A 55,365-nucleotide genomic window follows, 5' to 3' on the forward strand; every position below is an offset into this window, starting at 1 on the left:
TGCATGGGTGAAGTAAGTGAGGTTACATAGACATAATCCAATGTTTGGAAACCAAAATGGATGCTTTTCTTATTGGTTTTGCTTATCGAAGGTAACATAGCATATGCAAAAGAGGCCTTCTGTTTACTTTGGACTCTTCCATAATGCAGTGACTCAGACAGACATGGGTGGAGGAGTTTAATTTGGCAGTTTGATCAGGTACTGATTCCGGGAAGCAGTCAGGAACAGGGAGATTGAGACCAGGAAAAGGATAAGTCAACATTGTATTAGGTAGGTGCTGGGACTTGGTTCTTCTGTAGCTTTCAGGATTGCCCATGAGAAGCAGGTTATGCTAGGACATCCCCATATATTGAGGACTACCCCTGAGAGTTGTAACTGTGTCTAGCCTTGGAGGCTGTGCTTGTGTTCTGGCTAAGGCGCCTTTGCCTCTGGCGAGGGTCCTGGAGTAGATACACCAAGAATTCAATGACTTGTACATGAACTAGAAAAAAAAACTGAGTCCACACAGAACTTTTTATCACACTGGTGGCTGAAATCAGAGGTGGGTCAAGGGTTACCATAAAGATACATGCTGTAAGTGCCCAGCACAGAGCCTAGTGGCTAACGTCCTCACGTTGCATGTGCTGGGATCCCATATGGGTGCTTGTTTATATCCTGGCTGCTCCCATCCAGCTCCCCGTCTGTGGCTTGGGAAAGCAGTTGAGGACAGCCCAAAGTCCTGGAACCCTATGTCCCTGTGGGAGAGCTGGAGGAAGCTCCTGTCTTCTGGCTTCAGATCAGCTCAGCTCTGGCAGTTGCGACTACGAGGCTCCCCTCGGAAGTTTCCTTCTCCCCTTCTTTGTATATTGACTTTCCAATAATAATAATAAATCTTAAGAAAAAAATGAACAGGGAGTTGGAGCATCTAAATCCACCCTCAAGCCACTTGCGCTGCAACTCGCTGCCTCACTCTCTGGGATACAACGCTGGTCCCTACCCCCTTAACTTCTTCTTTTTTTTTTTTTTTTAAAGATTTAGTCATTTTATTACAAAGTCAGATATACAGAGGAGAGACAGAGAGGAAGATCCTCCGTCCGATGATTCATTCCCCAAGTGAGCCGCAACAGGGCGGTGCGCGCCAATCCGAAGCCGGGAACCAGGAACCTCTCCCAGGTCTCCCACACAGGTGCAGGGTCCCAAGGCTTTGGGTCTTCCTCGACTAACTTTCCCAGGTCACAAGCAGGGAGCTGGATGGGAAGTGGAGCTGCCGGGATTAGAACCGGCGCCCATATGGGATCCTGGGGCTTTCAAGGCGAGGACTTGAGCCGCTAGGCCACGCCGCCGGCCCCACCCCCTTAACTTCTAAAGATGGTGGTAATGAACAATAATTTCTCCGAGGAGTTGTTGAGAAGGACACTGAACTGCGTACAAGACAAGCACAGTACTAGTATCAATGTCCTAAACTCAGTATACCAACGTGCAGCTAAAGAGTCTGAGGGGAACGCCAGACGGCCGGCTGAAGGCGAGCGGCCTTGCCACCCCGGCCCGCCCCCAGGCTCTCCGGGTTCACGCGGTCTCCGGCGGCAGCACTGCACGGTAGCCCCTTTGTCCACCACAACAAAGACCGGTCCAGGCCCCAGCGCGCAGCCCCTACCTCAGTCAAGCTTCGTTTTTTTCAAATCCATCCAAAAGGGCCAATCCGAGGAGACCATCTCAGGACGCGGGCGCGGATTGGTTCACAGCTGACTGGCGTACTCCAATAGGCTCGAGGCTGGGTCGGTCGGGGCCGGAAGCGGGGGTTTTGAACCGGCAGCGGCGCTCCACCCCAGGAGGACGCTGGACTCCCTCGCGGCGGAAGAGTTGTTTCCCAGGTGAGCGTCCTACCTGGTCCCGGCTCCGACTGCGGGCTTGGGGTGCGAGGAGGAGGAGGAGGAAGCCGCTGGCTTCCTGCCCGCGGGCCCGGGGCGGGGACGCCACTGCGGTGGCGCCCCTTGTTGTGCCTTGGTCATCTCCTCCTATGGGATGCGACCGGTGGGGTGCGTAGGGGTGTCCCGGCACCTCTCTGCCCGCCCTGGTCCGTCGCTGGGTGTCGGTCGCGAACTCACGTTTTCTTTTTGGGTCTGGTGAAATGACTGGAGATGCCCAACAACTCCGGGCCTCCGGCACCCAGGAGACGCACCTGTCTCCTTGTTGGGCACCCCTTCCCCGAGCTCGAAGAAGGGAGGCAGGGCGCAGCCGGGCGCCAGTGGGGATTATTTGTTTATTTATTTATTTATTTAAGGGAGAGGAAAGTGATTATAAAAGGGAAAGCACTTTGGTTGTACCTGCAGTGGTCTCACGAGAACTTTCAGGCGCATTTAGTGGGGATGAGTGAGTGATGGGGGCATGAAGAGTGTCCTCGTATTTAGGGTAAAAAGAGTGTTTTCTTGAAAACCCTGTAACCCTTCAAGCCCCGTTGCAGGAACCATCAAATCCAGAGCTTCTCTTCAATACCTTCTCCCAATTTCCTTTGGAATTGTCCTGGTCCCTGAGCCTTTAGCTGAAGTCTTGTAATGAGGTAGGCAGCTACTTGAGGGTCAGGAGCTTGGAAGCCACTCCCCCCTGCCCCCTAGGTGTTCCCTCCTGCCCACGTGTGATGCTGACCTACCATCACCTGCAACCCATAAGGCCCATGATAGGAAAGGGTTCTCTCGGTCCTGTGCTTCCGTTGCTCTTACATTCCAATTCTTGGCCTCCCCAGTACCTGCTTGCTCTCTGGCTTCCCGCGGACAGACTCTAAGGTATCCCCTGAGCATGGCCCCTGCGTGTCTGTATTCCTCACCCCCTGTTCATGCTTGGGCGGGACAATGAAGATAGCAATGCTAAGATGCTTTGTATTTCCAATTTGTGTACTATCCGGAGTTCCAGGAGGGGTGAGGCCTAGCAGCAATGGAATGTGGGCAGAGAAACCAGGGAAAGGTCAATGTCTGCAGCTTTGTAAGTGTGTCCAGGTTCTTTGTTGCAAGTCTCTTAGGATAGCTTATATTGTTGGCGAAGCTGGGATATAGGTCTTCAGCTTAACGGATGGACTTCAGGGTAATGACCGTTTGTACCTCTTGGGGTTTCGATTGACTGGATTGCTGTATGGATTTGTGGTTTATTGTTTCTAGTAGGCCCTGTGATCACCAAGCTTGGTTAATACAGACTCCTTGCTGCATCCTAGACTTGCCTGGTGTGATCTCGCACGCACCAGGCAACAGTCTGAGCATGTTCATGTTGGCTTTGAATTGGGGACACATTTGACTTGCCAGCTTCTGCTTATTTCTCTGGTTTCCAGCATCCTTGTAAGGTTGCTGTGACTTCTTGGCTGAATGCTTCTGGAGTCTGGATAGACTGTGTATGGCAGTGTCTTTGTAGGCCTCTGAGATCCTGGGTTCCCACTCTTGGACGGAGACGCCAGAGGGATGGATGCTGGTTGTTGTGACTGGGAGCGTTTGCCTTGTTAGTTGGGAGATGGGAGATTCCTCCCAGCGTTGTGTTGCTGTTGTTTCTCAAATGAGAGTGGTGTAAGATGCTGTCTTCCATAACTAAGACTATCCCTCTCCACCACCCCGTCATAGAAATTGAACAGTGGAAAACGAATTTGCTTGGCTCTGTCTCTACCTTATATGTTGCCTAAGGTTTTTGCTTCATCTTCTAAAAATCTGTTTACCATTCTTAGTAAAACATGCTTTCTTACTCTATTGCCAAAACAGTACAAAAAATAAATTATTTTTTCTTTCATTTATCTTCAAAAGGCTGAGATAAAGAACAATTGTCATATTTTACTCTCAAATGATTTATTGCAAGATGTGTCTGGGTACCACAGCCTGAAACCTCTGAAGGTATTATCCATAACTAATGTAATGGATAACAGTTGTAGAAAACTCACAGGAAATACTGTTGGAAGAGGCTTTAGGAGGTACTTTACTGGTGTTTTAAAATGAGGCAATTGGGCCCCGCGTGGTAGCCTAGTTGCTAATGTCTTCATCTTGTATGTATGTACCTGGATCCTATTTGGGCTCCGGTTCGTGTCACTGCTGCTCTGTTCCCATCTGGTCCCCTGCCTGTGGCCTGGGAAAGCAGTCGGGGATGGCCCAAAGCCTTGGGACCCTGCACCCACGTGGTGCACCCCCCATGGGAAATCTGGAGGAGGTTCCTGGCTTCCTCAGCTCTGGCTGTCGTGGCTACTTGAGGAGTGAACCAGCAGATGGAAGATCCTTCTCTCTGTCTCTTCTTTCTGTAAATCTGACTTTCCAAGAAAAAAAAGTCTTAAAATAATGAGGCAATTAAGGTGCAAACAGAAGAATTATCTGGTGGAAAGTCACACATCTTGTAAGTGATCAGGCTGGGAGTTGAATCCTCTTTGAATCAGTAAGGCTGTTTACCTCTTTTCTGCTTAATGTCTGCCCAGAGCTTGGGTTTACCACTTTCTGGAATGGTTGCAGTAGTATTAATGGCCTTCATTCTTGGCTGTGTGTGCATTTGAGTGACCTTGACTTGGAAGGGGGTGGGGACACTGGCAGGGAGTGCAGGAAGCGGTCAGGACCTCAGGGGAGATTTTCCAGAGGAAAAGGGACAGAGTGCCAGTGGTGATGTGACGAGCACACAGAGGATTCGCTCAATGTCTTGTCTTGCATCTATTTCCAAAAATTAGACCTATTGTACATGAAAACTTTAGAACAAAAATATTCATGTTTTTTATGAGAGAGAAAAAAACCCTATGTTTAGTATAAAGTAGGTAGGAAGTCAAAATAGAAAAAAGAAAAAAATAGTAAGGGGAAACCAAGCCAAGTATGTTACATCCTTTATGATGTTAGTAATTGGTGGTTCCTCTTTTTAGAAAAAAAATTGTATTTTGTCTCTCTTTTTAGGAGAAAAAAGTATTTAATTTTTAATCACTTAAAAGCCAGAGAGAAATTTTCCATTTTTTGGTTCATTCCTCAAATGTCCTCGACATCCAGCCCTGGGTCTGTCCGAAGCCAGGAGCCAGGAATTTCATGTGACTCTCCCACTTGGGTGGTGGGAACCCAAACATGGCTGCATCCCAGGATGTGTTGACAGGATGCTGGCTTGGAAATTGGGCAGCTGGGACTCAAACGGGTAACTCCCAGCTGCTCCACAACACCTCTACTCCTGAAATGTGATATTTTAGAACCTTCATGGCGGTGGTTAGGTAGACGGATTCCTGAGGTTTCATGTTTCCTTTTACTGTAGTTGGACCAACAGTTGTGTGGTTGTTCTTTGCAGTTTCTTTATAAATGTTAGAATAATAAAGAGAAGAAAATGAGCTGGGCTTTGGAAGAATGGAAGGAGGGCCTGCCCACGAGAGCTCTTCAGAAAATTCAAGAGCTGGAAGGGCAGCTGGACAAACTGAAGAAAGAGAAGCAGCAGAGGCAGTTTCAGCTTGAAACTCTGGAGGCTGCTCTGCAGAAGCAGAAGCAGAAGGTACGGTGGGAACACCTGCTCCCGGGGCACCTGTCCACTCCCCCACGCAGAAGGTGCGGCAGCAACACCTGCTCCCGGGGCACCTGTCCACTCCCCCGTTATGCACTTTTGGACCAAACTCTTCACTGGCTTCTGGGTTAATCAGTCTGTCTGTCTTCAGGTGGTACCTTCTCTTTTTTGTGTCATTTTTGTTTAGTTGCCTAAACTCCTCCAACCTTTTCCCCCTCTGTGCTTGCTTACTAATACCTAGGTTTTTTTTGTTTTTTTTTTTTTTTAAGATTTATTTTATTTTCATTACAAAATCAGATATACTGAGAGGAGGAGAGACAGAGAGGAAGTGGAGCTGCCGGGATTAGAACCAGCGGCCATATGGGATCAAGGCGAGGACCTTAGCCACTAGGCCACGCTGCCGAGCCCAATACCTAGGTTTTTGAATTCTAATTACATCTAGAACTATAAATTAGGAATGGAGTTTGCAATTAGGCCCAACCTCTTGGCTTCCCAATCTGGGGACTGCCTTTTTCAGCTCAATTGGGTATCACTTTCTGAGAGGAGGCTCCCCACACCAGGGCTAGCACATGAAAGTATAAACAGCACTTCTTTCTTACTTCTTTTTTTTTTTTTTTTCTTTTAAAGATTTATTCATTTTATTACAGCCAGATATACACAGAGGAGGAGAGACAGAGAGGAAGATCTTCCATCCGATGGTTCACTCCCCAAGTGAGCCGCAACGGGCCGATGCGCGCCGATCCGATGCCGGGAACTAGGAACCTCTTCCAGGTCTCCCACACGGGTGCAGGGTCCCAATGCATTGGGCCGTCCTCAACTGCTTTCCCAGGCCACAAGCGGGGAGCTGGATGGGAAGTGGAGCTGCCGGGATTAGAACCGGCGCCCATATGGGATCCCGGGGCTTTCAAGGCGAGGACTTTAGCCGCTAGGCCATGCCGCCGGGCCCTTTCTTACTTCTTTTTAACCAACAAAGTCATGATACAGTTATGTTTTGAAGTTGATTTTGTTTGTGGGAGGATTTTTCTTTAGAATAACCAGCTTTAGCAGCCGAATTTGAGAATGAATTACTAAGTGAGATTTAGACAGTTTATTTATTTACTTAATTAAGAAAAATTGTTTGATGGTCAGAGGTAGGAGGAGAGATTGCATGCTCCGGTCTGCTGGTTTATGCTATAAATGCTTGCCGTAGCTGGAACTGGAAACTCAACCCAGTTCTCTTACCAGGTGGCAGCAGTATGATTGCTGAGTGATTACCAATACTTGCCATAGTTTTCATTGGCCTTTTGATTGATTACCGTTTATTTCACATGTGGGGAGAGGGAACTTCTCCACTGTTCGTGAACTGTTAGTTTACTCCCCAGATGATCCCAACAGTCCAGGGCAAAACCAGGAGTCCAGAATTTAATCTGGTCCTTTCACGTGGATTGTAGTGACCCCAACATTTGATCTATTTCCTTGTTGCCTCACAAAGTATGTATTGTCAGGAGCTGGATTAAGAGTGGAGTAGCTGAGACTTCAACCAGGCATTCCCCAAAGTGGTACAGGCATCCCAAATGGTGTCCTAACCATTTGCCTATCCCTGACTTTTTATTTTCTTAAACAGTATTAATTTTTTTGTGTGTAAGATGGTTGTGTACAGCCCTGTTGAAAGACAGAGTAATGCATGACTTTATAAAGCCTTTTTTTCTATAGACTTTAAGTGTAGTCACTTAGAATTTCTGTGTTTAGAAAGCATTGATAGGGCCCGGCACGATAGCCTAGTGGTTAAATCCTCACCTTGAATCCAGTGGTTTGATGGTTCATATCATAGCTGCTCCACTTCCCATCCAGCTCCCTGCATATAGCCTGGGAAAGCAGTCCAGGATGGCCTCCAAAGCCTTTGGATCTTGCACCTGTGTGGGAGACCTGGAAGAAACTCCTGGCTTTGGATTGACTCAGTTCCAGCCATTTTGGCCACTTTGGGAGTGAACCAGCAGACAGAATATCTTTCTCTGTGTATCTCCTTTTCTCTGTACATCTGCCTTTTAAAAATAAACAACAACAAAAAAAAGACTGTTGACGTCTTGCTTATTCCAACCATACCTCAGAAAATTATTATTTGGTGTTAGAGTCAAATTTGCAAATAATACTTGGTAAAGTCACAGAATCAGGATGTGTTTCCTTCTGAATGATTCCCGTTAGGTTGAAAATGAAAAGTCTGAGGGCACAAATCTGAAAAGGGAGAATCAAAGATTGATGGAAATATGTGAAAACCTGGAGAAAGCAAAGCAGAAGATTTCCCACGAACTTCAAGTCAAGGACTCACAAGTAAATTTCCAGGAAGGACAACTGAATTCAAGCAAAAAACAAGTGGAAAAACTAGAGCAGGAGCTTAAAAGGTAACTTTGGGGAATGATACTAACTTGGATGTTGTCTGTGCCAAAATATAGCATCAGATGTATTTACCTTTTCCTTCACGACTGTGATTATTATGCATTGCACAGTTGTGTCTTTTTTCTGTCCCCCAACGGTTGGAAGGAACAGTGATTTGGTTATATCGGTGTTTGGGTCAGTCCTATGAAAACTCATCAAATGCTGATAGCAGCTACTCTGTCCCCAAGTGTTGGTCACGAATGTCCCCAGGCATTGCCCAGTGTCTATTGGAAGGGCACTACTCTGTCCCAAGAGTTGATCACGAATGTCCCCAGGCATTGTCCAGTATCTATTGGGAGGGCACTACTCTGTCCCCAAGTGTTGATCACAAATGTCCCCAGGCATTACCCAGTGTCTATTGGGAGGGCCAACATGGTTGAGAACCTTGGTGAGCCTGGACTTACACATTTTCAGCCAGAACCTGCAGAGAAGCCAATTTGTACTTTTCTTAGTGCATCCAATAGAGGGTCCCTTCTGAAAGAAAACTGGTAATGTGGATCCCTTAGTTAACTTTCTTCCTCTGTAAATTAGCGTCCCTCCTTTGTGGGTGTCTGAGATCCTCCACTGTGAAATACTGATTTCCTCTTGGAAGCTAGCAAATACCTGTAATATTTGAATATCTTCCTCTTGAGTAGTGACAATAATTTGAATTCTACCCATGTATTTTAAGAAGTTAAAGTATTTGGGCCTGCCGTGATAGCTACTGTCCTCACCTTGCATGCACCAGGATCTCAGATGGACTCCGGTTCGTGTCTGGGCTGCTGCACTTCCCATCCAGCTCCCTGCTTGTTGGGAAAGCAGGGAAAGCAGTTGAGGACGGCCCAAGGCCTTGGGACCCTGCACCCACATGGGAGAACTAGAAGAGACTCTGGGCTCTTGCCTTTGGATCGGCTCAGCTCCAGCCATTGCAGCCACTTGGGAAGTAATTCAGCAGATGGAAGAACTTTCTGTCTCCTCCTCTCTGTATATCTGCCTTTCCAGTAGATACACAGAGAGAAGGAGAGACAGAGAAAGATCTTTGGTTCACTGATTCACTCCCCAAGTGGCCGCAAACAGCCAGAGCTGAGCTGATCATATTCATGTTCATTTTATTTTTTCTGTTAAGCTGAAGTCAAGGACATTAGAGAGTTGCAAGAATTGAATCCTAACGTGATTTTTTGATTCTGAAAGGTATTCCAGTTACTTGAAAGATAGGGATGTTGTATGTGTGTTTATGTGTATACTTATGTATATGACTTCTATTTCTTGTAACTGTTTCCAACGCTGTTTTCTATTTTTATGTTTGTTAATGTCATGCTGTTTATGATTTGTGTATCAAATATGCTTTTGAGATAACTGTGAGTTCTGAGTTCTTGTGTTTTGCCTGCCTGTTTCACTGACCTCAGTTTTGTCCTATGTTCTGAGCTGCTGTGTCTTTCTTTAGCTTAGAATAGAGCATTTTCTTGTTATATTCCCAGCCCTCCAAGTCTGTGGTGCCACCATTGTTACTACAAATTTCCATGATAGCCATTATTAGATTGTAATGATTGGTTTATGTTTCTGTTTTTCTGACTAGTCTGAGTCCCTTTGAAGAAGAGGCCTGTGTTGATGTCTTATACATAAGATTGTATTCAGTGTTTCTTGGGGAAATGAAATATTGCAGAATTCTTACAAATAGTTTGCTTTGTGGGCTTACTCATCTTTGTGGGTTTCTGGCATTGGTATTCTATAGCCTTTACTTTAAACTGACTTGTTGACCTCTAACAGGTGTAAATCTGAGCTTGAGAGAAGCCAACAGGCAGCACAGTCTGCAGAGGTCTCCTTGAACGCATACAGTACACCACAGAAAATTTTTGCGACTCCACTCACACCAAGTCAATATTACAGTGGTAAAGGATTTTTTTTCCCCTTGGGGGGTGGATTTCAATTCTGTGAGAAAAATGAACTCAGCTTGATTATAACTTTAAAATGTTAAAAACCGGAATTGTTTATTACCTATTCATTTGTATATCTGTTGAATTTTGTTGGGCCTCTGGGTTAAGCCTTCCACTTTTTAATTTAAATATTCTGTGTAGTATGTTTTAAAAGAAATTTGGTATCCGAGTGTTAAAAATTCCCATATTTAAAATATTTTGATGTTTGCGTAATTTGATCAATACGCGTTAATAGGTTGCCTCAGCCAAAATAGTCTTTCTGCTCAGTGTGTATTTAAATGATACTCATTTCTAGATTGTGATAATCATTATCAATCTGTGAATTTTTTCATGAAATCAATTATTGAAATAAAACTTTTTTTTTTTTGTTTAGGTTCCAAGTATGAGGATCTAAAAGAAAAATACAATAAAGAAGTTGAAGAACGAAAAAGATTAGAGGCAGAGGTTAAAGTCTTGCAAGCTAAGGTAGGTCAATGATGGGTTCTGTAAGAGTGTGCAGGCAGCCAAGGACTTTGATGTTGAACAAGGTTAGGAAAAAATCTGTTTGACACAGAGCTGATGCGCTTTTCTTACACTGAGCAAAGGCTCCCGGTGCATCGATGGTGATGCCTCATTTTAAAAGTCAGAAGTCAAGAATGAGTAAATTAGAGTGGGCTAGTTATTTGATTTCCAAATATTGCATATTTATAGAATTTATGAAGGGGCCAGTGTCAGGGCATCGTAAGTTAAGCCTCTGCCTACAGAACTGACATCCGCTATGGGCTCCAGTTAAAGTTCCAACTGCTCCACTTCCCATCTGGCTCCCTGCTAGTGGCCTGAGAAGCAGCAGAGGATGGCCCACGTGCCTGGGCTTCTGCACCCACACAGGAGACCCAGAACAACTCCTGGCTTCAGACTGGCCCAGCTGCTGCCTCTGCAACCATCTGGGGAGTGAACCAGTGGATGGAAGACCTGTCTCTCCTCCTCACTCTGTAACTATGCCTTTCAAATAAATATAAATAAATCCTTTAAAAAAAGTAGAATTCTGTGGAAACTGTAGACATATAATCATTCCCTGTTAAGATCTAGGGGTCGGAAGTGTGACAAGGTCAGGACTGGTGGGCTTGTCCAGGTGCTCCCTGGTGATGGTGTGACTCGGAGGAAACCGCTGCCCATTCACTCTGCGACAGAGCGCAGTGCTCATTCTCTGGGGATGTGGGGCTGGAGGATGGCCGTTTAAGAGGTGCTGCTTTCAAAGCAGATGTGTTGTCAGCACAATCTCCTGGTTTTTTGGTAAGTTGCTGGCAACTGATATACAAACAGAGAAGTAAGTCAAGAGATTTATTTACCTTCAACAACAAAAGCAAAATGCAGGTTTCTAAAATAAAATCCCTGCTTTTATTTACTTACTTATTTTTACAAATTCATTTATTTAAATAACAGAGTTAGAGAGAAAGGGAGACAGCTTTTCTATTTGCTAGTTCACTTCCAAAATGATCCCCAACAGCCTGAGTTGGGCTGGTCTAATGTTAAGAGTCAGGACCTAATGTTAAGATAGGGGCACTTTCTCTGCTTCTTTGCTGGGCACATTGGCAGGCCTGGAGTGAAGGTGGAGCAGTGGGCTGTGAATCAGCACCGAAAGGAGATGCTTGTGCCTCAGGCTGTGGCTTTACCTGCTACAGTGCTGGCCCCTGTTCACATGATGCTGTTTTCTAACAAGAAGTTTGGTACGTTTCTGCTAACCCTCCATAATCCTCGGGGGAAATGGCACAATTCAGGCAGTTTAACACTGAATTTATGAGTACCACAAATACTGAGGATCAGAAAGTGCATTTGCATCCCTTTAACCCTCATTTTAAGGTTGCCAGGATTTAGATGGTGGCAAAGGCCTTACTAAGGTGTTTAGAAATTATCCTGTGGTTAGTTACTCAGTGCGGTTGTTGGTGTTGGTTATGCCATGGCAGTAATGCCTAGAGCACTTTATGGAGAAAGTCCTCAGAAACGTTTTCATAAACCTCTTCCTATGTCTGGGAAAGTGCTTGTTCTAGAACATTTAATGCAGCCTCAAAAGCTGTCTTGGGATTTGTCACAGTGGAGGCAGAGCAAGAACAGGAGAAATAGTTCATTGCAGATGACCTGCACATTTATTTTGGATAAAACACCCTGTGAGACACTGTTTTTGGATGAAAACTGAGATTTTTGAAAGAGTTCTTTAAGGCTGGGACTTAATTTTGCTGGGCTTTCTGCGTAGAGTTTGCCAGGTGAAGCCAGAGGAAAGCCGGTGTTGGAACTCATAACCTCAGTGGATACAAGATAGTAGAACACAAGATGGATGAAAGCTAAATACTGTGATAGGCTATTTTTATTCAAAAATTTAACTTATTGATTTTGGCTGAAAGACAGAAACACTGATCTTTAAGTTTTCATTCATCAAATGCTTGTAACAGTTGAGGCTGGGCCAGGCTGAAACCCGGAGCCTGGAACTCAATCCAGAGCTCCCACACTCGCGTGTGAGGATCTAGGTTTTTGAGCTGCCATCTGCTTGTTCCCAGGGTATATGTTCGCAGGGAGATGGAATGCAAAAACACAGCCTGACACAAACTGGAAATTCTGAGATGGGATGTAGGTGTCTCGGGAGGTGGTTTAACTTGCTGTGCTGAACACCTGCCTCGAGACAACCCATTGAAAAGGGGTTGGGCCCCCCTTGGGATTGGCTGACATATATGATACTAAGAAGTCTGAACATTAGAAAATGCTATCACTGGATATTGGAAATTAATACTTGCCTTGACTTGCTGAATGTTCTTGATATACAGTGCAGGGGCTAGCTTTTTAGAATTATGACTTTGTGTTTCATTTGGAAATATAAAACCTTGAGTAGTGAACTTCCAAAAGGCTCTGAAGAATCTGTTCTTGCAGAATGCCAGCCAAGCTGTTCCCCAAGCCACGATGAATCACCGAGACATTGCTCGACACCACTCTTCGTCATCTGTGTTCTCCTGGCAGCAGGAGTGGACCCCAAGTCGACTTGCATCCAATGCTCAGAACACTCCAGTTAGAAGAGACTTCATGTTTGGGGAACAAGAGGTCACTCCAAGTGGAACAACTTTGCAAAGAGGGAAGAGAGATGCGAACAGCAGTTTTTGTGATAATTCTAGCAGTTCCCATCTTTTGGATCAATTAAAAGCCCAGAATCAAGGTAATTTTTAAGTTGAATTAAGTTTAAGTTAGATTTTCTTGCGATAATTTTAGAGGTGCTTCCAAATGTTTTTGATCTAGGAAGTGCTTATGTTTTATTAGAAAAAACAGTGGTCAGCATCTCAGACCAGCTATCTTTTTGATAATGATAGAAGACATCACATTTTTAAAAAGGTATTTTATTTTTACTGGAAATTCAGACATACAGAGGGGAGGAGAGACAGAGAAAGATCTTCCATCTGCTGGTTCATTACTCAAATGGCTACCATGGTCACAGCTGAGCCAATGTGAAGCCAGAAGCTTCTTCCTGGTCCCCCATATAGAGTCCCAAGACTTTGTGCCATCTTCTACTGCTTTCCCAGTCCACAAACAGGGAGCTGGATGGGAAGAGGAGTAGAAGGGATGTGTACTTTTGTTTGAATTGAAAAGCTGTCCTGTAGCCTTTTCTTCTTTCTTCTTCTTCTTTTTTTAAATTTTTATTGGAAAGGCAAAGAAAGATCTGTTTGCTGGTTCACTTTCCATATGGCCACAATGGCTTTTGCTGAGCTGATCCAAAGCCAGGGGCCAGGAGCTTCTTCTGGGCTTCCCACATGGGTATAGAGTCCTAAGGTATTGGGCTATCCTTTACTGTCCTCCTAGGCCATAAGCAGGGACCTGGATGGGAAGTAGAGAAGCCGGGATACGAACCAGCACCCATATAGGATCCTAGTGCTTGGAGGTGGAGGGTTAGCCAATTGAGCCATTGCACTAGGCCCTATCCTGAAGTCTTTTAAAATAGGCTGTTAGACTTTGACTTAAGTTCCTAGAAGCAGGGTGAGTTTGTTTGTTCTGGTCTGCACTGTCCGTGCCGCCCATCTGGCTGTTTTTGTCCTGACCAGCTTTGGCCAGAGGTGTGGCATGTGTCCGCAGAATAGCTTTGCTCTGCATTGCCAGGTTGTCCATGAGGGAGCAAACCTGTGACCTTGGCTACTGTGCCTTGCTGCAGCTGACAGCCAAGGGTACCAGGTGGTGTTTTGGAATCCACTCTGTAGAATATGAAAATTTCCAGTGCTGTGATATATTGAGAGTCATCGTCAGTGTTCACATGTGAGAGCTGTCACACTGCCAGTGCCTTTGGAACCAACATTGTGTGTACGTAGGGAAAAAGGTCTTTGTTAATTTTGGCAATAAAAAACATTCGCACTGTCTTAGTCTGTAGTGGAGGTAAAGCTATGCGAAAATATAGAAGGGTAAACTTTCATCGCTTGATGATATTTTTGGACACAAAACAAGTAGTTTGTCAGTTTATAAAACCAAGTGTTAATCTTAACAAAGGGTGTTGAACATGATGTGTTTTTTGCAGCCTAAAACTCTGATTTTAGAAAAGTGTTTCATCTGTTTCTCTGAAAACATAAGAAAATACAGTAATCTGCCTTTTGTAGGTTACTTGAATACAAATGACAGTGGAATGAACCATTGAAATGGAATCGAACTGTAGAAGCTTCTGTGTTTAATTTAAATTGTATGTATTTGTCTCCCAAAGCTTTCAGAGTGGGGTTGGGTTAGTCGTAAGTTCTGAATATCCAGTGAAATCGTGTATGTTAATTGGAGTATACTTTTTGTTCTTAAGAGCTGAGAGGCAAGATTAATGAGTTGGAACAACGGCTGCAACAACAAGAAAAAGAAATAAAAGGCCAAGTGAATAAATTTCAAGAGCTACACCTTCAAATGGAGAAAACAAAAGTGGAATTAATGGAAAAAGAGAAGACTTTGAACAAAAACAGGGATGAACTGTTGAGAACAACAGCGCAGTATGACCAGGCAGAGGCCAAGGTATTTGACTTTTCTGGAATTATGAAGGAATCTGTTTTTATATAAGATTTGGACAAGGTGTTTTAAAATAAAGACCATTCATGATCTTTGCTGATAATGTACTTGGCAGTGTTGTTAGAGCTGGGCAGGGCTTGAATCACTCTTGGCTGCATACATTCCCAGCCGAGTAACTCTCAGGAATGTGTCTGTGGTTCAGGGGTAGTAGAGCAGAGGGTAACGTGCGTAGTTTTTGGTACAGGGCACCATGCTTGGGATAGGAAATAACAGCTTTCGTAGCGTTTAGTACACGTGACATGGTGTACGTGATCTACTTGGGGATCCGTTGTATATACTTCTTTTTTTTTTTTTGAAAAGATTTACTTATTTTTATTACAAAGTCAGATATACAGAGAGGAGGAGAGACAGAGAGGAAGATCTTCCATCCGATGATTCACTCCCCAAGTGAGCCACAACAGCCGGTGCTGTCCTGATCCGAAGCCGGGAACCTGGAACCTCTTCCGGGTCTCCCATGTGGGTGCAGGGTCCCAAAGCTTTGGGCCGTCCTCGACTGCTTTCCCAGGCCACAAGCGGGGAGCTGGATGGGAAGTGGAGCTGCCGGGATTAGAACCGGCGCCCATATGGGATCCCGGGGCTTTCAAGGCGAGGACTTTAGCCGCTAGGCCACGGCACTAGGCCACGCCGCCGGGCCCCGTTGTATATACTTCTGACATTGTACGTGAAGGCCTAGACCAGCCATGTGCTTGAGGGTTTTCTGTTCCTGTTCCTTGGCCCTGAGCCCTCTCCATGCTCCCATGCTGTACCCTTTCCCTTCACTCACTCACTCATTTCACAGTATTGTTTGGGTGTTGTCTCTAAGAGATCATGTTGTGGAGCTGGGCATGTAGCAGTGAGACAGATAAGAACCATTGCTCGCTGGAGCTTCATCTCAACAGGGAGAGGCAGAAATAACCAATGTCAGTAAGCAACATGGGCAGTGCAGTCTGCCGTAACGTGTGGTGGAAGATGTGGTTCTTCCTGAGGCCAGCTGGTGGTTTGATCGTCATGTTTGGATTGTGTTTATCTCAGCCTGGGCTTTGTCGAGCGGCGAGTGCCTCCTCTCTTCTCCCACTGCGGTGGGACATGTCTCCCTAGCTTTCTCTTGAACCTTCTATTGTCATTGCAGCCTTTTCATTGACACCTCGGACTTGGGGGTGAGAATGACACATGACCTTGCAAAAATGAACTCTCTCGGAGCCCTGGTTTCCCACGTTGTGTGCAAGGACAGAAGTACCTGTGCCACCTTCATTAGCAGGGATTTGAATCAGCAGTGGAGTGGCCAGGACTTGAACCAGTGTGTACATGGGGTGCTGGCGACCTAAGCAGCGGTTTAACTGACTACACCACAGCATCAGCCCCCTGAGAAAACCCTTGAGCAGTATGAGTTGTGTGAAGGAGCAATGCCCTGCTTTGGTCCGTGTAACTCTTCTTGCTTTCTGAGTTTGTAAAGGGTTTTTGGTGTTTCAAGTTGTAAGGACTTGAATTTGAGCCCTGGGTTTCACCACATCCCACTTGCGTTGGTTGTGAAACTTTTAATTACTATTTGAGCCTAATAAAAAATAACGTTAAGAATAAGTTTGTCACAGAGATATTATAAAGACTACAGTAATTTTGTAAAGGCCTTAGCATAATGTTTGCCAAATGGTGAGCGTAAAGCAATATAGATGTTATTATTGTGGCTTATTATCAATTTCTTAGTTAAGCTGGTTTTGGTTAAATTTTAGTCGGGTTGCCATTCCTATGAAGTAATACACTTTTTCTTCTTGAATTTTACATGGTTTGGGTGACAAGGTCACCCACTCTTGGTTCTATCTGGTATATTTGATGAGGAATGTTCTTATCAGATCGTTAGTTGAGATGTTTGCCCAGACAGTGCTGGAAGCAAAGCTTTGCCTGCCTTGCTGTTGAAGACACTCCTCCACATTCTAATGATGCCTGCTTGGTATTTTCTGGATTCCTTTTATCTCAATCAGCTACAAATTCACCCAGCGGAAAACTGATATCCAACTTTTTCTCTCATGTGCCTTGTAGACTGCCAAATGTGTTGCTGAAACAGAATTCTGCTGTTTGTTTTCTGAACTACCATCACAAATTATAACTTACATGAAATAGAGTTGTGCAGCAAGAAATCAATAATGTGTTTTTAAAAAATTTTTTTTTGCTTTAAAAACAATTATGATAACAATCCTGTAGGCTCTTTCAATAGCTTATTCTTCATTGGATATACTTTCAGGATTTTTCTCCTCCCAAATATTCATAAACTATGTGGAGTGTAAGGCTTTAATTCATTGTTGAAGTTGGGCACACATATTTCACAGATGAAGAACTGAGGTCCAGAAAGTCTGAGTGTCCAGGATCATACGCTTTTTGGGACTTTGTAAGCATTATGGAGCAATCATGACACCTAGTGGTGAGCTGTTCATGTTTAGGTTGTGCATAGCTGCTATCAGAATATCACCTAACACGATTTAAAATAAACGCTTTCTAAAGGCTCTTTTAAAACCGCCAGGAAAGCATTAATTGATTTGAGGTTGGCTTGGAAAATGTGTTGCAGTTTGGAGCAATGCCAGTAGAGGGCGCCGAGGGCTCATTGATATGCCTTGACAGTATGTGGTTGGATTTTTTCCCTCCGTGAGATTTGTGTGCCATCAAAATTTTGGATCATTTTTTGGATAATGACTTTTGTCTGAGTTGTTTACCACGTTACTCCCAGTGCATAGAACAGTACTTGAAATATAGTCGGTTTTTACTAAATACCTGTTGAATTCATATTTGTAATTATAAATAACCTCTGTATTGTTTTTTTCTTGGACATTTATTAAAAAAGTCAGGGAGAATAGGATAATCGCAAAGGTGTCTTAATGTCTAAAGGAGTGGATTAGTTTGAACCGCTGACTTGAAAGTCTACCTTTTTCAAAAAAATTTTGAGAGGGGAAGGAGGGAATAGTGAGGGGTGGGGGAGAGAGCGTGCGTGCACAACCCGTCCCATGGTTGACGCTTGGATGTTCATAACGCACAGGGCTGAGGCACGCTCAGGCCAGGAGCCAGGAGCTCAATTAGAATGTGCCACATGGGTGGCAGGGACCCCCCTGCCTGAGCCATCACCACTGCCACCGGGGTGCACGTGAGACAGTAGCTGAACTTGAGGGTGTGGCTGGCACTCAGATGCCAGCCAAAATGCCCTCCAAATGCCCTCTAGAAAACACTGCCCTTTGGTACTTGCAAAGTTTAGTATTTGTAAAATAGTTCATAATTGATCAACATGTTTCTTTTCATTTTTTTTAAATGCTCGGTTTCTGACTGGTCTTCTCACAAATTGTTACATAGTATTTCCATTTCCTCTGGATTTCAATTACATTCTTACAATTTCTAATAGTTGGAAAATAGACTCTGGAAGAATCTTTAGGGAGAGTTGCCAAATCAGGGCACACTTCATTTGGAGCAGGGGATTTTTCCCCACCGACCTGAAGTTGATTTATTACTCCTTGGGTTTCCACAGGAGTTTCATAGGGAGTTTTAGGATTGAGCCCATGGGGACAACCACACTTGAGCACTAAGACCATTTTGTGCCCACCTAACTGTAGAAGAGCGTCTCCCATTTCCAGGTGGTTCATGTTTTCAGAATGACTGGGGACTAGCCAGCGTGGCTGCAGGCCGAGGACTGTTCGCAGTGTGCCAGTGGCAGCTTCGTTACCGTCACCGGGATGGTTTCTGAGCGGTGCTGGGAAATTTTGGAGGTTGAAATTGTCAGTGGCACCTTGGTGGGAAGAAAGATTTTAATATTTAAAATTTCTCATAAAATTCATTGCAACCCTCTGGTTGTGCAACAGCCCCTCAGTGCCCTAGGTCAGCACCACGGCCTTGCACCCCCTCAGTCCAGTCCAGCCAAGTAGTGGGGTGGTTGCTAGGTAGCTGTCCGGCTTCACAGCACAGATTATGAAATTTCTAATTGGGCTAATGCGTTACATCCTTGCTAATAGAAATGCACATTTTATATGTGCTTTACAAGTGGTTTCAGTAGGTGGCTAATCCTTTTTAAGTTTGCTTTTGATAAAATAAAAATACAAAAACAGTGATAAACTTGGAACTAGATCTGGGGACTAAGATTCTTTATTAAACATGACATCTTTGCTCCTTTTCTTGGATAATTTTTGTTTTGTATTGAACATTTTGGTCTTCTCTTAGTGTACTGCATTGGAACAAAAACTGAAAAAACTGACTGAGGATTTGAGTTGTCAGCGACAAAATGCAGAAACTGCCAAGTGTTCTTTGGAACAGAAAATTAAGGACAAAGAAAAGGAGTTCCATGAGGTAAGGTAAATGCGCTCCCGAGGACTGCGGAAGAACCTTTGCGGGCACGTTAGAGCTTCATCATTTAACATGGGACTGAGAGTCTATTCACACGAATGGGTTGAGAGCATTATTTTCCTTCATATATTTTTGTGACTTTTTTTAATTGGAGAAGGGAATTAGTGTGTGTTTTCATTTGTTTGCGATTTGATACTTAGTAGGAAAGGATCGTGTTTATGGTTTCACTCACTTGGGTCTGTTGTGATGGAAAGTGAATCAGGTCTCCAAGTTGTTTTTATTTATTTATTTACTTTTTATTTTATGATACAGTTTAATTGGCTCTGGGAATGTCCCTCCCCCACATCCCCGTCTCCTGCCTTACACTGCTCCCCCCATGTTATTATAGTAGAATAGTCCTACATGAATAGTCCTAAGACAACCCCAAAAGGACAAATATCATATGTTCTCCCTGCTATAAGAACTCTCCTGCAAAGTATCAGCAGCCCTTTCAATACTGTTTTCGCTACATCTCATGAATTTTGATATTCTTAAAATTTTCATTTCTTCAAAAAATTTTGTTCTTATTAATTTCTTCACTGACTTATAGGTCATATAGTAGCATTATTTGCTTCAAGAAGGTTTTTTATTTTCTTTCATCAGTGACACATTGGCTATTCAGTAGTGTGTTATCTAACTTCATGTTGTTGTGAGTTTCCTATTTTTATTCCTGTTGATTTTGTTTTATGGTTTTTCATGTAAGGGGATATATAGTAACTGTGTAATAGAGACTGTCACATCCAGATGTGAAGATACAATATGGTAAAGCATCTCTACTTCCAAATCAAAGATGGACTCCCAATGAAACTTAAACATGTCTTGACAACAGGCTGGTGGACTCTCTGCCACTGTCCATTCCTGCAGTGTCAGGACAAATCAGGTAGTTTTTACAAGCTGAGTTGGCTAACAAAATACATAGATTGTATCATGGTGGGGAAAGAAATTGGTAGTGAATTAGGGTTGAAAGTGTGAAATCCTAAGTACTACTGCCAGTTCGCTTTTTTTTTTTTTAAGATTTATTTATTTTTCTTGAAAAATCAGATATACAGAGAGGTGGAGAGACAGAGAGAAAGATCTTCTGTCCATTGATTCACTCCCCAAGCTGCTAGGCTATTGCTAGACTTCTTTCAAATGTTTTAGACTGAAAGTGTGTCAGACTGATTAAGGGGTATACTCTCAAAGAATGACTGGAAATAACTGGGATTCTTCCATGAGTATCATGGACCATCCACTCATATTTCCTGTCCCAAATTTAAGACCATTGGAAATGGTTTATAGTTTTGATATTTTTAAGTTTTGATTTTAAAGATTTATTTATTTTTTATTGCAAAGTCAAATATATAGAGAGAGGAGGAGAGACAGGGAGGAAGATCTTCTATCTGATGATTCACTCCCCAAGTGACTGCAATGGTTGAAGCTGCACTGATCCGAAGCTAGGAGCCTGAAGCCTCCTCCAGGTCTCTCACATGGGTGCAAGGTCCCAAGGCCCTGGGCTGCCCCTGACCACCCTCGCAGGCCACAAAGAGAGCTGGATGGGAAGCGGGGCTGCTGGGATTAGAACTGGTGCCCATATGGGATCCCTGCGTGTTCAAGGCAAGGACTTTAACCGCTAGGCCACCCTCTGGGGCCTTAAGTTTGTTTTTAACTGACACGTTAGAAATCTTGGGGTACCATATGATGTTTGCACGTGTGTAGATGCGTAGTGTTCGCATCATGTTGAATGCATCTCCTGAAACAATTTTCCTTATGACAAGAACATTGAAAATCCTTTCTTTTACCTTTTTTAAAAAATGAAACTATGCAGTATGTTGTCATTCTCTGTGCAATGCCTGCTGGGTGTTGATGTTTTAAACCTTGTGTTGGAGTGTTTGTGACTATTGCAGCTCAGCTCTTCTCACCTGCTTCTGACCCTCCAAGTGGAGTTGAGTAATGTGCAGGTGGGGTGAGGCAGGGACAGGCTTGTTCCCAGATACTCAGCTGATGATCTTCTCCCCCAGTCCCGATCCCTGGGTTGGATTACTGATTGCTGGAACCAGTGCTTGGACCGATAGCATTTATCATGTGGTAGAGAGGTTGGCTTGCCTGCCTTCCTGTTGTCTCCAGCTCTTTGATTATGTCGTGGCTTAGTAGGGTGTTTTTGTCTGACCCTGGGATTCCTATGTTAGCTTGGTTGGTCAGAGCACATGTCCTTTGTTTTGTAGGAGCTCTGTCGTCAACAACGATCGTTCCAAACGCTGGACCAAGAGTACACTCAGATGAAAGCGAAGCTTACCCAGGAGCTGCAGCAAACCAAGAAGACATACAACCTCCTGCAGGCAGAACTGGAGAAAGTATGGCTGTCCCTTCACTCCTTTCTCCTCAATACTCCCCTCTTTGCTTTATACTTGTTGTTTTGGCGCTGTAGCTGACCTGTGATACCTTCAAAAACAAAGAGCTCTGTCCTCATTTCCCTTGCTTATCAGAGACGGGCAAGCACACTACACTCCTTTTGGCTGTTGGTTTTCTCATCTCGGGAAAAGCAGGGTGTGAGGTAGGATTGCACATCTGTAAGACTGTAGAGGGTCTACCCTGTTCTGGTAAGAGCCAATGGGAACTGACCCAAGTAACTTATGCCTCCAAATAGTGAAAGCACTGAATAGCCACTTCATGTATTAAATATCTGAGAAACAATCCTCAGGCTTCACCTTTCATCCACATGATGATGACAGCTCTCAGTTTACACCACCTGCCTGGGTGCTGGTGCTGAACTTCAGGCCTGTGGCCTTGTACTTGGTATTGGCTTTGCATAGAAGAGACTCCACAGACTTGGCATGCTAATAGTTGAACTCCTGATGTGTTTCTCAAACCTGCTTCTCCCTTACTCTTCCTAAATCAAATAAATGGCAATCCTATCCTCCATATATCTAAGGTCAAACTATCATGTCATTTTCAGTTTTTTCTCTTATGCCTTAAGCTAGTACATTAAAACTGCCTTAATTTGTTCATACATGCACAGATTTGTGTATGTATCTGTGTGTCTGTGTATGTGTGTATATGTGAAGGTACTTAAGAGTTTTCATGGGAGGACCAGCATTGTGACCCAGCAAATGAAGCTGCCCCTGACAATAATAGAATCCCATAAAGAGTGCCAATTTGAGTTCAGGGTGCTCTGCTTCCCACCTTTTTTTTTTCTTTAAAGATTTATATTATTTGAATGGCAGAGTGTTATGGAGGGAGAGAGAGAGAGAGAGAAAGGGGTCAAGCTATCATCTACCCACTTGTTCGTCCCAAATGACTACAATAGCTAAGACTGAGGCAGGCAGGAGCTAGAAGCTCCATGCAGGGGTCTCGTGCCAGTGACAGGAACCCAGGTTTATGGGCTCTCATCTGCAGTCTCCGAGGCATGTTAGCAGGAAGCTGGATCCGAAGTGAGGGTGCTAGAACTTGATCTGGTACTCAGGTATGAGTGAGGTGTCCCAAGCGAGAGCTTAACCACTGCCACAGTACCTGCCTGCAACATGGAAGCACCGCTGGATATAGCTTTTATTTAAAAGGCAGAGTTACAAAGAGAGGAAGGGAGAGTCTAATCCATTGCTTCACTCCCCAGATGGCTGCAATGGTTGGAGCTGGACTCGCTCAAAGGAGCCACGAGTTTCTTCTGGGTCTCCCACTTGAGTATAGGGATTTAAGAACTTGTGCCATCCTCTGCCTCTTTCCCAGGTGCATTATTGGGGAGCTGAATCATAAGTGCAGCAGCTGGGACTTAAACCAACATCCATAGGGGATGCGGGCATAGCAGGCAGGGGCTTTATATGATATGCCACGACACTGTGTTTCCCCTTCCCCACATTTTTTAAAGATTTATTTGAACTGTGGAGTTAGAGAAAGAATGAGAGGCAGAGGGCTCATTCTTTTCTTCACTGAATCACTTTGCTGTAGAGGGCGACACGTTTCATAGTCACCTCAGTGTCTCAGGCATTCATCTGCTGTTGCAGCTCCATTTCTTTTCTTTTTTTTTTTTTTTTGCTTTACGTTATAGAATTCAAGATTTACTGCATAGTCACTTTTTAAAAAAATAATTTTCTTAGTTGAAAGACAGTCACAGAGAAGAGACACAGTGAGAAATCTTCCACCTGTTGCTTTAGTTCCCAGACGGTCACACTGGCCTGGATTGAGCCAAACCGAACTCAGGAGCTTGGAACTTCATCTGAGTCTCCCCGGCGGATGGCAGTGGCCTGGGTATCTGACCATCTTTCACTGTCTTCCCAGGTGCATCCAGTGGGGAGCTGGATAGGAGTGGAACAACTGGGGTTCAAATCAGCACTTGTTTGGACTGCTGGCATCTTGTAGGTGGCAGCCTAAAGGGCTGTTTCACAACTCCAGCACCGAGTCTCTTTACATTCCAGATAACACAGTGTAGGACATTTTGGCCTCACTTGGAGGATCGTGTATGGGGAGTGCAACGAAGTGTTTGGGGGGAGCTGGCATTCACTGACGTTGGATATGTGTGGCGCTCTATCTGGAGTGCTTGGGGCAAACTGCTCCTCTCTCCAAGCTGGGTCAGAATCTCTCCAGCGCCTCACTCAGGACAGAACACTAATGGTTTAATGTGTTTCATCCAAGGCCTTTCACAAATAATATTTACAAATGTTCAAGTGTAATTGAAGCTTGTTTCTTTTGCTGCATTCTGCAAATTAGAGTTACTGTTTTAGCTAAAAGGGAATGTTGTTTTGGGTGAGGATTTTTGTGGTTTGTTCAGCCATTCCCCTACTGATGGCATTTAGGTTGGTGGTACGGATTGACCGTAGGACTGCCATCCTGAGGATGCCGGCCAGGTGTCTGGGTGTGCCTTGGTGTTGGTACAGGACTCATCTCTGGAGGTGAAACTGCTGGTTGCATGAACCATATGTGTTGGACATTTGACACATCCTGCTGGATTTCTCTACAGGAACTCTAGCAGCTTATTTTTCCACCATGTGAATGAGAAGTCCTGTCTGCATCTTATCCTGGTTTACTAGCTAAAAAATGAAAGTTGTCCTTTTTTTAGTTCATTCATCTTTGGAATAATTCCTTTTAGTAGTCGTTTGTAGTGTCTGTGCAGTTTTGTTGCTAAATATTGTTCCCTCTCACTTCTTGAATTGTTTTGTTCTTTTATAAGTTGAATTCTAGATATCCTTAGTATTATTGTTGCATTAATGATGGTTATGACACTTTTATTCTTTCATGGATACAGAAAATGTGTTTTCCCAGCCTGTTAACTTCTAGAATATTGTTTCCTATTTGACTTTTTTTAATGGTTATATTTTTTCTTTGTGGCTTCCTCCCCAACCCAGCCTCTTCTATCTCCTGTGCTATTGCAAAGTAATGCCAGGCTCGCATTACCCTGTTTTTAAATTTGATATTTAGCTGTGACAAATTTGTCTTAAGCAAAATCTCCTTAATTCTTAAAATCCCATGTTCTTTTTATTCATTTAAAAAGTAAAGGACATTCAACGGCACTTTTGTGTTTCTCTGTAGGGCACATCAGTAAAGCGGGAGCTGGAAAAGCAGCTGGGTGAGTTGCAGCAGAAGGTCCAGAGAACTGAGCAGGCGCTGCAGGCGAGTCAGAGTCAGGAGGGCGAGCTGAGGAGAAGCAGCGAGGTGAGTCAGGGGCTGTCCGTGTTTCTCAGCCTCCTTCTTTGCAGCACCAAGCATGGGCGGTGAAGAATTCCCACACTGTTTGCCAGGAGTTTACTCTGGCTGTGTGTCCTCTTCTGTTTCCCAGAAAAAAATTGATATTAATATTACAAAGTGTTCTGTGCATTCCTATGGCATAGGATGTGTTTATTTTTCCACTCGGCATTCTAATACAGTTACTAACAACTGGTTAGTGGTTATAGGAAAGCATGGCTTGAATTAAGAGCACATGCTCCTTAGACTGTGTTAGACCAACAGAGAGGTGCAAGGATGGAAGAAAGAATGAATTTTCTCATGGTTGATGGGTGTATTATTTAAAACCCTTTCTCATGGGTTTCTTAAGACTTTTGTTTTGATGAAAGTCAGATTTTACAGAGAAGTCTTCCATGCACTGGTTTAGTCCCCAAAGGGCCACAACAGCCAGAGCTGAGTTGATCCAAAGCCAAAAGCCAGGAGCCTTTTCCAGGTCTCCCATGTAGGTACAGGGCCAAAAGGACTTGGGCCAACTTCCACTGTTTTCCCAGGTCATAATCAGGGAGCTGAATTTGAAGTAGTGCAACCGGACACAGACTGGTACCCACATGAAATAGTCTTTAGGCGGGGCTTAACCTGCTCTGCCATTGCACCAGCCGCATGGGTGGGTTTTTTGGGTCATTCAAAAGGCTTTTATAAGTGAATAAGAGAATGACTCAGATCAAGGATTTCTAGATTTAAAATTCTTGTGAAACATCAGATAGCTGTGATTCTGTTATTCTGGCTTTACCGGTGAGCACTAATATTGATGCTCTGTACGTGAAAGCCCTTGTGGCATGGTTTTTATATATTTGTTTTTATTCTGCAGAATGTGAGAGGCAGTCTCTCAAATTGCATGATCTGAGAGGGTGCCCTGCTACTTCTATTGATAAGATTGTACCCCGGGCATCTTACTCTGGCTTGTCTCAGCATTTGTTTAGTGGCCTGGAGTTGATATTAAAGGGCTTAACCAAGTAGCATTAAAGGACAGTTAATAGACTGAAACAATTTCAATAAAACCATCAGTCAGCACTGTAATTTAGGAAGGGGCCCAATGGAGGAACCGTGCAAGTTTCTTCTCCATTATACATTGCACGAAAGAATATTTTCCCACTTTAAATATTCTGTAGTCACTCCTTAGGCAGTAAAGATTAAAGACAGTAAGGATTAAAAAAAAAAATACGTTGTTGGGGTCGGCATTGTGGTAAGTAGGTTAAGCTGCTCTGCACTGCCAGCATCCTGTATAGGCACTGGTTCATGTCCTGGTGGCTCCACTTCTGATTTGACTCCCTGCTGCTGGCCTAGGAAAAGCACTGGAAGAGGACTCGTGAGCTTGGGAGATCTAGATGAAAATCCTGGTTTTGACCTGGCCTGATTCTGGCCACTTTGGCTACCTGGAGGGTAGACCATTAGATGGATGATTTTTCTGTCTCTCCCCCAACCTCCATAACTCTTTCTAAATACATAAATCTTTAAAAATTCTCTTTAAAGAGCAGATACTTATCCATGTGAGGAATGGCTAAATGTTCATCCTCATTTCTTTGCAGAGTGTAGCATGCTTGGAAACCAAGCACATCTGTTGGTAGCACAAAGTTGATTGCAAAGGAGCAGGCTGCATTGGGAAATTTAGGCTGGAGTCAGGGACCACAGCTCTACAACCAAAGTGACTCCCATCAGATGATGGTTCCATCAGCAAACGTTTTTAAATGGAAGTGTTTGTTTCAACAAAACAAATGTTTGCCTTTTGGCCAGTGGGGACCAACTAACAGATGCTTCTGCTAACATTTCCACAGGCAGACTGGCATCGAGCTCTTCCCTCTGTGAGCCTCCCTTTCAGCCAGGAGCTCTCCTGCCATCGACTGGCTGCCTCGTAGAAACATTTTGTCAAACAATCATCTGGTTAAGAGGGTCCAAATACTTGTAAAATTGCTTGTCTGGCCAGGGCGCAGTAGTGACCTGGTCATCGTCTCGCAGGTGCCTTTGAAGATCTGTTCATCCCCCCAAATTCTGGCTAATCAGCTGTAGACTGTCCAGTAACTCCAGACTCCACCGGGTCTCAGTTTTCAAATGAGGGCAGTTGAGGGTGTCCCCAGCACAGGGCTTGGGAATGAATTTAGTGTTTGTCTTGTTTATGTTCGTGTTTGCTTATATATTCTTTCCGGAATAACATTAGTATTTCAAAGGGTTTTGCTTGTTTTTGCATTTTACATTGGGGTCAGATAAGTGGTTTACCCAGTTAGAGTGGTGGTTTAGTTTAGTGATAAAATGGTGGTGGTAGTTGTAGAAGGCGCATCTGCACTGCTTTTCTGCTACCAACTTGCTGTATGATTTTGAGTCAGTGACTTTGAGGCTGCCCCTTATCTGCCTCCAGGCACAAATAAAATTCTCTCTATTTCAAGACATGTCAATTATTAAATTAAATACATGCATGAAGTGTTGGGCACAAGTTGGTTATTGCAGTGTGACTGTTCATTGCTTTGGTCTTTGCAGCTGTTAGGATATTTTGCTGGGAAGCGTTACCTACTGTCACCTACAGATAGAAAATCATGACAGGCCATTACGGATGTTTTGGGTTTACAATTTTGCCCTACCACTTCTGGTATCTTTACCTAGTACAGATGCAATGTAAAAGTAAATATAAACAAGTTCAGCACACTTACAGGATTTGCCAAAGTAATGTGACAGTTGTCCTTGACTGCGTGTGGCACACTAGTGTACTGCTCACAATAAAAAACGATCGCTATTGAGAATGTGCTTTGCAAGTCCAATCAAGGGTAAAGTTTAACATTTAATACCAGAGTGAATGGCATATCTAGAAAAGCTGCTCCTCTGATGTTGAGTGCCAGCACCTGTAGTGTTGGGGTTTGGCAGGGAAACACCATTATTTGATGGGCAGGATGAGGGAAAAACTTGCTTGGGGCTCTTTCCAAGAGTAGGAAACACTTAGTGCTGCACTAAGTGTTCTACAGGACTTGGCCGGGCGGGCAGCAATGATGAGGTAGAAGGAGGAAAATGCCTCCTCTGCATCTACCCTTGTTCATGCGTATAGACTTGGCCCCTGGCAAGGGACATATTAAGCTATATTCATGGATGGGATCATGAAATGCCACACAGTATCTGAAATTTGTTTTGTCTGGCCCTAGGAAATGATGCCTCCCTTGCTACTCCTAAACAGAAGTTGATCTGTGTGGAATTACTTGCTAAGCTCTAGTGCTGGCTTGTGGTAATAGGGATTTCTGTTGTGTTTTTTTCCAGAGAAGTGCCCAGTTTCACAAATCATATGATGATGCAGGAGATGCCTAGGAGAATATATCTTTGTATGCTTAACTCATTGTTGATAATGAGCTACCCAATCAAGTCTTAAGTGGCTGTAGCTTTGTGGAAAACTAATTGCTGATGGACGAAAGCCTGCACATCCATTTTCAGATGTTCATTTTCTGAATTCTGGCCTTTTAAAATTCTTGGGTTAGTCATAACTGTGGCATTATAAGCCTGCTGGGTCCAGGGTTGGCTGAATATTTCTTCGTTAGAGACAAATATTTACGAAGTTAATGCCAGAGTAGAGAAGGATGTTAATCTTTCCATTGAGCTTTCCATCCATTTAAATATCCTGTTATGGACAGAGATGGATAGAAACCAACAGATTCATGAACATCAATTTCCCCTCTTTCCTGATTCCTTTTCTGCTTTTTCTTACGTTTTTGTCTACTGGGATAAACCCAACTTTGTGCACAGTGTCTTCCTAGTTTTGACTTGATATTTTTTTTAAAGGTCAGCATACTTCTTATAATGTAAAATGCAGCATACCAAGTTAACCCATTTCCATTGTAGTTACTCTTTGATGTTCTCATTTGCCTGATCTTAGCATTGTTCATGGAGATCTGGTTACTACTAAATTTTGGGAAGAAATGCCATTATTAATGCTCCATTACTCTTGTTAAAGTATTTTAAAGGCGTTTTTATTTGTGATCTCATTTGAAAGGCTGTTTTTCTGGGCCTGAATAAAATAGTTTCTACAGTTTAATAATGATGATTTAAATCAATAGTACTGTGGTGCCTTTCGTGATCATTCCTTGCAAAATTTGACACTAGCTGGTGTGTTTGCCACTCACTTTTGAGATCATCTGAAGAGGCCCTTTAGTTTTGATTGATATCTTAATTTGATAGAGCATGGGTTTAGCTGTGGAAGGAAGAAGGCAGGATCAGGACACAGGAGGCCGAGGAATATAATAGCTACAACGGACTCTGTCTGCTCTTAATGATGAAACGAATGTATATACACGAACAGAGCAGTTGCCAGCAAGTTTTCAAGTACATTCTACCAGCCAGATTCTCCCTCTTCTTGAATTTGGCTTTGCTGCATCAATGCCCATCTGCCGGTAGTAACCAGACTGATAATTGAAGGCAGCCTTCCAACAAGCGATGCCAGGGCCATCTGTTTTCTAACAGTGCAGTAGGATTTTGGAGGATGGGTCGTAATTGTTTCTTTAAGATTTAACATTTTCCCCGTATTTCTCAGAGAGATACTTGTAACATTTTTAAGGTGCAGTTTTAAGATAAGTAGCTTTATACATTTTTTTCCCTTCAAAAATGTGATCCACTTGGTTTTGTCAGTTTTCAATCATGTGGGCTAGTTCTCTGTGGTCCAGAGTGGGGTATGTAATGTTTTTGAACTATTACGTATCAGTGACTAAAATGAATGAAGTTTAAGTCTGGACAGAATGGTTGTGATGTTTAGTCTGGGAGGCTTATGTAGTTAGTTAGCAAAAATTTTTATTTGGAATGTTAACATGGCTTGGTTTAAGATTCAGAAAAACTTAGATTTCTCTACCGAATATAATAGAATTGCATATATGTTTCTGCTGCTTTGTTGAACACTGATGCCTGGGTGTGGACTTGATATGGTACCTGCAGAACCCGTTTCTACGCCTAGTAAACCCAGATTTCACATCTAGTGTTAGTTCTGGTGCCTGGACCGCAGCACACCTAGTGTCTCTTTGGTATTTTGCACACCCTGGTATGCGCTAAGGGACTGCTGTCTCGTCATCCCTTACTGGGGCAGGTATCTTGATGGCAGTGAGTCTGTCTTATTTATACTTAAAATTTCCTAATATTTCATTGTTGGTTAAAAAAATGATTTATTTGAAAGGCAAAGTGATAACAAAAGATCTCTCTCTGCAGGCTCACTCCCCAAATATCTACAACAGCCAAAGCTAAGGCCAGGTGAAGCCAGAAGTCAAACACTCCATCCGATCTGCCTGAGAGGCAGAAAGCCACTATGTAGGCCGTAGTGTGCCACCTCTCGGGTGCATTGACAGGAAGCAGAGTCAAAAGTGCAGAGTACCCAGGACCTCATCAGCCCCAGGCGACTGGGCAGAGAACCCAGGGCCTCATCAGCTCCAGGCACCTGGACCATCCATCTTCTGCTCTCCCAGTCACGTTAGCCAGGAATTAGTTCCTGGCTGATGTGCTCCCTGTGGGTGTCTGAGGCAGCAAACTAACTCTATGCACCACAATACTACCATTGTAGATTTCCATGGTAGGTTTTCTTACTTATTGAAGGTAAGTTTGAACATAAAGATGAAGTTTCCCCTAACGACGAACCTTAAAGTGGTTTTGTAATAAAAAGTAAAATCTTGTCATATGATTTTTTTTTTTTTTGGTTAATACATCAAATCTTCCCAAGTTTATGTTCTATCATTCAAATCTGATAGGAACTTGGGAGATTTTATTGTTGTGGATCTTACAAATACACTTTTTCTTCTGTTCCTCATTAATGGGCATATGTGCTGTCTGAAAGTTTTTTTTTTTTATTAAAAAAAAAAAAGAATCACTTGAGGGCCTGGCACAGTAATAGCCTAGTGGCTAAAGTGTTGCTTTGTATGCCTGGGAGCTCATATAGGCAGTGGTTCATATCCAGGCTGGTCCACTTCCCATCCAGCTCCCTTCTTGACCCTTCACCCACACGAGAGACCCAGAAGAGGTTCCTGGCTCCTGGCTTTGGATCGACTCACCTCTGGCTGTTTGTGGCCGCTTGTGGAGTCCATCTTTCTGTATCCTCTCTCTGTATATCTGCCTTTCCAATAAAAAAATCTCTCTGTATATCTGCCTGTCTAATAAAAAATGAATAAATCTTTTTTTTTTTTTGAAGGCATTTGAAAGGCAAAGTTACAGAGAGAAGAGGAGAGTTAATCTTCCAGCTGCTGATTTGCTCCCCAAATGGCTCAGCCCTGGCTGTAGCAGGCATTTGGAGTGAACCAAGTAGTTGAAACAATTGGTTCCCACCCCCTTCTCCTCTCTTTCTTTCAGATTTATTTTTATTTTAAAAGCAGAGTAACAGAGGAGAGACGGAGAAAGGTCAGTTCACTTCTCACACGGCTGTAGTAGCCAGAATTGGCCTGATCCGAAGAGAAGAGACTGGAACTTCTTCTGGGTCTCCTCCTACATTGAGGCAGGGACCTGAGCTGCTGCTTTCCAAGGCGATAATCAGGGAGCCGGATCAGAAGTGGAACAGCCCGGATATGAACTGCCACCAACACGGGATGTTGATGCTGCAGACAGGCGAAGCCCACTGTGCCATGGCCCAGCTCCAGTTTTTCTCTCCATTTCAAATCAATAAATGAAGAACAGTAACAAGAGAAAGGGACTGTGTGATCCTTCCTCTAATGAGATACATAAACATTTTTGTCAGGAACCCTTGTGAAGCCAGAATTTGTAATTTGGTGAGCATTTGATTGTAACCAGTCTGAATGTTTTTTCAGGACTTGAAGAAGGAAAATGGGCTGCTGAAGAGCCAGTCTGAGCTGCAGACGCGAGAAGCCTGCCACCTTGAGGAGGAGCTCAGGAAGGTCAAGCAGTGTTTAAACCAGAGCCAGAATTTGGTTGAAGAGATCAAAGGTGCGAAAACTTAGTGTTTTAGAGTTAACTAGGAGTTCTTCCCCAGGAGGGAAGGTGGATGGCATCAGCACAAAAGAGAACGTTACTTGAATTCTCCACAGATTCACCCAAAAGGATATTTGAAGTTGATGTGGAGTTCTCCCTCTTCCACACTTTAGTTTCCAGCGTGATAGTTGCACATATTTTAATTGGATCATATTGAGTCCCCAAATGCCTGGTTTGCAGCACTTTGAAACCAGAGGGTAAATATTTTCCACACAAAGCAAAATTGTTGTTCTGTCTCTCACCCGGGAGTGCTGTTCTTTGGGTCTCAAGTGTGTTTGTTGGGTATATCCAGACTGCTCATCCTGCTCGTTACTGTCTCCCTTATAATGGAAAAACCCTATATTAAATGCATGTTTTTTAAGCGCTTAATGGCCATTGCTTGTTGGTGACTTGCTTGACTGAGTGATTTTATTACCTTACTTTATTTCCAGAGAATTATGCTATGTGTACCAGATGACTCTACCATTTGTCCCATATTTATTTATTTGTTCCATATGTCTTTATCTTACATTGATTTTTCTTTCCTTGGGTATTTGCACATCCAGAGTGTCTTTTTTTTTTTTTTTTTTTTTTAATTTAGAATGTTTTAACTCTGGTCTGTGATGTGTGTGCCACACTTCCCTTATTTTGCTTTGAAAATTCCAGTCTCCCTTAGATAACTTTGCATTTTTCCATGGCAACAGTTAAAAATGCCTGTATTTAGTCTCTTGAAGGAAACTGTAAGAGAAGGAATCAGTGTTGGTCACAAGTGTCATTGTTCGGGATCCTTGAAAGCAAAGTAAATTAAAGCCCCAGTGACAGTGTGTCATTAAGTCTTCACCTCTCAGTAGTGGACTGGGATGATTGGATTAGAAACACGTACTGTTTTCGTTGTGTGTGACATCTGAGATCATCACACATCCCACCCATGTCATCTGTGGTTGGTGTTGTCAACTTGTCTTCTCTACTTGAAGAATATGAAGCCTTCCCCTCGCTGTTGAATGCAAATGGTGTGGTTAATCCTGACAGGGAGGATCTGGTGGGTACAGTAGAGTTGTTGAGTAGAAAACCATTGGTTTGTGGTATTTGAGGAAATTTCATATTTTCCTGTACAGACAGCATCCCCACTTGAGGGGGTGAGAGGGTGAGATGATGGGTGCTGTTGCTCCTCAAGAATATTCAAATGCAGACCTAATGTAACATCCTGGGTTTTTGGTTAAACTGATGAAAGAGCTGTTTTGTTTTCTGAGACGTGGGAATTTTCCAGAGGTTGGGCTGGCATTTGGCCTGCCAATTATCATGCCCATATCTCATGCTGGAGTGCCTGGTGTGAGTCCCAGTCCCACTCCCAATTCTTCCTGCTAGTGCTTACTCTGGAAGATAACAGGTGATGGCTCTGAGAGTTGAGTCCATGCCATCTGTGGAGGACACCTGGACCAATTCCTGACTCCCAGATATTTGAGGAGGGAACCAGTTCATGGGAACTGTCTGTCTGCTTTCAAATACATGAAGAAAGAAAAAAACCTTGTGAACAATTACTATGGAGACAAGTGGGATATTCTCACTTCAGTGATGTCTTGTCCTAGTTTTCTCTTTTTGAGTAAATATTCCCAAAGAATGGGAAAATACACAAATGTAAACATATAGTAAGATAGAGAAGAAAAATTCAAATGCTTAGGAAAAGAATCTCTTGGTATTTTATATGATCACATCTAAGCTTATAAGAAGAAAATTAACTGATATGTTACTTCCTTAAAGTTACCATTTTTAAATTTAAAAATTAAAAAATATGTATTTGAAAGGCAAAGTTAAAAACAGAAAAACAGAGATCTTGTATCTACTGATTTACCTCTCAAATGCTATAGTGGTTGAAGCTGGGCCAGGCTGAAGCCAGGAGCCAGCCCATCCTGGTCTGTCCACATGGGTAGTAGGGGCACAAGTACTCGGACCATTTTCTGCTTTCCCAGATACAGTTGCAGGAAGCTAGGTTGGAAGCAGAGTCCCGGGATTCCAACTAGTGATCATATGCTATCCTGGCATTGCAGGTAGCAACTGAATGTGCTGCACCGCAGCATGGCCCCAAAGTAACCATTTTTCTTATTGTGTGTTAGTGCATATAGTTAGGTGATCCCAGGGGCATCCTAGCAACCATGCGGATTTTACAGACAGGGCTACAGGAGCTATTAGTTTGTTGGAATTTTCTTTTTTCTTTATATTATTTTGAGAATTTGTAATTCTCATACATTAAGTATTTAAAACTTCTTGTTTTGTTTTTCAATAGCCAAAAATGCCTCTCAGGAAACCACGATAAGAAATCTTCAGGAAAAAATAAACCAGCAAGAAAACTGTTTGACTTTGGATAAACTGAAGCTTACCTTGGCTGACCTGGAAAAGCAGCGAGACTGTTCTCAAGATCTCTTGCGGAAACGAGAGCATCACATTGAACGACTGAACGATAAGTTAGCCAAGATCGAGGAGGAGTCTCACGCTTTACTGAGTGCTTTGGAGTTAAAAAAGAAAGAAAATGAGGAATTGAAGCAGGAGAAAACTGTTTTCTCTAGTTGGAAAAGTGAACATGAGAAACTTGTCAGTCAGATGGAATCAGAAAGGGAAAGCTTGCAGAGTAAACTCAATCAATTAGAAAGCTGCCTCAAGACACAGCAAATAAAAAGTCACGAGTCCAATGAGAGAGTCAGAACATTGGAGATGGAGAGAGAAAACCTGAACGTTGAGATCAGAAACCTTCACAATGTGATAGACAGCAAGTCTATGGAGATAGAGACTCAGAAGCAAGCTTATGTAGAACTACAGCAGAAAGCCGAGTTTTCAGATCAGAAGCATAAGAAAGAAATAGAAAATATGTGCTTGAAGACTTCTCAGCTTACTGGACAAGTTGAAGCTCTGGAACACAAACTTCAGTTATTTTCAAGTGAGATGAAGGCTGATGACCAGTGCTACCAGCGCATGTGTGATGAGTGTGAGAGCCTTCAGGATCCTTCGTTGGCAACAAGTGAGGATCGTCGGATAAGTCTTCTGGCATGGGAACAACAGCCTGCAGTGACTAAGTCCTTTGAAAAGGTATTGGGAGAACCAGGAACTGTGCCTTCTGAAAGAGATGAGTGCCATTTAGAAGCAGACCAAAGTCCTAAAAATTCATCCTTCTTACAAAATAAAGTCATTTCACTTGAATTTTCATTAGAGTCTCAAAAGCGGATGAACTCAGATCTGCAGAAGCGTTTTGAGGAGTTGGGGCACATCAAGGGAGAGATAGAAGAAAACCTCAGTAAAGCAGAGCAGATGCATCAGAGCCTTGTGGCTGAAACAAGTCAGCGCATTAGCAGATTGCAGGAAGACACTTCCGCTCATCAGAATGCTGTTGCAGAAACTTTGGTTGCTCTCGCAAACAAGGAAAAAGAGCTGCGACTTTTGAATGACAAATTAGAAACCGAGGAAGCAGAGATGGAAGAGTTGAAGAAGAGTAATCGTTTACTTGAAGACTCTCTAAAGGAGCTGCAGCTCTTATCTGAATCCCTCACCTCAGAGAAAAAGGAAATGAATTCTGTCATTTCTCTAAATAAAAAAGAAATAGAAGTGCTGACCCAGGAGAATCAGACCCTCAAGGAAATTAATGTAACCTTGAGTGAAGAGAAGATAATCTTGCTCCAAAAAAGTGAGAATTTGTCAAACTGTATAGAGGAAAGAGAGAAAACTCTGTCAGAGTTAGCTGCTCAGTACCAGCATGAAAGACTTACTTTATTACAAAGATGTGAAGAAACTGGAAATGCCTTTGAAGATCTCAGTGTAAAATACAAAGCGGCACAAGAAAAGAACTCGAAATTAGAATCCTTGCTAAATGAATGCACCATTGTCTGCGACAGCAGAAAACATGAGTTGGAACAGCTGAAGGACACGTTTACAAAGGAACACCAAGAAATCTTGACACAATTGGCTTCTGCTGAAGAACAAAACCAGAAACTGATACTGGAATTGGAGATGGTGGAGCGGCAGCTGAGATCTGAGATGACAGATCTCCAAAACCGTTCCAAGAACGAGGCTGATGGATTGAAGCAAGAAATTATGAGCTTAAGGGACAGACAGAGTCAGATGCAAAAGGAAGTTAATGACTTACTGCAGGAGAATGAGCGACTGAGTAAGTTCAAACCTCTGCATGAGCATCAAAATTTGGAATTGGTCCCAGTTAGGGATTCTATGAAAGAGAGAGAGAATGAAGTAGGTAGCTGTGGTTTCCAACTTCCAATGGATCTGGAACTTAAAGACATTCCCCGAAACAGTGTGGACAGTTATTACACACAAATGATTCAGTTAGAAGCTATTATAAGAAATCCAGATTTTAAGCTTCAACAAAGTGAAAAGGAACAACAGTGCTTGAAGCACGAATTACAGATAGTTAGAGGACCAGTAGAAACTGCAAATGTGCAGTACTGTCAGTCACGAGAAATTAGTGACCTTCAAGACTGTGAAGTAGATGCAGAAGGAAAGTGTATTTCAGTGCCCCATCAGTTGTCAACAAGTCAGAGTGACAATCTACACCTGCAGTGCTCTCTGCAGACAGCAATGGACAAGCCAGGGAATCCGGAAAAGATGAATGACATGCTGGTTGAGAAACATGAACTGAATGATTCAAGATCAGAATGTGTCACAGCAACTACTAAAATGGCAGAAAAGGAAGAGAAACCAGTAAATGAAGATAACATATTAAATGATGTAAATGGTTTTCTTCAAGATAAATTAGTGCAAAAAAGGCCAGAAGGTAAGTTTAGTGATCAACAAAATGAGCAGAATTATACGTGCTTGAATCCTTTGGATAATTCCTATGAGAGCATGACATCATCCAGCAAAGAAATCCCAATACACTTTGCTGAATTACAGGACATAGTCTCATCTCCAGAAAGGGAACACAGAATTTCACGTGGTCACAACTGTCAGATGAGCTCTGAGATGTCAGAGCTCCAGTCCCGCGTTGACTGCTCAAAGACAGAAAGTTCGGTGTTGCCAGTGAACCTGAGAAACTTTCAAGGTGACTTGACAGAAGAGATGAAGCTGGGACCTAAGGAGAGGTCGTTCTTTGGCCATAGCCCCAGGCTTAGCAATTTTGGAGAATTGTCTTTTTGCGAAGAACAGACAGGACAGTCATTTCATCTGAATAACTTAGATGGGAGTGTTTCAGCAAACCTGTCTAATGTAGATGAGTTATCTTGCTGCAGTGTGCAGGAGAACCTGACCATGGGAGAAGCCCCTCTTGCCCCAGTGAGGACTGTGGAAGAGCTTGAAACTCTTTGTCACTTGCACTTGCAGTCCCTCAAGAATCTTGAAGGGAAAATCAAAAGTCAAGGGGTTATGGAAAATAAGGATATTCAAGAGCTTGAACAGTTACTGAGGGCTGAAAAGAATGGACTTGCCTGCCTTAGGAAGCAGTGTCTGTCAGAAAATGAGCAGTGGCAACAGAAGCTGACCACTGTGACTTTGGAGATGGAGGCCAAACTGGTGGCAGAAAGGAAGCAAACGGAACACTTGTCCCTTGAACTTGAAGTTGCACGGCTTGAGCTACAAAGACTGGACTTGAGTTCTCGGTCTTTGCTTGGTACCGACCTAGAAGAAGTAAGTACCTAAGATTTATGTGCTGTTTCTCTGTTTACACATCTAGTGTATGTACTCAATACATGTTGAATTGAAATCCATATGAAACCTAAATTAGAGTATTTTTAGTGTTTAAGGAAATAAAAGGAAAATAAAAGAACTTTTTTCCAAAGTAAACCAGAACTTTGGGGAAATAAATAACAAGATTTGAGGAATAAATTTTTTTTATAGTAATCATATTTAAATGCTGTTATATGTACACTTCCTATGATGTTTTCAAATTTTGGAGAAGATTTTATTATGGAGTCAGAAGGTCTTTAGAATATGTGTAGGTTCTTATTCTGGGTTAACTTATGAATGATAATGTGCTGTTTTCAGGTTTAGTATAATAATATTATAGTTATGAAATTATTGCAAGCTATATATTCTTGAGTAATTTCATAATGATTGTGGTATAGTTTTGTGATTTAATATAAGTCATTTACAGAAATTTTTTTTTTGCTTGGATATGTGATGAGTTGCTTATATAATTTTTTCATTTCTGGTCCATCAGCTTAACTGGTAGTGATAATATTAATAATACTTGGCCATATTTGAGTCCCACTTGGTCCCCTTTGTCTACTTCTCTGAGGTACCGAGGACATGACTGCCAGTTCATCATGTAGTGGCAGTTTCAACTGTAAATCCCTGTTTACAGATGAGAAGGAAGTGAGACTCAAATATAATTTTTCCAAGAATGTACATAAATGCTGTGTTGTCCCTGTACTGAGACTGTGGTCCTTAAATGTTACTACCTTCCTTAAGGCTGTTGCCATGAGTGTGATTACTGAAAATGGAAGATAAATGTTTTATACAGAATTTGTTGGACTCCTATTTTGGTAGTCATGAGATATTTCCTGTGTAGACTGACAACAATATTCTTAGCAAGGAAGAAAATATGAGAAATGTGTTACAATTTAGTTTACAAAATAATGGCAGGATTGTCTTAATGATAAATCCTTTACCCTTGCATATAGGAGAGACCTACTGAATGTTTAATTGTGTTGAATGTTTGAGCAATGAGGATGGAGAAAGGATGCCATTGAAAAGATAGTTTAGCAGAGACCAGATGTCAGTTTCTTTAATAATTAAGACATTTCTATCTTGATTCCTCTTGAAAAATGAAATACATTCTTACTGCATGTTATTTTTACAGGCTCTTCAAGGCCAAAACAATAGCTGTGACATAAAAGAATCAGAAAAGAATAATCCCGAAACTATAGAAATAATATCTAAGCAAAACACTCCTACTTGTGATCAAGATCGTCAGCAGGACCCAAGCCTAGAGACTGAGAAATTCCCTGGGACTGGTGTGGTCAGGCGTACACAAGAGTGGACTGGGGAGCAGTCCTCAGGAGTCAGTTACGAGACTCCAGGGGAAGACAATGCCCAGGACAGCTTAGGATGCGTTCCTGAATCCTCACTTTCTGTTCATGATGCTCTGGTACCTATGGATTTCCTAGAGAATCAAGTAACCATTGAGACCCTCCAATTGCAGATTAAGGAGATTTCAAATGAGAATGTGAGATTGCTTCATACCATAGAGGACCAAGACAAAAATGCTGAAAGTTTGGTGAATGAAATAAAAGATTTAAATTCAAAGCTCAATTTGCAGGAAATACAACTGACAACCAATATTGAAACATGTACACAATTGGAAAAAGTCGTTGAGGAACTAAAGAAAGAAAAGTCAGATTTAAGTGAAAAATTGAAATCCTTATCTTATAACCATGAGTTACCCCAGAGTGCAGAGACTTCTGAAGACCCAAGTTCTGATTTAGAAATAGGTACAGTTAAGTCTTCACATGAAGTTGTTGGAGATAAGGTGACTGTGGGCAGTGACTGGAAAGATAAATGGCTTGATACAGAAAATGAGCTGAACACGATTAAGGCTGAGAAAGTTAGCATTGAGCAGCAGGCCCTCTCCATGAAAATGGACTTAGAAGTAGCTCAAGCAGAGAAGCTACAGTTAGAAAAAGATAATGACAGTAAACAGAAAGTTATTGTGTATCTGAAAGAAGAACTCACCATGGTCACTAGTGAGAGAAACCAGCTTCATGGAGAATTAGAAACTGTGCTGAAACAAAAGAAAGCATTGGATCAGACGTCTGAGAAGATGAGAGAGAAAGTGCAAGAACTGGAGGTTCACCATGCCGAGTGTCTCCATCCCATCCAGGTGGAGAAGGCCGAGCTCCAAGACAAAACTGGCTGTGTTCCAACGTCGTCCTCTGATGAGAGTGAGTGGTTGAAAGATAAAGCTCACCTCCAGGAGCAGCTGCAGAGTTCAGAAAGAGGCTTACAGGCACTGTCTTTGATAAAGTGTGAGCTGGAACACCAAATTGGGCTTTTAAATAAAGAGAAAGAATCACTGGTTAGGGAATCTGAAAGCATGCAGGCCAAACTGAGTGAGGTAGAGCAGGAAAAGTTGACTGCCTCCAAGGCCTTGGAGGTTGCTTTAATGGAGAAAGGTGAGTTCGCAGTGAGGCTGAGCTCCACTCAAGAGGAAGTACATCAGCTGAGAAGAGGCATCGAGAAGCTGAGAGTCCGCATTGAGGCGGATGAAAGTAAGCACCTTCATGTCACAGAGAAACTGAAAGAAAGTGAGCGCGAGAATGATTTGCTGAAGGATCAAGTTGAGAACCTTGAAAGGGAATTACAGATGTCTGAAGAAAACCAGGAGCTGGTGATTCTTGATGCTGAGAATTCCAAAGCAGAGGTAGAGAACCTAAAAGCACAAATAGAAGAAACGTCTAGAAGCCTGAAAGCTTTAGAATTGGATCTTGTTTTAGTAAGGCGTGATAAAGACAGTCTGACAGAACAAGTGCAGGTAAAACAAGGTGAAGTATCAGAATTAGGTAATTTGCTCTCTTCATTTAAAAGTCTGTTAGCAGAAAAGGAGCAAGCAGAAATAGAAATAAAAGAAGAGTGTAAAGCTAAAATGGAGATGCTACAGACACAATTAAAAGAGCTCAGTGAGGAAGTAGCAGGCTTGTGTCACGACCAAGAGACTTGGGAGGATCAAGCACAAGGCCTGGACTCGCCAAGGGAGGCAGTACAGCAGCTGAAAAGTTACGTGGGAAAGCTGAAAGTACAAATAGAAGCTGGTGAAAAGAAACAACTTCAGGTCCTGGAACAACTGAAAGAAAGGGAGCTTCACGCAGGTTTGCTTAAGGGTCAAGTTGAGAACCTAGAGAAAGAACTAGAACTGTCGGCCAAAAATCAAAAGCTTGTGCTTCTTGAGGTCAAGAACTCCAAAGCAGAGGCCGAGGCCCTAAAAGCCAAGGTAGAAGAGATGGCCTCAGAGCTGAGAGATGTGGAATCAGATCTTGTCCATATAAGGTCAGAAAAAGAAAGCTTGACCAAGGCATTAGAGAAGGAGCAAGAGCGAGTATCAGAATTAGAAACACTCAACTCTTCATTTGAAAATGCATTGCAAGCAAAGGAGCAAGAAAAAATACAGCTTAAGGAAAAGTCTGAAATTGCATTGGAGATGCTGCAGACGCAATTCAAAGAGCTCAATGAGAAAATGGTGGCCTTGTGTCATGACCGAGACACCTGGAAGGCCGAAGGACAGAATCTGAGTAGCCAAGTAGACTCTCTAGAACTTGAGAAAGCTCGGTTGCTACAAGACCTTGATGAGAGCAAAAATAATTACGTTATTTTGCAGTCTTCTGTGAATGGTCTCATGCAAAAAGTGGATGACAGCGAACAGACTCTGGGGAAGAAGGAGCAAGAAATCGGGAAGCTAAGAGATCAAGTTCAGGACCAGGAGCGGCTGGTCTCCAAGCTGGCCCAGGTGGAAAGACAGCAACAACTTTTGATGGAGCAGAAAATGGAAATCGAGACTCTCACAGTGGAATTGGAGCAGAAGAACCACAGGCTGCAATGCGAAAGTGACACTCTGCAGGACTCCTTGCAAGCACAGCAGAACTCGAACAAAGAGCTGCAGAAGGAACTAGAAACGGCAAGGATGGAAAAAACGTCCTTTGCTGAAAAAGTAAGCGGCTTTATTTATTTGCATGTAAAGGTATTGCCATGAGCATGGCAAATCACTGTATGAATTGTGTTTCCCTCTAGGCAGTGTCTGTCACACCAGGTCAGATGCTTAGGAAGGCTTCAGGCTTGTGGGGCCTTGAACTGAGGGTACTCCAAGTCAAGCTCTGGTAGTAACTGCTCCGTCACAGGCATATGCGATATTTTCATTGGTTAGACCAAATTTTTTTATTGTTTTTTTGAAGGGAGGAAGGCAGCTGTTTTTTTTAAAAAAAGATTTTCTTTGAAGAACAGAGACAAAAAAGATGACTTATCTGCTAATTTTTTTCCCCAAATGCTTGTAATAGTTGGCGCTGAACCAGGAACCTAGAACCCAGAACCCAATCTGGGTCACCCATGTCATTGTCAGGCCCTCAGGTAAAAAAGCTGTAATGTGCAGCCCTGCAGAGTGCGTTTTAACCTGGGTGCCAAATGCTTGCTCCAGAAAGATTTTAGTCTTGATGTTGAAATTGCTTAGTGAGCCGGCATGGTGGCACTAGCAAACTAATCCTCTGCCTGCTAGTGCCAGCTTTCCGTATGGCCACCAGTTCTAGTCCTGGCTGTTACACTTTCTGTCCAGCTCTCTGTCTGTAACCTGGGAAAGCACTGGAAGATGGCCCAAAGCCTTGGAACCCTGATCCCAGATGGGAGTTCAGGAAGAAGCTCCTGGCTCCCAGCTTTGGGCCAGTTCAGCTCTGGCTATTTCTGCCATTTGGTGAGCAAATCAGTGGGTGGAAGATCTATCTCTCCTCTCAGTGACTCTAAATTTAAAAAATAAATAAACCCTTAAAAACATGCTTTGGATTACATAGCATTCCTGGTTTTAATTATTTCCTTCTCTTGCAGTGTATCAGAATAGTAACCTCCTCCTCTCCGGTTGATTCCTACTACTGTCAGAAGTATAATGGGCATCAATTTGGTCAGGAAGGATCCTGCTGTGTCTTGAGGATTTTGTGCCTTGGATTGTGTGATATGTGTATCTTCTCTTTTCATGGTCTCTTATTTTGTTAGAGGCTCACTTATTAACGATTGAATTTTGGCCCAATATGTTTACTGATGTGGGAAAGGTTATTTCAAATTATTTTATCATTAATTTTCCAGTGAAGGAATAATAAGACTCAGAAAATACAATTTATCTTCATGATATTTTTCGAGACTTTAAGATTTCACACATGTTCAAGAGATGGCAGTGAGTGTAGGGATGAGATAAACTAAGCTAGGCTTTTCAAGTTCAAGGAGTAAGTGCAGACAATGGGACTTCAACAGAGTTTAACTAATCTTTGGCATGTTTCCTATGGATTAGTATGGCAGTAGGGGATTTATAGAGGTCCAAGCACTGATAAAAACTTAATTCTGTCTCATACAAAATTCTGATGTTTAAGTTTAATTCAAATTAATAGCTTGATGAAAGATGTTAGGAATTAGTAATATTATCTGTCCTTATTATTCATTTTCTGATGGCTGTCTGTCACTAGATCATTGCTGAGAAGAATGATAAGCTTACTGGTTTTGAGGATATTAGTTGAGTGGATTAGTAGTGGAGATTAGCCAGGCTGCACGTCATTGCTAAAGGTGGAGGTAAATGTCCTGAACACGCCGTTGTAGCCGAGTGGTCAATTTGATCAAAACAAACAACCAAGAGCATGTCCTAATGAAAGTTTCAATTTCAGGTAAACACAATGACCTTGAGGGAAGCTGAGCAGCAGAGGGAGATTCAGGAGTTGGTCCAGAAAACGACAGAGCTGAAAGAAGGTTTCAATGCAGAGAAGGAGAAACTAACGGAAGAATTAAAAATACTGTTGGAGGAAGCACAAAGCAACAAAGTAAGATTGATTATGCTGCGGCGACTGGGTATCCAGGATCTCCTTGTTGGTTTTGTAAGATCTTCTGTGGTGCACTAAACTTTGACCGGCTTTGGGCGGAATAATGCTGAGCTTATGTCATGGTCAGAATCCCGTCCTCTATCGTTTAGTGCTATCGGGAACCCAGGAGGAACCATAGCCTGTTTTCTTAAGGACTGTGTTACACTTGCAACACTTAAGGCAAAATCCACATTGTCTATTAGGGAGACTTAGGAAACTGAGAATTGTTTTGTGTATCTTAAGAAGTTCTGAATAGAATAATTTTTAAATTTCCAGTTTATGATTCCCAGTTACAACTCAATTGTTTTTCCATATGCTTAGATGGAGAAACTGAAAGCTTAAATGGGATTGCTTTTGTCTAGGTGAACAATCAGAAATGTGTAAATCAGCTGAAGAAGGAAAATGAACATGCCCAGGGGAAGATAAAGTTGTTGCTCAAATCCTGTAAGCAGCTGGAGGAGGAAAAGAAAATGTTGCAGAAAGAGCTTTCTCAACTTGAAGCTACCCGGGAGAAGCACAAATCAGGTACTGTTAGCTGGGTCCAACTAGCCAAGTTGTTCTCTGATAGTGAGGTAATAGGCTTAGGGTGTATTCTGTCACTGTACGCTGATATTTGGTGGTTATCTGGTGCCAGTTTCTGAATTCTGTGCTTACATTTGGTGTCAATTTCTGAATGTACTTAGCCATGCCATCATTACAAAATTTGGGATAAAGCCTGTTTTTTTAAGTAGAACGACCACTCCTCTGTTCTAAGAGACAAATAGCTAATGGCAGTTTTTCTAGTGAGCTGATCTGAGATTTTTTTCATGGTGATGTGCTTTTTTGGTAATTTAACCGTCAACGTCATATTGGCATCTGAATTGGCATCCAGAATTTGTGAATAGTTGATTCTGCATTCATCTTTGTCCATTTTCATAGTCGGCGAGATAGAAGGAGTGTGATGCCATTTTGGAGCTAGGTTTTGGGTGTGTAGGCTGAATCAAAAAAGAATTAGTAATTAGTGGCTAGTTTTAAAGCCAACCATGCCAGATAGAAGGTGTCATCTTAACCTTATTTTGCAAATCTCTGATCTTACCTCCACTAGTTTAGTTGCCTGTTTGGGGTTGCCTTGTCACGGGTTCCATCTTGTCTCCTGAACTCATATAGCAGAGATTTTAAAATCTTGTCTGAAGTCTGTTTATTCACTTGTATTAGAATGTATGGGAGAAAGAATGGATGTTGGAAAATAGGAGGTATAAAGGATCAATTCGTTTGATTTCATAAAGCAAATTCTAGTATAAAGTTGAATGAGTTAGGTTAAAAATATGAATTTGATATTTGAATGTATTTTTATTTAAACTAACATATATTCTACTAGAAAAAGTACCTGATACGACACGTGCCAAATAAAAGTCATTTGAACTATAAGAATGTATGCATAAAGAACAAATCAAAAATCGTCTAGTTCAAAATGACTAATGTTAAGTGTGTATGAGCATCAAATTACATGTGATATGTCACTTTTTTGTGGACAGGTACTATTGTAAATGTTAATAATGTGGATGAATTAATGACTGAGATGAAAGAACTGAAAGAAACTCTTGAGGAAAAAACCAAGGAGGCAGATGAATACTTGGATAAATACTGTTCTCTGCTTATAACTCATGAAAAGTTGGAGCAAGCCAAAGAGATGCTGGAAACACAGGTTGCTCGTCTGACTTCACAACAACCTAAACCCAGTCTCCGAAGGTCTCCTTTGCTAAATGCAGTTGTCCCGGGACCGTCTCCAGTCCCCTCTGTTGATGAAAAGAAGTTATCTGGCCAGAAGAAAGCTTCAGGCAAGAGGCAAAGGTCCAGTGGGATCTGGGAACCTGGGGGAGGATCAATACCTTCCACCCCGGAGATGTCTTCTAAGAAAAGTCGGAAAGTTGCAAAAAGGATTCACCCTGTAGAGGACACAGAACACACTGAGTTTGAGCCTGAAGGACTTCCAGAAGTTGTTAAAAAAGGTATGCCCAACTTAAACTTATCTGTGCTCTTTTGAAGTACTATATACAAATTCACATATAAGCCATTTAATTTTTCTGTTAAAATTTATTTTTTATTAGCAAGTTAGATTTTACAGCGAGAAAGACAAAGGTTTTCCATCTGCTGGTTCACTGTGGAAGTGACCTGCAGCACCTGGAGTTGACCCGATCTGAGGCCAGGAGCCAGGAGCATCTTCCACATCTCCCACGGGGGTGCAGGGTCCCAAGGTGTTGGGCCATTTTTGACTGCTTTGCCAGACTGCAAGCAGGGAGCTGGATGGGAAGTGACCAGATGGGATATGAACCGGCCCCCATAAGAGATCCTCATGCATATAAGGCGAGGATTTAGCCATTGAACCGTCGTGTCAGGCCCAGAAACATTTACTTTATAGATGATTGTGTAACACTCCTAATTGATCTTCAGAAACCATGGTCCACCTTTAAATTGCCAATGTATGTTTTCATTTCTGTTCTGAGAAAATGACTAGGATTGAGCTACTTCTGTTACGCTGTGAAAAGAGCTGGTGTGTTTGAAAAATACCGTCAACCCATTTTAGGATTTGAAGTTGCTATTCAGAAGAGTCCCAAGGCAGGGGCAGCCTTCGTACTTTTCCACGTTGAGCCTTGCCCATCCCCAGTAGTGAGTGAGCTGGAAAGGGATGCAGTGTCACTGGTACCCTGGTTCCCTGGCCCGGGCAACTGACCAGACATGTTTTTTTTTTTAACTCGGCGCTATCCCAAGTATGACTAGAGTCTAGTGCCAATCTATGAATTGGTTATTACTGGTAAAAGATTAAAAAAAAATTCAGAAACTTTAAGTAAAAAAATGTAGAAATCTTCAAAGCAATTTAGCATTGCAATAGGTAGACATGGAATCTTTTGGTTCCTCTGTTGTTTCTTCTTTTTCTGTTATATAAAAATCATTCTTTCATTTTTTGTTAGATTGGAGCTCATCCTCCTCTATCAAAAATCAAAACTGGTTCTTTGCCATAGTTTGCTTGAGTAGCACTCTGACTATAGCCCCCAAATAGTTACGTGTGTCTCATCGATGCATTTTATTTGTGTTAATGGATTAAAACAACAGTGCTTTGGTTAGTCTTGAGTGCCCTTGTGGAGTGCACGTGAGGTGCTGTCTTAATGTGCTGGGCTTTGCCTTTTTCCGTTTGCCTATCAGGCCATGTCAGTGCCTGACGTGGAGGGGAATGATGGGAATGACTGAGAAACCACCCTCCAGAAGGCCAGTCTCCAGCCTGGGCTAACGTGGCAGTGGTTGCCTGAAGTAGCTGTCACCACTTTTTTTTCTTCCTTTAAATATCTGGCCTGCTGGTCCTGCAGGACAGCCTAGGAGCTAAATCCTTGCCTTGCATGTGTCAGGATTCATGTAGGAAATATCCAGCTGCTCCACTTCCCATCCAGCTCCCTGCTTTGGACCTGGGAAAGCAGTCAAAGATGGCCCAAAGCCTTGGCACCCCACACCTGTGTGGGAGAGCTGGAGGAAGCTCCTGGCTCCTGGCTTCAGATCGACTCAGCTCTGGCCATTGTAGCCACTTGGGGAGTGAACCAATGAGGCAGAGCTTTCTGTCTCTCCTTCTCTCTGTATGTCTGCCTTTCCAATAAAAATAAATTGATCTTGAAAAAAAAAGTCTGGCCTGCTTTTATTTTTTCTTTAACATTGTTTAAAAATTGTGTCGTACTATCCATATTTTTCTTTAAGAAACTATTTGGAAGCCAGAGCTGCAGAGAGGGAGGGAGAGACAGAGATCTTTCATCCACTTGTTCATTCTTTTTTTTTAATCTATTTTTTTATTATATTTTTGACAATCTTTACATAGTTAATTAGGATAAAAAGGTTCAAGGGCTATAGGGAAGTGGGTAAGACTATTATTTCCATATTGTTTCCTTCATGTTTAAAGGGGGGTATTAAGGGAGAAGGCCCACCCAATTTCCCATCCTCCCCACTTGTTCATTCTTCAGATGGCTATAGCATCTGGGACTGGCAGGACAGAGACAGGTGCTTCCTAAGGGTCTCCTGTATCAGTGACAGGGGCCCAAGCACCCACTGCCTTTCCCAGGCCAGTATAAGGTAGTTGTGTCAGAAGTGGAGCGGCTCCACGTCACAGGTTGTAGCTTTCCCTACTTTGCTGCAGCACTGACCCCTTCTTTGCGATTTTACTCTTTTCCAATTGAAGCTTTACAATAAGGCCTGCTGATATGCTTTGGATTGTCAAAAAATACAAGGTAAAACATATTCACACTGAAGAAGCATCAGTAGGAAAGATGTTTCTCTTCCCACTTTGCCTATTATGTGTATTTGATTTTTTTTTTTAAATAACTTCTATAGGGTTGTTTTGGAATTACCTTGTCTTTGTTTTAAATTTACATAGTGAAGGTCATTTCCATTGGACCTGGCAGTATTGACAGTCAGCTTTTCTGTCCTCAGGGTTTGCAGACATCCCAACAGGAAAGACCAGCCCATATATCCTGCGGAGAACAACCATGGCTACCAGGACGAGCCCCCGCCTTGCTGTGCAAAAGCCTGCACTGTTCCCTGGAAGTGAAGGCAAAGAAAATCTCACAGAGTCCTCTAAATCGACAGCTGGTGGCAGCAGATCACAAAAGGTATACTCAGTGTGTATTCATCCACTGTGAGATCAGAGAGTTGCAGCATGATCTGGGAGAGTTGGATGGTGGATGCTATCTCTCAGCGATTCTTAAGATGCAGCTTATTCATTAGGATTGGATACCAAAATGCAGAAATGTTGGTGACGAGTTGCAACAAAACAGCGATGTATTTGTATATTCGTTTTGTTGGTATATTAGACCTAAAACATTAAAGAAATTATACCTAATATATGTTTATTCGTAATTGTGTAATATAACAAATGTTTTATTAACTTAGTGAAGGAAGATCTGTCATTGAAATGGACCTATTCATTACTTATATTAGAAATACTGTATCATTTTATTTGAATATTCTTCCTCCTCTACCTGCCCTCCCCTACCATCCTGTGCACCTTATTATCCCGCTTCCAACCACTTGCATCCTGAAAGTGAAGCAAGCATGCCTTACTAAGGCCATTAGCCTTAAGAGAACCCACTGCACCGCTGTACAGGAAGAGTTGAGTCTAAGTTCCTGGTATGGACTGTGCCATATCCTGGTGGAGTCCTAAGAACCACCCCTTTCTTCACATCCAAAAGGAATATCCATTCCTGTTTGTCTTACACTTATGGAGATCAAAAGATAGATTTGTCTGGGACTGTTAAAGCCATGAACATTGCCGAAGCTCTGTCCTCCCATTATCTTAAGACAGCCTCCTTCTTTGTTCTGACTTGCCTAATCTGTTAACTTGTCGTGTGCATTCTGTGACGTTACTGGGTATGTCTGGACTTTACCTGTAACCTTATGTCTAAGATGCTGATGCATTCAGCAAATCCATGTTGAATGGATGGAACTGTGGATGCTGTCCTGAAGTGACTGCAACAATAGAAGTTGTTTTAAGTGATTTTAGGAAATCATCTCTATGAAATCACTACCTGTGTCTTTTTCCCCTTTCTGTTATGAGGGACTGACGACAGAGCAGTTTGGATACGGCATTATTGTGTGGGAAAAAGCTTTGCGCACTAGGGGGCCTGCTCTCCACTCTGCTGCTGGACCTGCTGGCAGGCGGGTAACCATGGTTTCCTGCAGATCTCTGCTCAGTGCATTAGCTCCACGCAGCTAGGAATCGCTAAGCAGTTTTGTGTACGTGCAAATGAATGGCGGAGAGCCCTCTTGAGAGATCACAGGAGACTTCAAGAGTAGGCTCAAACTCTTTAAACCGTATGCTTACATTTTGTAATTCAATTCAATGTTTTCTGAGATGTCTCATAAAATGCTCGCCTTGTCTGTTCGGCTAATTTCACCATTTAGCTTCAAAAATACAGAACAAGATCAGACTTTCTAAAGCAATTGCTTTGCCTTTCAGGATTAGGAGCTGTCTCCTAAACTGACTAGCTTACTTCTAAGAGAGGCATTGGGAAGAATCAAGATGGCAGAATAGGGTAAGGACACGTTTAAACAGATGGAGAAATATCAGTCAGGGAGAGGACAGAATGACAGCAGAGGGGCTCCTGGAGACTGATAGGGGAAAGCGGCAGACACAACGGTGTGGTGTTGTGGTGACTGATACCCTAGCAGCATTCAGCAAGCGGTGATCTGAACTGCACTGGCAGGTGGAACTCCATCAGCAACAAGGGAAAATAATACCGACTTTGGCATCCTATGGGTCAAAATAGGTCCTTGTGGCCCTCAGACCTAATGGCCAGCAGGTTCCAGCAAGATCAGCACCACCAACAACTTAGCTATAGAGGACCTTAAACCTGGTATCTCCTTAAACCTTGGACCTGCTTCAACCGGAAGTGGGAGAAAGGTTGTACAGACAACGGTGCAGCTTCAGCATGGTATCACAGGAAATGGAGACTGCTGAGCCAGGAGCTGGGACTACAGAGACCATGGTGGAAGTCTAACATAAAAACCTAGTCCTGGAACTTCCTGGAAGGAGTGACACAAGTGACTGTAAGCAAAGAACCAGGTACCAACCACAATAAGTAAAATCGAATTGTAGACCTGTGGGCGACACAGCTTAGAAACCTGCCCCAAGGAGAGGAATCTGATAACCAGAAGTGCAACGACCAAGAGCAAAAGAAGAGAAGAAGACACAATGAATATTACTGAAGACTCCCCTGCAAAGGAACAAAACCTTTGCCAAATGTCAGAGTTCACTGAGGAAGACATCAAGAAAATAGGGGATACAGAATTCAAAATACTTGTTAGAAAGCTTCTTATCAGCAATGAGAAGCAGGTAAATCAGGCATTCAAGAAATTTAAGGTATATGTCACACTCGGAATGAATCCAATGAAAGCTGATGTATCAGAAATGAAGACTATAGTGGAGCAAATAAAAAAATACAGTGGAAAGTCTCCAGAATAGAATGAAGGAAGCAGAAGAAAGAATCTCAGAATTGAAAGATATTTCCTGTCACCAGGGTGAAACAAAAACTAGAAGCAGGGCCCAGCGGTGTGGCCTAGTGGCTAAAGTCCTCACCTTGAAAGCCCCGGGATCCCATGTGGGCGCCGGTTCTAATCGCAGCAGCTCCACTTCCCATCCAGCTCCCTGCTTGTGGCCTGGGAAAGCAGTTGAGGACGGCCCAATGCTTTGGGACCCTGCACCCATGTGGGAGACCTGGAAGAGGTTCCAGGTTCCCGGCTTCGGATCGGCGCAGCACCGGCCCATTGCGGCTCACTTGGGGAGTGAATCATCGAACGGAAGATCTTCTCTATCTCTCCTCCTCTGTGTATATCTGACTTTGTAATAAAATAAATAAATCTTTATTTAAATAAAATAAATAAAATAAATAAATCTTTATTTAAACAAAAAAACTAGAAGCAGAGCTGGGTCAAGCAAAAAAAAAAGTATTCCGAAATTTAAAGAAACTATTAAAAAGCCTAATTTAAGAGTTATGGGAGGCACAGAAGGCGCACAAGGAGAAGCTGGGTTTACAAACGTATTTAATGGAATAATAAGGGAGAATTTCCCTAATCTACAGAAAGAATTGGGAAACAACATCCAGGAGGGGCACAGAACTCCCAACAGGCTTGACCAAAAGCAATCTTCACCATGATACATGATATTCAAGCTCTCTTCTATCCAACATAAGGAAAAGATCCTTAAATGTGCACGTGAAAAAGAAGCAGTTGATATATGAAAGAATGCCAATTAAATTCACAGGAGACCTCTCACAGCAAACTACAGGCCAGAAGAGAATGGATCAACAAGTAAAAGCAAAACATTGTCAGCCTGGAATAGTGTGCCCAGCAAAACTTGCCTGTTTATTATATTGGGAGAAGAAGCCCAAAAGCTCATTTTTGGGAACAAGAGAGTCAGTGATGAGATTGATCTGAGCGTGGACTTGGAGGTCAGTGTTGCTGAATTGTGATGCTCATGATGGCTGGTGGGCTGGTTGCCGTCAGGCTAGCATCCAGCGGGGAGTGGGTGACTTGTGTTTTTTCACGGGTGAGGTTTATTACCACTGAGCTATCTTTCACCGCTTTCCCACTGTGACTGAGGACATCGTATCTGAGACAGTTACAAATGCACTGTCTTAATAAATGAAATCCTCGATCCGGCATTGTAGGGATGTAGCTGCTGTTTGTACTGTTTTCCCATGTGAGCACTGGCTAGAGCCCTGCATACTCCATTTTCTTTCTTTCCTTTTTTTTCGAAAGAATTATTTTTATTGGAAAGGCAGGTTTATCAAGACAAGGATAGACAGAAAGATCCTCCATCCACTGGTTCACTGCCGGAGTGACCTCTACAACTGGAGCTGAGCCAGTCCAAAACCAGGATCCAGGAACTTCTCTCAGATTTCTCATGTGGGTGCAGGGTCCCAAGGCTGTCCTCTGCTGTTTTCCCTGTCCACAAACAGGGAGCTGGATGGGAAGTTCGAGCAGCCACGGCACGAACTGGCGCCCACATGGGCGCCTGCAAAGCAAGATTCTAGTTATTCAGCCATTGCACTGGGCCCTAAATGCTCCACTTTGAATCCAGCGCCTGCTAAAGAACCTGGAAAAGCAGATGTTGGCACCAGTGCTTCGGGCCATGCCATCCAGGTGTAGACCTACATGGACTATCAGCCTCTTGGCTTCAGCTTGGCCCAGCCCTCTCTGCAGCTCCATTTCAGGAATGTGTTGGAGGATGGAAGATATCTCTCTGTGCCTTCAGATAAAACTGAAATTAATGATCTTAAAAAAAGAATACTTGATTAGGGTAAACCTAATGAATAGGACATTGATTGGCATATCCACAACCCATATCCGAGTACCTGGGTTCAACACTGGGCACTGGCTCCTGATTCAGACTTTCTGCTAATGTAAACCTTAAGGGGTAGTGGTAATGATTCAAGTGATTGGCTTCCTGTTCCCCATGTGGGAATCCTGATTTGCATTTCTAGCTCCTACCCTCAGCCCTGCTGGAGCCCTGGCTGTTTTAGACATTTAGAGAGTGAACCAGCAGAGGGAGCTCTGTCTCTATCTCTGCCTCAAGAAAAGTGTAACATTTAGACAGTTTGGTGAGTTTTACCACATCTAGTCCTGGATCATTTTGAGATTTCCTAACAGGAAGATCAGATTGAAAGTTTAAGCTGCTTACTGAACACATTTTTCACAATTCTAGAGTGAGTCTGAACGGCAACCAAGAAAATGTCCTACCAGCTCGCCTCTCTATTCCCTGTGATTTCTCTGTTTCATTGTGGCCTAGGGATTTGACTCTTCACTGTCTGGTGTGTCCCAGGGAAACACTTGTCTTTGCTTTCAGTGTTTAACCGTTTTTAGAAAAAGATGTTTCCAGTAAATTCTATTTATTTTTCCCTTCAACTTTTCAAGGATGGTAATTTTCCGTGAAGTCCTGATTTTTCAGGGCTGCTCTTCACTGTCCTTCATTATCTGAAGTAAAAGCAAGCTCTCTGGAAATTTGATCTGTTAGCCAGATTGACTATGTTTTCTGTAGTGAGAAGTATTTAACTGCATGTTAAAACCACATACTTCCTATGGAAAGAATATAAATGGAAAAATAATTTCCATTCTCCATTCTTTATTCCATTCTCAGTTCCCTTTCAACATCTGTCCTGAATGGGGGTTGCTGCTTGTCAAGAGTTTTCCTCCTTTTAAAATCTCCCTTGAATCTTCCACTCTTGTGTGTAGTTTTGATAAGTGAAGTTCTCCTCTATTTTTCTTGCTCTTTATTTTTTCTGATTTAATATTCTTTCCACTACAATATAAATCTTAAAAAAACTTTTTTTACTTGCCTGGGTGCCCAGACTCTCATTAGCTTCATGAAGTATTATTTAAAAAAAAAAAAAAAACTATTAAAAGTAGCATATCAGGATGTTTACAGTCTCTGGACATTGTTAGATAGCACTTGTCATTCTGTTATAACTTACATCCAACCTGGAAGCAAGCCACAATAAAGGGAGAATGAGTAAAATGTTTTTATTTGGGAAATAGGTTCTAGGACTTCTAAATGTTATAGACGATGAGTCACTTACTTAGGTTATTCTTGTTTTAAGTGACAGCACTGTTTCAGTGAGGACAAATTCAACAAAATTTGGATTTTCACTCTGGAATTTATTGGATGTTTACAAATGTAAGCCTTGTGGTCATTAGGGGTATATGGATAGCAAGAAGGAAGCGTTGTCCTAGAAGAGCTTATCAGTGGACTGAAAATGTCAGCTTTGCCTTGGGAGCAAATGTGTGAACCTCAGAAGTAGTGTAGGCATTTTGATGACTTGCTAGAGGCTGTGGCCAGCATCTGTCCAACTTCTCTGTTAGGTGGGACCTATCGGGAAGAATAAATACTAAATTATATCTAATTTCAAACTCGGTGACACAGTGTTTTATTTTTCATGTTGGGAAATGTGCATGTAACTTAAATCTTTAAATCTTTGTGCCACAGGTCAAGGCTGCTCAACAGAGCCCAGCAGGTTCAATTACCGCCTTCCCAGACCCCACCAAGAAACCTGCCTCTGTCCACAGTCTTCCCAGGAGAAGTTCTCCAGACAGCTCCAAGGAATGCCCCCCGGCCAGGCGAGGCCAACCTAGCTGGAGCCCAGAAGCTGGAGCCAAAACCAAGAACAGTGACAACTGTCAGGTCCAGTAAGAAGCTCATGGGTCATGACCCTGGGAGGTGGCACCAGTTGAACTGGCAGGGTCTGTCCATTAGAGAGCACTTTATTTGCCAACACCTTAGAAATCTAACTGTATTATTATATCTCCCATGTGTAAATATTGTGAAGGTTTGAAAGCACCGGTGAGCTCTTCATCCACGTTCCCCTCCTTCCTGTAAATAGTCCTGTGTAAAGCCGCACAAAAATTTAGTGGCAAATGTTATATAACTTTGTGTACTTTATACGAAAATATGCAAAACACTTCCAAAAAAACCCAGAAACTGACAGCTCACAAGAAAATGTAAACTTTTAAAAATATTTTTTTCCCATATGTGTACAGGTAGGTATGGGCTAGATTGAGAATGTCATTGAGCTGAGAACAATGAAAGAAAACAATTTTGTATGTTTTTAAGGGAAATGTGAATACAAAATGTGCATATCAGGGTGTTTATTTTTCCATGCCCAGTGTGTTTGAGAACTGTGCTTGTATAACCTGTACATACGTGTGTGTGGGTGGTGGGGAAGGCTGTTTATTTCCAGCTAGTATGCTGGAGGATGCATAGGTGTGTAGCATATCATGTTTTCTGTCATTGTGTTTTCTTTTTAAGACCAGTACCATTCTTTGTTATGTGTTTTCTTATCTTGTAATTTTCTATTAAGACATAATTCTTTTTTCCCTAATAAAATAATCATCCTTGCTTTCTGTGGAAATCATTCTTAAATATAAAAGTTGTGAATATTGGCACTGTTTTTGGATAATTACTACAGCCTCACATAAAACTAGAAACATTTAATCAACTGATCTAGGTAATAGAACAAATAATATTTAACATTTTAATATTTAATGAACATCTTCAGTTATATAAAAGACATGATTTTTAATGTGAGTCATAAATATTATATGGAATCTAATGTCCAGCCTGGGACCTACTGTTGTAGAGTGGACCTGTTAAATCTTAAGGATGCCAGTAAGGATACAAGTGTTTGTGGTCCTTTTTTTTTTTTTAAAGATTTATTTTTCTTGGAAAGGCATATTTACAGAAAGAAGGAGAGACAGAAAGATCCTTCATTCACTGCATCATTCCCTAAATGTCCACAATGACCGTAACTGAGCTGAAGCCAGGAGCCAGGAACTTCCTCTGGGTCCCAATGCTTTGGGCCATGCTCTGCTGCCCTCCCAAACCACAAGCAGGGAGTTGAATGGGAAGTGGAGTAGTTGGGACATGAACTGCTGCCCATATGGGATCCCGGTGCAGACAAGGGAATGATTAGCCAATTGCACCATCTCACTGGTCCCAATGTTTGTGGTACTTTATAGCTCATGTATTGATGATAACTTTTGGAAATACCCATTTACAAAGGCACTTGAACAAACCCTTGCATCCTTGA

The 55,365-nt window shown here is 42.6% G+C and overlaps 1 protein-coding gene across 1 annotated transcript; it reads left to right on the forward strand.

Annotated features, from left to right (window-relative positions):
- The first annotated feature begins 1,831 nt into the window (after window positions 1-1,831).
- CENPF (centromere protein F) lies at window positions 1,832-54,037 on the forward strand. The gene is made up of 18 exons (XM_058669183.1): window positions 1,832-1,850; window positions 5,248-5,445; window positions 7,636-7,832; window positions 9,613-9,734; window positions 10,153-10,244; window positions 12,678-12,957; window positions 14,566-14,768; window positions 18,990-19,115; window positions 21,353-21,481; window positions 24,648-24,770; window positions 31,580-31,715; window positions 34,021-37,358; window positions 38,533-41,373; window positions 43,079-43,231; window positions 43,633-43,795; window positions 44,785-45,258; window positions 47,717-47,895; window positions 53,766-54,037. Exons 2-18 carry the CDS (start codon window positions 5,284-5,286, stop codon window positions 53,967-53,969), a joined length of 8,922 nt encoding a protein of 2,973 aa, XP_058525166.1. The 5' UTR covers window positions 1,832-1,850; window positions 5,248-5,283; the 3' UTR covers window positions 53,970-54,037.
- Window positions 54,038-55,365: the final 1,328 nt, after the last annotated feature.

Source organism: Ochotona princeps, chromosome 10, assembly GCF_030435755.1.
Source record: "Ochotona princeps isolate mOchPri1 chromosome 10, mOchPri1.hap1, whole genome shotgun sequence".
NCBI lineage: Eukaryota > Metazoa > Chordata > Mammalia > Lagomorpha > Ochotonidae > Ochotona > Ochotona princeps.

Excerpts from the sequence above, each read along its gene's own strand:
- CENPF (XM_058669183.1), top strand. The coding sequence starts at position 5,284 with ATGAGCTGGGCTTTGGAAGAATGGAAGGAGGGCCTGCCCACGAGAGCT. Across the intron at positions 12,958-14,565 it reads ATTAAAAGCCCAGAATCAAG|AGCTGAGAGGCAAGATTAAT; the intron begins GTAATTTTTAAG and ends TTTGTTCTTAAG. Across the intron at positions 43,232-43,632 it reads AGGAAGCACAAAGCAACAAA|GTGAACAATCAGAAATGTGT; the intron begins GTAAGATTGATT and ends GCTTTTGTCTAG.